Source organism: Bubalus kerabau, chromosome 18, assembly GCF_029407905.1.
Source record: "Bubalus kerabau isolate K-KA32 ecotype Philippines breed swamp buffalo chromosome 18, PCC_UOA_SB_1v2, whole genome shotgun sequence".
NCBI classification, from domain to species: Eukaryota; Metazoa; Chordata; class Mammalia; order Artiodactyla; family Bovidae; genus Bubalus; species Bubalus kerabau.
In genome coordinates this window covers 50,947,391-51,019,479 of record NC_073641.1, presented here as the reverse complement: position 1 = coordinate 51,019,479, position 72,089 = coordinate 50,947,391, and the positions used below count along the sequence as shown (strand labels likewise).

General features: G+C 36.5%; 2 pseudogenes; one reads left to right on the top strand and one right to left on the bottom strand.

Annotated features, from left to right (window-relative positions):
* Window positions 1-43,613: 43,613 nt before the first annotated feature.
* On the bottom strand, window positions 43,614-44,783 carry LOC129633201 (60S ribosomal protein L10a-like; annotated as a pseudogene).
* A 16,317-nt stretch (window positions 44,784-61,100) lies between these two features.
* LOC129632810 (sodium/potassium-transporting ATPase subunit beta-3-like) lies at window positions 61,101-61,946 on the top strand (annotated as a pseudogene).
* The last annotated feature ends 10,143 nt before the right edge of the window (window positions 61,947-72,089 follow it).

Below are 72,089 nucleotides of genomic sequence, written 5' to 3'. Positions count from 1 at the left end.
TAGTTTCCCCATCTGTAAAACTCAGGTGGGAGCCATGAGCAGCGCTAGCCTTGGGCTTGTTGGGAGGATTCGATGATGGGATGGAGTAAGTGGTAACTACTTGAATGATTTGGATAAGGAAATGGCAACCCAATCCAATAGTCTTGCCTGGGAAATCTCATGGGTGGAGGAGCCTGGCAGGCTACAGTCCCTAGGGTCGCAAAGAGTCAGACATGACTTATAGACTAAGCATGCCCTGTACATACACGCAGGTAACCAAGGGGTTACATTCTAAAATGAGGTTGTGTCTGAATCATAGTGTCATGATTGGCTTTAAAATTTTTAATTTAATTTTAATTAAAGATTTGAAATTTTCATTTGCCAATTTTCTGACTCCCTTCTCTTATATCTTCTGAATGAAAGGAACCACTTCTTTTATGTACATAGCCTAACTTAATTTCTAATATGGGTTTAATAGGTGTTGGTTTCCTTTATTAATATTGACTTATAATTACAAAAGTATTGCAAATATTTAATCAGATTCAGATTAAGGAACAGAACCTGACCAAGACTGCCATAAGATTAATCAATTTTCTTACTTCTAACACCAATAGTTTCATTTGGAACATTCTTATTTTACAGATATAGGAACTGAAGCTTGTTCTTTTGACCCCAGACCTGGGATTTTAGTAGACCCTTCTAATAAGCACAAACAAGAAGAAAATAATAGCTACTATGTTAGGTTTGTGACTTCATCAGTAAGAAATGGACAGGGAGAGGAAAGAGGAGGAAGGAAGTGTATATTTTACTATGTTATGTTATTATGGACCAACTAAACGTTTACAAATTGGGAAAGGAGTATGTCAAGGCTATATATTGTCACCTTGCTTATTTAACTTATATGCAGAGTACATCACGTGAAATGCCAGGCTGGATGAAGCATAAGCTGGAATCAAGATTGGTGGGAGAAATATTAGTAACCTCAGATATGCAGATGATACCACCCTTATGGCAGAAGGCAAAGAAGAACTGAGGAGCCTCAAGATGAAAGTGAAAGAGGAGAGTAAAAAAGCTGGCTTAAAACTCAACATTCAAAAAACTAAGATCATGGCATCTGGTCCCATCACTTCATGGCAAATAGATGGGGAAACAATGGAAACAGTGACAGACACTATTTTCTTGGGCTCCAAGATGTAGATGGTAACTGCAGCCATGAAATTAAAAGACTCTTGCTCCTTAGAAAAAAAGCTATGACTAACCTAGACAGCATATTAAAACACAGAGACATTATTTTACTGACAAAGGTCTGTATAGTCAAGCTATGGTTTTTCCAGTAGTCATGTATAGATGTAAGAGTTGGACCATAAAGAAAGCTGAGCACCAAAGAATTGTTGCTTTTGAACTGTGGCATTGAGCAACACTGTTGAGAGCCACTTGGACAGCAAGGGGATCAAATCAGTCAATCCTAAAGGAAATCAACCTGAATATTCATTGGAAGGACTGATGCTAAGGTTGAAGCTCCAATACTTGGTCACCTGATGTGAAGAACTGACACACTGGAAAAGACCCTGATACTGGGAAGGAGGAGAAGGGGATGACAGAGGATGAGATGGTTGGATGGCATCACTTACTAGATAGACATGAGTTTGAGCAATCTCCAGGAGTTGGTGATGGACAGGGAAGCCTAGTGTGCTTCATTCCATGAGGTCAAAAAGAGTCAGACATATCTGAGTGATTGAACTGAACTGATTATGAAATAGTTCAGTTGGAAGAGTGTAAAACTATATTCAAAGATCTTTATTTGTTTTCAGATTTCACAAAGACCCCTTCTTGATCACAACAATTGGGTCTCCCTATCTCTATTATGATTCTTCACATCTCATTGGCTATCACCAGCACCAGGGTCCAGGCCAAAGCTCTAAACGTTGGACATTATATCAAGTTATTATTAAAACATTTGGGAAAAATACATGCCTGATAAAAGATGAGTATCTTAAAAATGTTTCTGATGCTTGACCTTCTAAAAAGCCAAGCTAGCTTATAATTCATATATAAATATATATACACATTAAATGTATAATTTCCTAGCTATCCAATATTAAATTCCTATGAGACTATGCTTTTAAAATAAAAAAGTAAACTTTCCATGACAAAACCTGAGTCTAAACCTGCTTGTTTAAGTAAGGAAGTAAATAACTGTCCAAATTCAAATGGCTGCTTCATCAATTCATTGCTCTTAGCTAGTTTGTCTATTTTGAAATCCAGGTCTTCATTGGCCCCTAGGCAAAGATAGAGCAGCTGTTGATGCAAGTTGTTGTCCAGCTGGGAGAAAATTGAAAGTGTTACAGCTTCATTACTGTCCAGGAAGCTGTTTACATCACAAGAGTTAGATAGTCATCTGGAAGATATTACAGTAGTCAATTCTAATTTTAAGTAAATGCAAATATCTTCCGCTATTCTACACTTTTAAATGTTTACAGGTTAAATGTTTATGTTTAACTCTAAAATTTAAGAAAATGGATAGCTCTTATATTTGTATTTACAGTAAAGGTGTATTTGTTTGTGAAAATTTCAAATAAATATTATTGGTATTAACTTTAAAAGAAATGTTTTAAAGACATGACATTCGATTTTCTATCAAAGATTCAACTGGATTTAGAAAATAGCAAAAAGAGTAAAAAGCATTTTCAGCCAAGAAAACTAGAGATTTAAAACTTTCACCTGAATTAAGATTAGGTGAGTAATTTTAAGTATATCTTCTGTTTGAAGTAGACTATAATTCTTTATCCTGCAAAGGTAATTTAGAAATCTAGTTAATATATGTAGTATATATTAACCTAGAATTATTTTACAATTTTACCTGCTACTTTTAAATATGATACCTTGAAAAAAGTTAATAAAACACAAAAGAAAATTTAAGAGTTCTTTAAAGTAGTCTTAGTCATTAAAAATTTAGAAGTATATGTCCCCTGCAACTTACCTATTAAGTACTCATTATTAGGAATTAGTCTACCATAAAAGAAAAAGAACTACTAAAAGGTTTCAAAATAACATAGTAAACAATATATTTGATAGTTTCACATTTACTGTATTAGGCAAAAATAAAATTTAGAAGTTAACTTTTATCATCATAAATAATCCTATTAGTAAAATCCTTTACAAAACTCCTTATAAAAATACACAGTCCACAGTTTTCCATGACTATAAGTATATTTTTCTGACATATATTATGAGAGTAAATAGAATTTTTCTTCATATGTGTACTGATTGGTAATGGAGGTCAAAAAATATTTCTTCTCCAAACTAACAAAATATCATTTTTCATTTTTTTTAGAGTAAAATGTGTCCTGTTCTTTTAAGTAGAAAAAAATACATGCATATCTGAAAATAGATACTATGCTATATTTATTCTAGAATGCTTCATTATTTAAGTCATTTGGAAAAAATTATGCACAATTAATTCTAAACATAATTAGAAAGAATATTTAGCACTTTTATATAGTTTGTATTAGTTCTAAATGTGGTACCAAACTGGACTCATAGTCCCTGAATTCTTTCCCATTATCCACTCAGCATTTCACTTTAAAATACTCTTGTAAAAGCCCTAAAAATTACCAGCTTTATTTAATCTTGACACTTGAATATGCATTATTTTCAATATTTTAAGTGAAGAAATGAGGAGTTTGTATTAGTCACCACAGCTATCTGAAGGAAAGCCAGTTGTATCAGTTGCAAGCTCAGCTACCAATTTTTTTCAAAGAAAAGCATTCTCATTTGAAAGACTGTCTAATAGAAAATTTCTGGGGGAAAAAGATGGGGAGGAGTAGGTGAATGTGGAGTACATCTCTCTCCACGGATACATCAGGAATATGCCTTCAGACACAGAACTGCATGCAGAACACCAGCTGAGAGTGGACAGGAGTACCTCACCAGCAGAAAAGAATATATAGAATCATGCAAAACTCAGTAGGGTGATGGAACTAGGGGAAAAAATCACGAGTGTTAGTAGGACTGGATCTGCCCTCAGTGTGTGGGGGAACTGAAGCAGGGGTCTGATCCCCAAAAAGGGGCAAATGTCTGAGTCAAATGAGACACATTTAAGGCTGAGAGTGAAACAGCTGATCTGTGGCAGCCTAAATGGAATGAGAATCAGACAGTCCTTGACAGCCATACATACCTCAGACAGGGACATGGATCCCTTGGAAGGCGCAGTGGCTGGGAGCCAGAGTTTAGGGATTGTGGAGCAGTCCTCAGGTGAGGGCTGCTGTTGACTGCAGAGAGATGTATCGAGGGGATGTGAGGGAGGAGATTGTGGTGGGAAATGCCTGTGGAGGAAAGCCAGGCAGCCATGCAAACAAGGCGATACTGTGGAGTCCTGTATAGCGGGTGGGGCCATCACCATAGCCTCTTTCTCCCCACACTCCAGCACCTGCAGCTGAACGACATAAAGGCTGGCCCATCAAGCACGTGATGGCACCGAACTGTGGAGTAGGACCCCACCCAGGGTGCCCCTTTAAGTGCTTGATGTGCAGGCACTTCCCAGCCGGGGAGCGGGGGAGGTTTGGGGGGTGGATTGGGAATCTATGTGCCTGATGCACCGAACAACAGAGAAGGTCCCCAGGCAAGGGAGCCCTCTAAGTGCCTGAACAGGTGGAACTATGGAGAAAGACTGGCCAAAGAGGCCTTCTGATCACCAGCTACAAGAGGCTCAAAAAAAAGACTCCGATAGGGCCATAACTCCTGCAGCTGAGGCATTCCAAGTCCCTGCACAGTTGGCGCCACCAGGGTTCTGGCAACCCAAATAGTTGCATCACCTTCATGCTCAACCCCCACTGGGGCAGAGCCACCACAGGCAAAAAGGAGTCTTGCATCTATCCATGCAGGGTTGCTTCAGTCGTGTCCAACTCTTTACAAGCCTGTGGGCTGTGGACTGCCAGGCTTCTCTGTCAGGGAGGTTCTCCCTGAGTGTATCCCAATACTGGACTGTACTGGTCAATACTGGCTGCCATACTCTTCTAGAGCACTGTATTTCCTGCTGCATTAGCCACCAACTCCCCTGAGTACGTGGTGCTGCCAGAACCCCTGAAGCCCAAGCGACTATATGACCCCCACACCTGGCCCTCACTGGGGCAGACCCAAGTCCTCCAGGGCAGCCTCAGGAGCAAACCCCAGTGGAAAACCCACATGCAGAGGTGAAAATAAAGCCACAGTTGAAATCCAGGGGCAGTGTGGCTAAGGAGGAAGACCCAAAACCTTCCAACCAGGAGTACAAGCTGCAGATTAGATTGACATGATCAACTAGGCAGACTCTGTGTGTATGGAATATATAAAAGGACATTGGGAGCTTCCACAAAAGAAAATACACTAGTTCTGATAGTTGTGGACATTGGAGGCAAGAACACAAAAAAGTAGGATCCGATTAGAATCTGAGTTGCCCCCACAGCAGGTCTAGAGATCAGGACAATGTTGGAAGGCATCCTAGGAAGTTGAGGTGGCCTATGACTTCCAGCAAGGGGCAGGACTCTGAATGCAGTGAATCAAGAAAAACATTTATTATTCTTCATTTTTTGACTTGTTCTGTAGATTCTTTTGGATTTTTTTAACTTTTTTCTTTGTCTTTTTTCTTTCCTTCCCCCCCACCCCCAACACCCCCGTTGTAGTTGTCAATTTTATTGGGACTATTTAACCTAATTAAGCTTTTGAGGTGTTTGTTTGTTTTTTCCTCAGTTATATTTTTTATTATTATAAACCTCTGCCTCTATGTTGGGCTTTTGCAGTTCTGTGGAGTTTTTGTTTTTGTTTTCTTCTTTCTTTTTTTCTCCTTTTAAAATTTTAATTTTTAATTTTTAAAACCTATTATAATTTTTCTACACTTATTCTTCTGTTTGCTTTTCCTACCACTCTTTTCCTCTTACAGTTAATCCTTAATATATATAAATTTTATCTACCTCTATGCAATTTTGCATATGTATTCTTTCTCTCTTTTCTTTCTTTCCTTTCCTCTAAACATATTTGTTAGCTTTGTTTTCATTGCTTTATTTCCCACTTGACTCTTTGCTTTAGCTTTGTTTTCCAGTTTCTGCTTTAGTGAGTTTTGTTCTTAACTGGTAGATATAATTTTTGGTTTCCTTTCTTCACTGGGTCCATCTATTGTACTTTATTTTTGTTGGACTGTTTTGATATTGCTTATGGGTGTATATTCCATTATTTTAGCTATTATTTGCCTGATTTTGTAACTGCCATTTGTCTGGGGTTCATCTTGGCTTCTCATTTTGGGGTATATGTTTTAATCTCACTAATGCCATATCAAACCATTGTGGAATCCTCATTCCTGACCAGAAATCAAGCCCTGAGCCTTTGAAGTGGGAGCCCTGACTCCAAGACTCTAGACTACCAGAGAACAAATCCTCAGTTCAGTTCAGTTCAGTTGCTCAGTCATGTCCAACTCTTTGCAACCTCATGAATCTCAGCACGCCAGCCTCCCTGTCTATCACCAAATCCCAGAGTTCACTCAGACTCACATCCATCGAGTCAGTGATGTCATCCAGCCATCTCATCCTCTGGCATCCCCTTCTCCTCCTGCCCCAAGTCCCTCCCAGCATCAGAGTCTTTTCCAATGAGTCAACTCTTCACATGAGGTGGCCAAAGTACTGGAGTTTCGGCTTTAGCATCATTCCTTCCAAAGAAATCCCAGGGCTGATCTCCTTCAGAATGGACCGGTTGGATCTCCTTAAAGTCCAAAGGACTCTCAAGAGTCTTCTCCAACACCACAGTTCAAAAGCATCAATTCTTTGGTGCTCAGCTTTCTTCACAGTCCAACTCTCACATCCATATATGACCACAGGAAAAACCATAGCCTTGACTAGATGGACCTTTGTTGGCAAAGTAATGTCTCTGCTTTTGAATATGCTGTCTAGGTTAGTCATAACTTTTCTTCCAAGGAGTAAGTGTCTTTTAATTTCATGGCTGCAGTCACCATCTGCAGTGATTTTGGAGCTCCCCAAAATAAAATCTGACAGTTACCTATCTATTTCCCATGAAGTGATGGGACCAGATGCCATGATCTTTGTTTTCTGAATGTTGAGTTTTAAGCCAACTGTTTCACTCTCCTCTTTTACCTTCATCAAGAGGCTTTTTAGTTCCTCTTCACTTTCTGCCATAAGGGTGGTGTTATCTGCTTATCTGATGTTATTGATATTTCTCCTGGCAATACTCACACAAAGGAAACCACTTGAATACAAGACCTGGCATAACCAAACCTGGGAGTACCACCCTTTGCAGGATGCCTCATCTAAGTGAAGTGAAGTCACTCAGTCATGTCCAACTCTTTGCAACCCCATGGACTGTAGCCTACCAGGCTCCTCTGTCCGTGGGATTTTCCAGGCAAGAGTACTGGAGTGGGTTGCCATTTCCTTCTCCAGGGGATCTTCCCAACCCAGGGAATCGAACCTGGATCTCCCACATTGTAGGAAGATGCTTTACCATCTGAGTCACCAGGGAAGTCACCTTCTTCATCTAAACAACAGACAAAATAAAAATGAAAACCCAATAATCAGCAGACAGGATTACCACCTTACTCATCCTTGAACAACAGAGGAAAAACAAACAAGCAAGCAAACAAACAAAAAACTCAGCACAAATCTCACCCTATAGGAGCTTACATAAATCACTGGACTAACCTTAGGAAGGCAGAAACCAAAAGGAAGAAAGAATTCAACCTTGTGGACTAGGCAAAGGATACCTCAAACATAATAAGTTTAAAAAAAAAAAAAAACAGTAATGAAAAGGCAGAGAAATACTACACAAATGAAGAGACAAACTAGAAACACAGAAGTCCAAATAAATGAAGATGAAATAGGCAAACTACCCGAAAAAGAATTCAGAATAATAATAATATAGATGAAGACCAATACAATATTGTAAAGTTAAAAAATACAATAAAATAGAACTTTGAAAAAAGTATGGAGAAAATGCAAGAATCAATTAACAAAGACCTAGAAGAATTAAAGAATAAACATACAGAGACAAAGAACACAATTACTGCAATTAAAAATACTCTAGAAGCAATCAATAGCAGCTATCTGAAGCAGAAGAATGAATCAGTCAGCTGGAAGATAAAATGGTGGAAATAACTTCTGAAGAGCAGAATGAAGCCAAAAGAATGAAAAGATCTGAGGATAGTCTCAGAGACCTCTGGGACAATATCAAATGCACCAATATTCAAATTGTAGGGGTCCCAGAAGAAGAAGAGAAAAAGAAAGGGTATGAGAAAATTTTTGAAGAGATTATAGTTGGAAATTTCCCCAACATGGAAAAGGAAATAGTCAATCAGTCCCAAATAGGATAAACCCAAGAAGAAACAGGCCAAGATAAATACTAATCAAACTAACAAAGATTAAACACATATAAAGAATACTAAATGCAGCAAGGGAAAAGCAACAAATAACATACATGGGAAACTCCATATGTTTAACAGCTGATCTTTCAGCAGAAACTCTGCAGGCCAGAAAGGAATGGCAGGATATATTCAAACTACCAAAGGGGAAAAACCTACAACTAACATTACAGTACCCAGCAAGCATCTCATTCCAAACTGATGGAGAAATCAAAAGGTTTTCCGAGAAGCAAAAGTTAAGAGAATTCAGTACCACCAAACCAGCTTTAAAACAAATGCTAAAGGGACTTTATATAGTCAAGAAATACAAGAGAAGAAAAAAGATCTACAAAATCAACCCCAAACAATTAAGAAAATGAAAATAGGAACATATATATCAATAATTAGTTTAAGTGTAAATGGATTAAATGTTCCAATCAAAAGACAAACTGGCTGAATGGATACAAAAGCAAGACCCATATATATGCTGTCTACAAGAAAGCAAACTCAGACCTAAAGACACATACAGACTGAAAGTGAGAGGATGGAAAACTGCATTTCATGCAAATGGGTAACAAAAGAAAGCTGGAGTACCATTCCTCATATCAGACAAAATAGACCTTAAGATAAAGAAAATTGCAAGAGATAAGGGAGGACATTACATAATGATCAAGAGATCAATCCAAGAGGAAGACATAATGATTGTAAATATCTATGCATCCAACATAGAGGCCCCACAATACATAAGACAAACACTAACAGACATAAAAGGAGAAATTGACCGTAACACAATAATAGTAGGAGGCTATAACACCCCACTCACAAAAATGGACGGATCATCAAAACAGAAAATTAATAAGGAAACACAAGTCTTAAATGATACATTAGATGAAATGGATCTCATTCATATCTTCAGGATATTCCTTCCAAAAGCAGAAGAATACACCTTCTTCTCAAGGGCACATGGAACATTCTCCAGGATAGACCACAACTTGGGTAACAAATCAAACCTCAGTAAATTTAAGAAAATTGAAATCATATCAAGCATCTTTTCTGACCACAACGCTATGAGACTAGATATCAATTGCAAGGAAAAAAAAAAAAACAACAACAACAACTGTAAAAAACACAAACATATGGAGAGTAAACAATACATTTCTAAATAATCAACAGGTTACTGAAGAAATCAAAAGGGAAATCAAAAAAATTCTAGAAACAAATGACAATGAAAATATTACAACTCAAAACCTACGGGAGGCACCAAAAGCAGTTTAAGAGGAAAGTTGATAGCAATACAATCCTACATCAAGAAACAGGAAAAACCTTGAATAGACAACCTAACTTTACACCTAAAACAACTAGAAAAAGAAGAAGAACAACAAAAACCACATGCAAAATTAGCAGAAGGAAAGAAATCATGAAAATCTGAGCAAAAGGAAATGAAAAAGAAATGACAGAAACAATAGTAAAGATTAATAAAACTAAAAGCTGGTTCTTTGAGAAGATAAACAAAATTGACAAAACTTTAGCCAGACTCATCAAGAAAAAAAGAAAAATCAAATTTAAAAAAATTAGAAATGAAAAAGGTGAGATTACAACAGACAATGCAGAAATGCAAATAATTATGAGACTATTGTGAACAACTATATGGCAATAAAATGGATGCCCTGGAAGAAATGGACAGATTCTTAGAAAAGTTCAGTCTTCCAAGACTGAATCAGGAAGAAATAGAAATTATGCACAATCCAGTTGCAAGCACTGAAATTAAAGCTGTGATCAAAAATCTCCCAAAAAACAAAAGCCCAGGACCAGATGGCTTCACAGGTGAATTCTATCAAACATTTAGAGAAGAGCCAATGCCTATCCTTCTAATACTCTTTCAAAAAATTGAAGACAAAGGAACACTTCCAAACTCATTCTACAAAGCCACCATCACCCTAATTCCAAAACCAGACAAAGACAACACACAAAAAAATAAAACTACAGGCAAATATCATTGATGAATAAAGATGCAAAAATCAACAAAATTTTATCAAACAGAATTCAGCAACACTTCAAAAAGCTCATATACCATGATCAAGTTGGGTTTATTCCAGGGATGAAAGGATTCTTCAATATACACCAATCAATCAGTGTGATACACCATATTAACAAATTGAAAGATAAAAACCATATGATAATCTCAACACAAAAAAAATATGAGGCCTAATTTTCCTCATACATGCCAGTTCAAACTCTGTACTGAAACAGTTTAAGTGCAGAAAAAATATAAGCATCCAGCTGCCTTCTATGAAGTCAGATATTAAAGACATTTGCCAAAATGTAAAATAAAGCTGGCTTTTTCATAAAGTGCTTTAAATTTTTTTAGTTTCATGAAATATGTTAACATGCAATGATTTCCCATTGTTTTCTCAAACAAGTTATTGTGTAAATATTCTAACAATTGCCCCAATTCAGGTTCTAAAATGGTAAACATTAATAAACATTGCTACATTTAAAAAGGCTTCCCTGGTGACTCAGCTGCAAAGAATCTGCCTACAAGGCAGGAGCCACAGGAGATGCTGGTTCCCTGTTTCAATCCCTGGGTCGGGAAGATCCCTTAGAGGAAGGCATGGCAACCACTTCAGTATTCTTGCTGGAGAATCCCATGGACAGAGGAGCCTGGTGGGCTGCAGTCCATGGGGTCACAAAGAGTTGGACAGACTGAAGCAACCTAGCACACATGCACGCACATTTTAAAAAGTTTCTTAGGCTACCCAATAACATCTTTTTTTTAAGTATTTTAAAACATTTAAGAACCGAAAGGAGTTCTGAAACCAAACCTCTAAGAACAATAAGAAAAATTATAATCAATACCAAAAAAAGCCCAGAGGCCTTGATGGTCTAGTTGTCCTTTAGGAGGTTTCAATATGTTGCTCCTGTTTTCCTTTCAATCCTAGTATCAAGTGGCTGTCCCACAGAGCCCTTCCAGGAGCTTCTCAGTCATTACAGGTTTTCCTTATCTTCCATCCGATGAAAGTGAAAGTGTTAGTCACTCAGTCCTGTCTGACTCTTTGCAACCCCATGGACTGCAGCCCACCAGGCTCCTCTGTCCACAGAATTCTCCAGTCAAGCATGCTGGAATGGGTTGGTACTTCCTACTCTACAGGATCTTCCTATGTAGGGATTGAACCTGTGTCTCTGGCATTGCAGGCAGTTTTCTTTATACCATCTGAGCCACCAAGGAACAGCTTCTAAATCACTTCAGCAGCTTATTTACTTTTAAAACGGCTTTACATTTTGGCAAATGTCTTTAATATCTGGTTTCATAGAAGACAGCTTAGTTCATCAAAATGTAAACAATTATTTTGTAACAGAAGTGAAATTATTTCATACAATATAAAAAGAAAGACTATAATTGTCACCTCAAAATATAAATGACTCACTTTCTATGTTTTGATATTTACAATAAAGTAAAACTTCATTCTATTTTCTTCATTCCTATAACATAAAGTATTAAAAACTTAATGGGAGCATTGAATTTTCTATCTCTAGTTGCTTCTCTTCTGATATTTATTCCTCTTTGGTTTGCAAATTGATTGATGCTTTTTTTCTTTAGTACATATTATCGTAAAGTGGTGTTGATTAAAAGCCCACTAGTTACTGAGTTTGAGAATATATCAAGTGTTCTATCAATAAATAAATTTATCAATCAATAAATAAAAAATTCCAAGAATATTGTGTTACTCAAAACCACAAGTTTTTAAATTAATTCTGAGGAATTGATTATTTCTTAATAAAACTATGATGTATCTTCTGCAGTCATCAGAAAAAGAATATTTGCTGTTTTACCTATATATTTTTTATGATTTACGCCATTATATTTGTCACAAATATGTGCAATAATCACTCATTTTAATGTCAGAAGGTGCTATATTTATGAGATATGGCTATTTGTACAGAAATAGGTAATGCAAGGTTATTTGCTTAATAAGAAAGTGAATGATAGAAGCAATTCTTTGATCATTATCATTCATTCTCCAGTTTTACTGTTCGCCTCTGGGATAAATATCCAAAATTAATTCTTTCATTTTTGTTGTGATGAAAGTGTTTCAGTGGTTTCTCTGGTACCAAGAAGGTCAATGCCATTGGAGATTTCAGGAATTTCCATCAATCCACTAAAAAAAAAAAATACAGATCCCTGAATTTCCTAGGACAGAAAATAGAATCCTCACTAAGGCATTTCTCTTTTCTTTCTTTGAACTGGGTTTCTCTGTTTCTCACATAGTGTCACTTGGGAGCATGAGGTGAGTGTCAGAAACTGAGAAAACTCTTCTGGTAGGTAAAACCCAATAGAAACTTCCCCTCTATTTATATCCTAGGCTTTCTGTTCTGCAAGAGTCTTATTAGGAAGTACATTCTTGTCACTCCCTCCATTTTGCAGGCTAGTTACTATGCAAGTCATATTGCAGTGAATTCCAAAACCTCAGGAAAAACTCTAAAAGATTATATTAGCTGTGCAGAATTTGCCTTTAGTATACCACAGCAGACTAACACTTGTCTTCCCCAAAGGAGCACAAAATCACTAGGGGTTAACTTCACCAACGTATTACCTGTAAATAGTTTATAGGATAAGAAGAAAGGAAGTGAATTGCTTAGAAGGAAGTTATTGATAAATCATTAAGCCAGCTTTTGTGCTTTGGGGCTCTGAAATAAAGGTGTAGATGGGAAAAACCTCTGAGTATGCAATTTTCTTTGGATTCTCCCAAAGGCCAGATTAGGCTGCAGCCTTGAATTTCTGGACACTTTTATGTATGTAGCTTTAGTCCAGCTAATTTTTAGGGCATGAATAAAATATTTCAAATCTCAATTTTTGTGGATTATCAAAATCAATCTTAGGACTGATTTGCCATTACTTAGGGGTAACATAAAGTTTAATTTTATGCTATTTAATATGTTTAATAAATCAAGAGAAGAAGGGAGAGACACAGTCAAGGAAAAGATATTAAAAATTTATAACACAAGAGGAATTTATAGGTTTCCACCAAAGAGTCATTTCATGGCTTAATGTGGCATAAGCTCCTTCCTTGTATATTTCTTCTAATGAAGAAAAGTCCATTTCTTAAAAAATTAAAATTACCCACATTATGGATGTTCTTTAGGTTTATTATAAAACTTTTTATCCATGAAAGAGAAACCATGAAATCTAAATGCAAGTTATACTAGAATTATTTATAACAAAAAGATATTGTGACCCAATTATATTACTTCTAATATAAAGCACTACTAAAATTCTGTCTTCTTCTTGATCCCCATTGTTCTGTTGCTCTGTTTCTTACTTAATGTAGTCAATATTTTTATTTTATAGTCTTTCTTTGATTCTTATAACCATACTCGAAGAGTTGACTCATTAGAAAAGACTCTGATGCTGAGAGGGATTGGGGGCAGGAAGAGAAGGGGATGACAGAGGATGAGATGGCTGGATGGCATCACTGACTCGATGGACGTGAGTCTGAGTGAACTCCTGGAGATGGTGATGGACAGGGAGGCCTGGCGTGCTGTGATTCATGGGGTCACAAAGAGTGGGACATGACTGAGCAAATGAACTGAACTGAAAGAGTAAATTGTGATTGTTATTGTTGCTACTGATCTTGTGAAAATGCTATTGAGATAGCTCCATTTATTATTTCCCGAATAGCTAGATATTCACCCACATCTCCCCATAACCTTTGACTGTTTTTGACCAATGGCAAAAGGACACATGTACCTTCCAGACCAGAGAATAGATAAGTAAGCTATTTTGTGCATTTGCCCTTTTTGTGGCAATAATGAAGACAATATTTTGAGTGGTAAATCCATAAATCAGAAACAACTGATATTCCTGAGTCATGGAGAAGAGATGCTCAAATGCATTGCTTGACTCATATAGGACTGTACAAGAAGAAATAAATCTTTTTGTTGCTGTTGCTGCTGCTGCTAAGTCGCTTTAGTTGTGTCCGACTCTGTGCGACCCCACAGACGGCAGCCCACCAGGCTCCCCCGTCCCTGGGCTTCTCCAGGCAAGAACATTGGTGTGGGTTGCCATTTCCTTCTCCAATGCATGAAAGTGAAAAGTGAAAGTGAAGTCGCTCAGTCCTGTCCGACTCTTAGCGACCCCATTGACTGCAACCTACCAGGCTCCTCCATCCATGGGATTTTCCAGGCAAGAGTACTGGAGTGGGGTGCCATCGCCTTCTCGGAATCTTTAGTTCAGTTCAGTTCAGTTCAGTCACTCCGTCGTGTCCGACTCTCCGAATCTTAGTGATTGCTATTTCAGGACAAATTTATTATCATGGCCTATTATCATGGCCTCTCCTCACTTGTGCAAGTATTAAGCTAAATGTACTTTTCTGTGATTTATTTCTTGTCTTCTCACCACTGGTATCTAGTATCCATCTACAGTATTGCTGTAGCTAGAATTTATACCCTTATCCTGCTCAACATCATCCTTGTTATTTTCGACAATGTTGCTGTAAACTGCCTTGTAAAAGGTCTGCTAGTCCTCATGTAATTCTGGGAATAGTACATTGGGTTGTATGGCCTGGAAATATTTAACACTTATAGACATGATACCTGAATGTCCTCAAGGATTAGAGCAATTCATCTCCATACTGGTTGTGTATGTGTCCCCTTTTATTTCAAATACTCACCAGTAATGGGATTGCTAAATGTTTTAATGCAGGGATGTAAAATGAAATCTCACCATGATTTTAGTTTTCATTTTCTTTATTTAATGAGTTTGAACATGTTTTTGTATGCTCAATTAATCTGAAGTTTAATTAGACAAACATGGGATTTCTATAAAATAATTGTTTATGTTATGGCTTTTTTTCTATTGCATATTTTTTCTTAATGGATTTCTATGATTCTTCATGTATTCTGAATGCCATAATCACATGTTCAGCAAGTGTTTTCTATTTTGTAGCATATGTTTTCATTCCCTTTATTGTTATTATTTGATCAAAAAACTCAACTTTAGAATGGTTGACTAGTTCAACAGTTTCCTGCATTTTTGGAGCTTTCACATATTTTTATATTTTATATATTATATTTTTAATACTGGCTTCATAAGGATAAAATTTTTGTCCTGTTTTTTCTAAGTTTTGTAATTTTTCTTTTCAAATTATGACTTAAATTTTTCTGGTATTTTTAATTTTTGTCTGTGAAACGTGGTAACAATCTATTATATTTGTGTATATGGATCATCAGCTTTCTTTCTTATTACTACAGAATCTACCATTATATACTTAATCTAAGGCAATATCTATTATATATCAATGTTTTTATAAATAGGTTTCTTTTACAGTCTTTATTTTGTACAGTTGGTCTACATTTTATTTTATGTGTTATTACAAAAAACTTAATTACTATAACTTTGTAGTAATTCTGACACCTGACAGGGAAAGTTCACTCATCTAGTTCTTATTATTCAAAAAAATTTGAGCAACTCTTTGTTTTTACTCTTTATATAACTTTCAGAATCAGATTGTTAAATTTCATGAAAATATTTATTTATTTAGGATTTGCATGAAATTTATTAACAAATTCATAGAGAATTTGTTTCCTACATAATCTTTTTGTTATAAATAATGTTTAAAATTATATTTTAAATACTTTTATGCTCTTGTATATAAATATGTAATTTTTTTAATATTCACTAATACCTAGTATTTTTGATAAGCTCTTATTCTTTTTTTAAGTAATACAGCTAATTTCTGAAACTATCTTTGGCAGAATTGCTATCTCTTAAGTTTAAATAAAAATAATTACATATTCAGATAAGAAATTTGAATTCTAAAAAGGTTGAATAATTGTATCAGCTGCTGCTGCTGCTGCTAAGTCACTTCAGTCGTGTCTGACTCTGTGTGACCCCATAGACGGCAGCCCACCAGGCTCCCCCGTCCCTGGGATTCTCCAGGCAAGAACACTGGAGTGGGTTGCCATTTCCTTCTCCAATGTATGAAAGTGAAAAGTGAAAGTTAAGTTGCTCAGTCGTGTCCAACTCTCAGTGACCCCATGGACTGCAGCCTACCAGGCTCCTCAGTCCACGGGATTTTCCAGGCAAGGGTACTGGAGTGGGGTGCCATTGCCTTATCCAATTGTATCAGCACATGCTTTTAAGTAGCCTATCTGGGTCCAGATTCTGTCTTTAGACACCTAGATCAGTGCCCTTTCATCCATAGATAGGCAAGATGGAAAGTATCAGCTTATCACAAATTCCAGTTTTTTTTTTCTTTGTCAAATGGTAATATGCTTGTTATATTTCTTAATGTATAGATTTTACCTAAAACAGAAATAAGAAAGTTTAAAACCACTAGTTGTCATTAGCATAGAAGCAAAGAGACAATTTGAAGAAGAGTTGATTTGACAAAACAATAGTATTTTTATGAAACTGGCCAGCATTCAGTAAAGTGACAGAGACTCATTATTAAAACTCTTATTTTGAAATAGATTTAGGGTTATGGAAGAATTAAAAAGAACTTACAGAGTTCTTGTCCATCCCTCCTCCTGCTTCCCCTAAAGTTAACATCTTACATCCTTGCAGCATAGCTGTCAAAATGAAAATATTAACTGTTACAGTAGGATTAACTAAACTAGAGACTTTATTAATATTTTTCCAGTTTTTGTACTGTCCTTTTTTTTTTTTATTCCAAGTCATAGTCCAGAATAGTATGTTGCATTTAGTTCCTCAGTGTTTCCTTGCTTTTCACACTTTTGAAGTTCTGAAGGAACTAGTCCAATATTTGCTAGAATGTCTTTCCACTTGGTTTGTCTAATATTTCCTCACAGTTAGATGATGTTATGAATATTGGAGATAATGCCAGAGAGGTGAAATGCCCTTCTGATTGCAGCATGTTGGGAAGTAGATGATATTAAATATCATCTGGTGATGTTAACCTTGACCACTTAGTTACGACAGTGTCTGCCAGGTTTTGCTACTGTAAAATTACGTTTTATAAAAGCTGTTGCCTCCTTTGTTCATTACAAGAAATTTACTAAGTCCAACCTATATGCAATGCGAGAATAACTAAATCTACCTCCTGGAGGGAAGCGTAGCAAAGAATGTGCGAACATATGTTAAAATCACCAACTAATTAAGAAATATTTTTGGTGTTATATTTTAGGAGACTCTTTATTTTTGCCTCATTCTCTTCATCTCAAAATATATTTGTGTGACTGTACCACTTGCAACCCAAATTTTCTAAATGCAAGTGATGATTCTAATTGTTGAGCATATTTTTATTACATCAATTTTACAATGTTAATAAGTAGAGAGAACTAACAAGAGTAAACTAAAACAACCACAAGTTTGAGTGCTCTAATTAGGACGAAATCATGCTAAGAGTATGTAAGAAAACATGGAATTCTGTGGTTATGTGAGAAATTCATTTTTTTTTAAATTTTGTCCTGAAAGAAATTGAAACATGGAAATTGAAGATCTCCATGAGGTTAAAGGCTGAAGTCATTCTTCAGACTTATATTGCCCAATGTAGGGTCTGAAACATGATAAGTTGTCAAAATGTTGAATGAAAGGAAAAATGCAAAAATCAAACGAAAATTTCTGATGCATAAATAATGAAAATAATTAACACAACACATTAAGGATTTGTTACTTTGAAGATTAAGTAGAGAAAAACAGATAACCAAGAAAAATAAATTCAGAAAGGATGAACTTTATTCTGAAAGAATAAAATTGAGAAAGACAAGATTAAAAATTTTCTCCCCAAATCAGTGTTTCCTTTTTAGCATAAAAATTACATGCTTTTTCTTATCAAAATCATGTTTACCAAAGGTTATAATAGCCCTGAACAATTTATGCAGGACACATTAGTGTGTGTGTGTGGAGGGAGGAGATTGGTTAAGAACCATTGAATGTCAACAAAATAGTAACTTGCAAATATCCATCTCCTTACCATTTATTTATTGAATGGTTGTGATGCAAAATATTCCATATGATGGGGAAACACTAGTAAATAATAGGGTACAGCCCAGTACAGGATTTCATAGAACTTCATTTCCCATTTATCTCAATATAGTTGGTTAATCAAATATCTAAGTTATAAATAAAAATAATAATATCATTGTTTTTCTGAGCTTAACACTAAGTTTTTATAAACCTCAACTAAAATTATGTTGTGTGAATACTCCTCAAGTATTTCTGTATCTAGTCTCTTTGCTGTGCTCATCTACCTGTGTGTTGTGCTTAGTTGCTCAGTCATGTCCAGCTCTTTTTGACCCCATAGACTGTAGCCTGCTAGGCTCCCCTGTTTGTGGGGATTCTGCAGGCAAGAATACTAGAGTGGGCTCCAATTCCTTCCTCTAGGGGATCTTCCCAACCCATTAATGGAACCCAGGTCCCCGGCATTGCAGATGGATTCTTTACCGTATGAACCCCCAGGGAAGCCCACGCATCTACCCGGGCTATAGTAAAAGACAGAATGATGCATTGTTAAAGAGTCTGAGGTAGTTAAATTATAAAATTACTAATTATGTTGCTTTAGGCAAACTATGTATATGTCTGTTTCGCAGATTCTTGGGCTACACAATCATCAAAGCAATGGAGAAAAACTTGCAAATGAGTGGAATTTTTAGGGTCCCTTAGTCAAGCAGTCTTAGTATCTATCCATAAGATATAATGCTGTCCTTTTTCAGAAAACATTGACCTTTGGCAAAGAGACCTTCTTTAGACATTCTTGGGTTCTTGGAGGGGGAAAAAATAGAATATTAAAAGCCCTCTAAACTCAAACAATTGTTTAAAAAATATTTTTATTTCATCATTTCCTGGTATTTATTTAAAAAAAAAAAAAGTACAAAAGATTGAAGATAGTGATTCTCAAAGCTGGTTGGGATGGAGATGAGGAGCTGTATTCCTGAAACCTAATAAACCTGTAGGAATTTTTGCCCTAGGTAGTCACCACTGTGTATTAAATATTTAACGAAAGGCTGAATATACAACTGGGCTTGGCCAGACCACATATGACAATAGAACTTGAAACCACAATTTCCAAAGCAACCAGCCCAGGAAACCAAACCACAGCCTCAGAAGCAACCCATCCAAAATTTTCAGGATACGATTAATGACTGCCAGCATCCCTCCTCCCTTTTTATGTTTCTGCCCCACTTTCAACTTATGACCAACAATAGAACATCAAATGTGCTTCCCAAACCTATCACAAAAGATGCCTCTACTTCTCATTAGTCCTTCTCCAACTTTCTTCCAACAATACCTTTCATTCAGAACATAGCAGAACTCTTGTCCTTTTTTTTTTTTCCTTATGAAGCTCCCCTACCTCCTGCCTGCCTTTGAATCTCTGGCAAACTCAAATGATTGTGGCTAATTCTTTGCTGTAGAGGGTTCTTAATAAATGGTCTCAGTTTGATTTCAGTGGGGAGGTCTTCATTTATTTCAACATAAATGTGTGACAGGGTATGCAAATAAAACAACTATAGATTAAGAGAAACATGACAAAACATTATAGTAATGGCATTATCATCTTATTTCAAAATAGCTTGAAGTTAGTAGTGAACATCTATTGATTCATTCATTCTGTACACTACACCCAAGTATACATTTATATATATATAGATATAGATATATAGATATATAAAAAGACAGACACACACACACACAGAGACAGAGAGAGACAGAGAGCCAGAGATTTTACTTACAGGAATCACATTTAAACAGCTCCCACAGCAATTTTCAACCAAGGGAGCAAATGATGGCTGAAAATTCAATGTGCTCTGGTGTGGAAAAATGTCCTAATTCCCTGCATCCAGACAGGTGATTTTATGCAGTTCTAACAATGGGAAATAGATCGGGAAACAGTGGAAACAGTGGCAGACTATTTTGGGGGGCTCCAAAATCACTGCAGATGGTGACTGAAGCCATGAAATTAAAAGACGTTTACTCCTTGGAAGGAAAGTTATGACCAACCTAGATAGCATATTCAAAAGCAGAGACATTACTTTGCCAACAAAGGTTCATCTATTCAAGGCTATAGTTTTTCCTGTGGTCATGTATGGATGTGAGAGTTGGACTGTGAAGAAGGCTAAGCACCGAAGAATTGATACCTTTGAACTGTGGTGTTGGAGAAGATTCTTGAGAGACCCTTGGACTGCAAGGAGATCCAACCAGTCCATTCTGAAGGAGATCAGCCCTGGGATTTCTTTGGAAGGAATGATGCTAAAGCTGAAACTCCAGTACTTTGACCACCTCATGCGAAGAGTTGACTCATTGGAAAAGACTCTGATGCTGGGAGGGATGGGGGGCAGGAGGAGAAGGCGTCGACAGAGGATGAGATGGCTGGATGGCATCACTGACTCAATGGACATGAGTCTGAGTGAACTCCGGGAGTTGGTGATGGACAGGGAGGCCTGGCGTGCTGTGATTCATGGGGTCGCAAAGAGTCGGACATGACTGAATGACTGAACTGAACAAAAACAAGTACTTGCCAGCAGTAGCTCTGCACATTAGTGTACTACCTCACCACCAGCAAAGAAAATATAGATCTTAATTGGAAAGATATGTTTCAGTTCAGTTTATTTACTCAGTCATGTCCGACTCTTTGCGACCCCATGAACTGCAGCACGCCAGGCCTCCCTGTCCATCACCAACTCCCAGAGTTCACTCAAACTTACGTCCATCGAGTCGGTGATGCCATCCAGCCATCTCATCTTCTGTCGTCCCCTTCTCCTCCTGCCCCCAATCCCTCCCAGCATCAGAGTCTTTTCCAATGAGTCAACTCTTCGCATGAGGTGGCCAAAGTACTGGAGTTTCAGCTTTAGCATCATTCCTTCCAAAGAAATCCCAGGGCTGATCTCCTTCAGAATGGACTGGTTGGATCTCCTTGCAGTCCAAGGGACTCTCAAGAGTCTTCTCCAACACCACAGTTCAAAAGCATCAATTCTTCGGTGCTCAGCTTTCTTCACAGTCCAACTCTCACATCCATACATGACTACTGGATAAACCATAGCCTTGACTAGATGGACCTTTGTTTGCAAAGTAATGTCTCTGCTTTTGAATATGCTATCTAGGTTGGTCATAACTTTCCTTCCAAGGAGTAAGTGTCTTTTAATTTCATGGCTGCAATCACCATCTGCAGTGATTTTGGAGCCCCCAAAAATAAAGTCTGACAGTGTTTCTACTGTTTCCCCATCTATTTCCCATGAAGTGGTGGGACCAGATGTCATAATCTTAGTAGTGAATGAATTCATAGGGGAAAAAAAAAAAAAATATATATATATATATATATATACACAAAATACATTTTTAAATGTGAAAACTTCTTTATAAGACACTGTTTCATGTGTATTCTTCTCTGTTTTGGTGTGGATAGTTTGAGGAGGGTAGTTGTGATATTAAAGCCTCCAGTATTGAAATGCTTGCACACTTGTGAATATATTACTTGGGAAATGCAATACTACATGTGTCCTCATCTCCAGAAAATAGCCATGACCATTCAGAAAACAGTAAAAACTGATGTTCCACATTGTTCTCTCTATGCTAAAGTCCTCCCCTAGGGCTAAATAGATTTGCTAAACCACATGTTGTTTACCCAATTTTTGTGCCAAAGCATTAATGAGACTCCTATGGGCAATGATGTTCTGCCAAAATATTGGGTCTTTAATTCAATATCACCTTTCTTTTTGGCAATACATTTTTTCACTGAATATACATTTCTTTAAAACCCAGGATATCATTCAATATACCACAAAATACTTAAATGGTCTTGTTGGATTGCATTACTTTACCCAGAATTTAGGTAAAAATCGATTTCAGAGACATTATACAAAGGGAAAAAAAAAAAAAAAAACAGTAAGCAAAGTATACTTCAATCCATTCAATTCAGTGTAGATGAGAAAAATAACCTGACAGTGTCTAGATTCTTTTTTTTTTAATGTGCGAAGTAAAAGTCATAAAGGAATTTAAATTGTCTATATATTTGCATTACAGAAAAGGTTTACTTAAGTTTGAATGATCAAATATCACTTTAAATAATAAGAATAGTTTAATAAAGTTTAATAATAAGAAAAGTTTAAATCTCCTTTTTAACAATACGTTATCTCAATATCCTATTAGTAATTCCAAAACCCTGAAACCTTAGAAAACCAAAAGTCTGCAGTTGCCGTTGTTACTGCTGTTGAAGGTTTTGTGCAAGTTCATTTGGCAGCAAAACTGGTCTCATATAGCCATTATTTAACCCACAAGCTCTAACTATTCATGTTCAGCAATAAAAGAAATTTGACTACAGATTTTAGCCCTAGATCTTGGCACATTTGTGATGTGTGTGCTACTGATGTATATGTTAAAATCCAAAAACAAACTGCATTCTAAAACATACAGGACCCCAAAAGTTTGGAGAATGAATTGATAAGAAATTATTAAAATGTATTAGAGATGTAACTGGACAAATTAAACAAACAAAAAACAATGATCACCAGGGACTTTCTTAGACCTACAGGAAAGTAATTTTAAGGTTAAGTTTCCATGAATATTCAGCAATTGGAAAGAAGTTAAATGGCAACCCATGTCAATATTGTTGCCTGGAGAATCCCATGGACAGAGGAGCCTAGCAGACTACAGTCCATGGGGTCACAAGAGTTGGACATGAATTAGCAACTAAACCACCTGCCTAAGAATGTGATATTATTGTGTCAGGCTGACTTGTAAATTCCTGTAATAACTGCCAAACCCTCTTCATTTGATGGAAATGATTTGAAAAATATCCCTGTGGAATCCAGGGATATTAGAGGAAAAGGAAGATTACCACAAGACTGGAAATGAATACCCATGATGTCATATCTGATTATTAAGAAAAGTAAAAATGTGATTTGATCAGCAGTTCCCCAGGCGTTCTAGATGTTTTGACATACAGAGAGCAACTTAATAAGACTGATTTTTTTTTTTAAAGAAGTGGGGGGAAAAAAAAACCTTTAAACCTAGAGTGATAAATAGGATTTATCTAATCTTGAGTAACTAAGAGGACTGTCTGGAGTCCTGCAATGATGATTCTGATGTCCTAATCAGGCTCAACCAGAGAGAAAGTAAAAATCATCAGAGAAGAGGGGATAGTGTCTGTTATACATGTGATCACTGACATTTTCTTCCCTCAGTTTACATTCTCCTCCAGTTCTTCTTTTCTATACATTTCTTTTCTGTTTCTATCCTTTCTCCCCTATAATGTGCACATTCTTCCATTGCTTTTTTTTTTTCTTTTCCCCTCAGCTGCCATAGCTCCATGCTGCTAGCAAAGATTCTCATTGGTCCACTTATAAAGTAGACACTGCACTGGAATGCAGAAATTCCCTGGTGGAGCAGTGATTAAGAATCTGCCTGCCAAGGCAAATTACATGGGTTCAATCTCTGGTCAGGGAAGGTCCCATGAGCTGTGGAGCAACAAAGTCCCTGTGCCACAAATATTGAGCTCTAGAGCTCTTATCTTGGTCTGCAACGAGAGAAGTCACTGCAATGAGAAGCCCCATGCCACCCATAGGCAGCAACTAGGGAAAGTCTGTGCACAGCAATAAAGACCCAGCACAGCCATAATAAATAAAATTTAAACAAATTAATTCTAAAAAACAACATACACTCTTTCAAGAACCAAATTTTTTAAAAAGTGCAAAAATGCACTAATCGATTAATTGTTTATAGTAATTATAACTGGAGAAGGAAATGGCAACCCACTCCAGTATTCTTGCCTAGAAAATCCTGTGGACAGAGGAGCCTGGTGGGCTGCTGTCCATGGGGTCGCACGGAATCTAACACGAGTGAAGCAACTTAGCATGCATGCATTGGAGAAGGAAATGGCACCCCATTCCGGTGTTCTTGCCTGGAGAATCCCAGGGACTGGGGAACCTGGTGGGCCGCTGCCTATGGGGTCACACAGAGTCGGACACGACTGAAGTGACTTAGCAGCAGAAGCAGTAGTAATTATAATAAATTGTAAAAACTGGGTAACTTAGGTCAACTTATATTTGTAATGTAATATGGAAAATATAAATATATAATATGGAAGTAAAAGAATATAATATAAATATAATATGAGAGTGAAAAGAAAATTTAAGTCTATAGGTGCTTGTCTTGGTCAAGATTCTCTAACAGAATACCAAGAGAATGGGTGGCTTATAAACAACAGAAATTGATTTTTCACCATGCTAGAGACTGGGAAGTCTAAAATCAAGGAACTGAATAATTCAAGATATGGTGAGATCTGACTTCCTGGTTCATAGACCAGTATTTTTGCTGTGTCTTCAGATGGTGGAGGGGTTCTCTGGGTCTATTTTATAAGCACATGAGTCTCTTTTATGAGGGCTCTACCTTTGTGACCTAAGCACCTCCCAGAGGCCCCACCTCCAAATGCCATCACATTAGTGGTGGAGTTTCAGCATACAAATCTCTAGGTGACACAATCATTCAATTTTTAGTAGAACTGAAGTAAAATATAGTTAAAATGAACAACTTATTGAAAAAGCATTTAGAGAAGTACCATATTATATACTATCAAAACAACCCCACAACGCTAGTGAACAGTCCCTTATCAAAAAAAAGGTAACAGCTAAATTCTCAGAGATGAAAAAGCATTAAAAAATTTCACATATGTACACTGTATGAAATACTGACTGTGAAGTGCACAACACTTCAAATTAAACATGAAACCCAAACCAAAAAAAAAATCTATTTAAAATAGAATCTTAAATTTCAGGCATTTATTTATACATCCATATCAATATAAAGATAAATATACATGTGACAAAAATAGTATTATTAATCTGTTTCTAAAATTCTAGATTTTATGAAATTAGGGAAACAGCTTAAAACACAGCATACTAAGAAAAACTAACATCATTTCCTTGACACTTATAAAATGTAAAAGCAGATATATTTTCAAACCTTAAAATGTAATTGGTGAAATAAATATAGTTTCTCTAAATAACAGCAAATAAGCCATTTTTAAGAGGGACAGACAATTAAATTTTATTATATAAGTAAATAAATGTCAAGAGTAAAGAAAATTGTCTGCCACACTTGTGTTACTTTTCTGCTTCAGAGATGAAACTTTGGATATTTTTATCCTTTAAGAATTTTATTTTCTATGTGGTTTATCTTACAATTGATCTATAAATTTTTATGATCAACTTCATATCATATAAAACTTCCCATACTTGTTCCAATGAAATATTACTTTAATATTATAAACCAAGGAACACCACTAGAAATTTTCATTTTGTTATAATATTAAATTTTATTGTGTATTAAATATTAAGTGTTATTTATTTAATTCTCCAGAAACCTTCTCTTCATATATGTATCCCTCCAAATAAAATGCCCATCTTAACTTTTTAATTACTTTTTCAAAACCAGATTTATATCCATAACATAAACATACTGTTTCACACAGGAAATGCAAAGTGTTCAAGCCACGAATGGTGTAATATAGCATCTTGCAAAATACAAATAAGTGTTAAACTTTTAGAATCATACAAAGGTAATATGTATTCATGGGGCTTCCCAGGTAACAGAGTGGTAAAGAATCCACCTACCAACTCAGGAGATGCAGGAGACTCAGGTTCAATCCCTTGGTTGGGAAGATCCCCTGGAGGAGGAAATGGCAAACCACTCCAGTATTCTTGCCTGGAAAATACCATGGATAGAAGAGCCTCGCAGGCCACAGTACTTGAGGTCATAAAGAGTCAGATATGACTCAGCACATACACACAAAGGGAACTCATATTATTGCAACAGCCAAAAAATTTGTTCAGGGTTTTTGGTAAGCTATTGACATCTTATACCATGGGATACCAATGGAATATTTCATGCAAAAATGGGCACAATAAATGATAAAAATGGTATGGACCTAACAGAAGCAGAAGATATTAAGAAGCAGTGACAAGAATACACAGAAGAACTATACAAAAAAGATCTTCATAATCTGGATAACCATGATGGTGTGATCATTTACCTAGAGTCAGACATCTTGGGATGCAAAGTCAAGTGGGCCTTAGGAAACAACAGTACGAACAAAGATAGTGGAGGTGATGGAATTCCAGCTGAACTATTTAAATCCTAAAAGATAATGCTGTGAAAATGCTGCACTCAATATGCCAGCAAATTTGGAAAACTCAGCATTGGCCACAGGACTGGAAAAGGTCAGTTTTCATTTCAATCTCAAAGACAGGCAATGCCAAAGAATGTTCAAACTATTGCACAATTGCACTCATTTCACATGCTAGCAAGGTAATTCTCAAAATCCTTCAAAATAGGCTCCAACAGTACATAAACTGAGAACTTTCAGATGTACAAGTTGGGTTTAGAATAGGCAGAGGAAACCAGAAATCAAATTGCCAACATCTGCTGGCTTATAGAAAAAATAAAGAATTCCAGAAAAACAACTACTTCAGATTCATTGAGTACTCTAAAGCCTTTGACTGTGGGATCACCACAAACTGTGAAAAATTCTTCAAGAGATGGGAATATTAGACCACCTTACCTGCCTCCTGAAAAATCTGTATGCAGGTCAAGAAGCAACAGTTAGAACTGGACATGAAACAATGGACTGGTTCCAAAAAGGAAAAGGAGTACGTCAAGGCTGTATATTGTCACCATGCTTATTTAACTTATACACAGAGTACATCATGTGAAGTGCCAGGATTGCTTAAGCACAAGCTGGAATCAAGGTTGCAGGCAGAAATATCAAGAACTTCAGATATGTAGATGACACCACTCTTATGGCAGAAATTGAAGAGGAACTAAAGAGCCTCTTGATGAAAGTGAAAGAGGAGAGTGAAAAAGTTGGCTTAAAACTCAACATTCTAAAGATTTTGGCAAGATCATGGCATCTGGTCCCATCACTTCATGGCAAATGGATGGGTAAACAATGGAAACAGTGAAAGATTTTATTTTCTTGGGCTCCAAAATCACTGCTGACAGTGACTGCAGCCATGAAATTAAAAGACACTTGCTCCTTGGAAGAAAAGCTATGACCAACCTAGACAGCATATTAAAAAGCCGAGACATTACTTTGCCAGCAAAGTTCTGTATAGTCAAAGCTGTGGATTTTCCAGTAGTCTCGTATAGATGTGAGAGTTGGACCATAAAGAGAGATCAAAGCAGTCAATCCTAAAGGAAATCATTCCTGATTATTCATTGGAAGAACTGATGCTGAAGCTGAAGCTCCAATATTTTGGCCACCTGATGCAAAGTGTCTACTCTTTGGAAAAGACCCTGATGATGCGAAAGATTGAAGTCAGGAGGAGAAGGGGACACCAGAGAATGAGATTGTTAGATAGCATTACGACTCAATGGACATGAGTTTCGGCAACTCTGGGAGACAATAAAAGACAGGGAGGCCTGGCATGCTGGAGTCCCTGGGAGTCACAGAATCTAACATGACTGAGTGACTGAACTACAACATTGATATGTTAGCGAAAATACTGAAGGAAATTTTGGCCAACTCAATAGTTGCTTAATAGTCAAAGACAATTGTGTCTACCCATTTTCCTGCTCCATATTAATTTTATAATCTAATAATCAGCAAATCATGGACTTAATGGAACCTTGGGTTTTGAAAGTGATGGTGTCACTATTGTTTGAAGACATTCAAATACTTTGTAAAGGATTTTGCTAAACAATGAAAAGCCATTTATCTATCAATGAATATTTATGGAGTATAAATATATAAAAAATATAAATGAGTATTTATAAAGGGGTGACTTAGTTGATTTCCTCTGAGACCAGAGAGAAGTTTGGGTGCAGGCAGGTGGAAGTGAACCCAGCAAACTGGGGCACCACAACAGAGAGCAGAGGCAGGCAGGGAGGAACAGGCTGCTTACAAATTTGAGTTCTCTGTGACTCTCTGAGAAGCATAAAGAGAATAGCTCCAAGAACTGTACAAGAGAATTGCAATATTTATTTGCTACAATAAATTGTAATATTTATTCACTAGCTCCCTTCCCCAGTTGTTTGAGATTTGTCCCTACGGACACTAACTCTTCCACAATCCAGAGTGTGTTTTTCTAGACTAAGTGAGTTCCTCAAGTGTCAGAGAAGACCTCAGGGTAGACAGCAGAGATTCAGGGCCTATGGACCACAACTTCAGGGTATATCAAAGGGGCCAGGTGATGTGAACTGGGCTCCAGAGATGCATCCAACAATGGAGCTAGGGCATGTCATGCAGAGTTCTAGGGCATTGGAATTCATTGAACAGCAGTTTTATCTGTGGATAAAACAGGGACTAGCCTTGATAAGTTGATAATCAGGTGCATAATGGACAAACCTCCATTATCTTAAACAAAATAGCAATGTGAGATATCTGATTTAGATAAGATTGATAGGAGCTAATTTATTTAGAAGTCTACCTCCTATACAGACTAAAGCCTTCTTGTAGGCAGAGGACATGTACAGCTTGACATTATAAAGGTCAAGCACATTGCAGGTACTCAGTATTCAGTTCAGTTCAATCACTCAGTCGTGTCCAACTCTTTGCGACCCCATGGACTGCAGCACGCCAGGCCTCCCTGTCCATCACCAACTCTCAGAGTTTACTCAACTCATGTCCATAGAGTTGGTGATGCCATCCAACCATCTCATCCTCTGTAGTCCCCTTCTCCTCTTGCCCTCAAACTTTCCCAGCATAAGGGTCTTTTCAGATGAGTCAACTCTTCACATCATGTGGCCAAAGTATTGGAGTTTCAGCTTCAACATCAGTCCTTCCAAACAATATTCAGGACTGATCTCCTTCAGAATGGACTGGTTGGATTTCCTTGCAGTCCAAGGGACTCTCAAGAGTCTTCTCCAACACCACAGTTCAAAAGCATCAATTTTCGGCACTCAGCTTTCTTCACAGTCCAACACTCACATCCATACATGACCACTGGAAAAACCTTAACTAGCTGGACCTTTGTTGGCAAAGCAATGTCTCTGCTTTTTAATATACTGTCTAGGTTGCTTATAACTTTCTTTCCAAGGAGTAAATATCTTTTAATTTCATAGCTGCAGTCACCATCTGCAGTGATTTTGGAGCCCAAGAAAATAAAGTCTGCTACTGTTTCCACTGTTTCTCCATCTATTTGCCATGAAGTGATGGGACCAAATGCCATGATCTTTGTTTTCTGAATGTTGAGCTTTAAGCCAACTTTTTCACTCTCCTCTTTCACTTTCATCAAGAGGCTCTTTAGTTCTTCTTTACTTTCTGCCATAAGGGTGGTATCATCTGCATACCTGAGGTTATTGGTATTTCTCCCAGCAATCTTGATTCCAGCTTGTGCTTCCTCCAGCCCAGTGTTTCTCATAATGTACTCTGCATATAAGTTAAATAAGCAGGGTAACAATATACAGCCTTGATGAACTCCTTTTCGTATTTGGAACCAGTCTGTTGTTCCATGTCCAGTTCTAAATGTTGCTTCCTGACCTGCATACAGATTTCTTAAAGGCAGGTTAGGTAGTCTGGTATTCCCATTTTCAGAATTTTCCACAGTTTTTTGTGATCCGCACAGTCAAAGGCTTTGGCATAGTCAATAAAGCAGAAATAGATGTCTTTCTGGAACTGTCTTGCTTTTTCGATGATCCAGCAGATGTTGACATTTTGATCTCTGGTTCCTCTGCCTTTTTTAAAACCAGCTTGAACATCTGGAAGTTCATGATTCATGTATTGTTGAAGTCTGCTTGGAGGATTTTGAGCATGTGAGATGAGTGTACTTGTGTGGTAGTTTGAGATTTCTTTGACATTTCCTTTGAGATTGGAATGAAAACTGACATTCTCCAGTCTTTTGGACACTGCTGAGTGTTCCAAATTTGCTGGCATATTGAGTGCAGCATTTTCATAGCATCTTCTTTTAGTATATACTGAAAATATACTCAGTATAGAACTATACATATCAAATGAAAGAATAAGAATAGAGGAATGCAAAGGGGGGGTGGGGAGAAGAACCAATGAAGTTTAGAGCAGTTCAGGAAAATAAAATGCTTTGGAAAGGAGCTATTTGTGATGGATTTTGCACCATATAAATTATTAGACATTTATCTATGCAATATGTTTATGGCTGTCTATTAGCTTGATATGCTATCACCTAATATAACATTTTAGAAGACACCCATGACCAAAATATTACTGAAATGAAATAATTTTACCTACCTAAATAGACATCAACAAAACTACCTGAACTTTTTGATTATATTTGGAAAATCTAATTTCAGAACTAGATTTTTTATTACTGAAAGCAAAATTTAATTATGAAAAATTGTTCAATGTTTTTGCAACCAGAGACAGGTTTTGCTTTTTTTTTCTTCTAATTTCTTATTTTACTATTTAAAATGCTAGGAAGTGTGTTATTTGGGTTTTATATATGACATTTGTCCTGACAATTAACAAACTCTACAAGACAAGTTAAAAACATGAACTATATTTGAGTGAATTCTCGAAATACTTTTATTTCGCAGAAAAGCCAGAGACATTTCAGCTCATAGACAACTAGATTTGTAAAACTAGTCTGTGCCAAGTACTTTACAATTTACACAGAATGAATATTTTATAATACCCTAAAGATCAAGAGCTGTAAAAGTTTACAAAATTCAAGCAAATAACATAAATCTGTGATTTGGGTGTGCAACAATAGGATCTAATTGATTCCAGTTAATTGGAAGATGTATGCCTTTCTAAGTACATCCATTCAAATCACATTTTTTAATATTATGCTGGTCAAAAACCAAACAATAAAAACAAAGGATAGCCTTGTGCATTTGTGCATTAGTTACCTACTACCACAATTATGCTATGTAGAAATTAACCACAAAATCTCAGTGACATGTATCATTAAAAATTTATTTAACTCACACATCTGGGGGGATTCCACTGATTTTAATTGGGCAAGTTCGTGTATATTTCATCTTTCAATTTTGGTAGGGTTTTCTCACATGCTTGTAGATTCTTCTGGCCTTAAGATGACCTGAAATAGCCTCTTTTGGGAAGACCGTGTGGTCTGTCATCCTCCAGTAGTTAAATTCTAATATCATTCCAAGAGAAACAAGAGAGAAAATTAATACACATGAGCATTTTTCAAGCCTCTTTATGTATCATATATTTTAACATGCCATTGGCCTAAGTGAGTTTGTCTGAACTCAAAATTTGGTACTGGGGAAACAGATTCAAGCTTTTTAGTGAGAGACATTGCAAAGTCACATAGCAAAAAACATGGATATCAGGGATAAGAGTGGAAAATGTTGGCCATCATTAAAATCAATTTCCTATACGTTGCATGTTATCTCTAATAAAAGAGCATTCATCCTTGCCCTCTGCTGTAAACTATAATTGTACATATTGAGGACTCACTTATATCTGCAATTTATGAGTGGGTGAAAATAGAAAAATTAGCCAAATTTATCATAGATAAATGAATTATCATGAAGTTCTTATCTCTGCTGTTGATAAAAACAAATAAGTAAACAAACAAAAACAAATTATGAAATTAATTTGACATATTACTTCATGTAAATTAAATTTTCAAAGCATCTGCAGTGGATATTTGTATTAGAATTGTCTAACTATCTTTGGCAATTCCTTTGCAGATTTTATCAAAGATGATGGTGAAAAGTTAAGAAGATAAAATGAAATAAAATACAAAAGTGAAGAAGATAAGTTCTTTCTAGGATTCTAACATGAAATAAAATTGGCTTGGGCCAGTTTTCAGGGGTTCATATGTATGTTCTTACATACTAGCTGGCTATTACTTCCCTGTTTGGATGTGTGCATGTGTGTGATCTTAATTATTAAAAAAAAATTTTTTTTGACTGTTCCCTATAGCATGTGGGGTCTTAGTTCCCTACCAGGGATAGAACCTGCACTCCCTACCTTGGCAGCACAAGTCTTAACCACTGGACTGCCAGGGAAGTCCAACAATTTAATTATTTTAATATCAAGATTCTGACCAACCATGAGGGTCCTGTGTACATCTGAGGGTAGATGATTCCACTCTCAGGCTAATCTAATCTTCTCACAATGATATATTCAATTCCACAAAGAAATATATATTTCTTTTTGCTCAGAATTATTATTAAGATTAAACTACTTTTGTGAATCTGGAAAACACTGGAGAAGGAAGTGGCAACCCACTCCAGTATTCTTGCCTTGAGAATTCTATGGACAGAGGAGCCTGATGGCCTGGTGGGCTACAGTACATGGGGTTGCAAGAGTCAGACTTAGTGACTAAACCACCACCACCATAATACTGTCATCTCTAACAAATCTGTAAGCATCACGTAGATCAAATAGTAAAGAATCTGCATGCAATGCAGACAGGTTCAATCCCTGGGTCTGGAAGATCCACTGGAGAAGGGAATGGCAACCCACTCCAGTAGTGTTGCCTGGAGAATTCCATGGAGAGAGGAGTCTGGTGGGCTGCAGTCCATGCAAAACAAAAAGCTGAGCATGACTGAGCAAGTAAGCAGAAATTTGTAGGAGAATCTTGATACATTTAAGTGTGATAAAATGTAGAGCATAAATAAGATAATATTTAATACTGAAAGGCATTTAGTTCTTAAAACTTCTCAGGATCATTATAATAAAAATCATAGTAAACTATGCAAAGTATATATCATTTTCATATTTATTATTAAGTGCCTGTTAGGATTAACCTTTATTATCCTATTTTTATTTATTTTTTTAAATTTTATTTGATTTTTAAACTTTACAATATTGTATTAGTTTTGCCAAATATCAAAATTAATCCTCCACAGGTATACCTGTGTTCCTCATCCTGAACCCTCCTCCCTCCTCCCTCCCCATACCCTCCCTTTGGGTCGTCCCAGTGCACCAGCCCCAAGCATCCAGTATCGTGCATCGAACCTGGACTGGCAACTCATTTCATACATGATATTATACATGTTTCAATGCCATTCTCCCAAATCTCCCCACCCTCTCCCTCTCCCACAGAGTCCATAAGACTGATCTATACATCAGTGTCTCTTTTGCTGTTTCGTACACAGGGTTATTGTTACCATCTTTCTAAATTCCATATATATGTGTTAGTATACTGTATTGGTGTTTTTCTTTCTGGCTTACTTCACTCTGTGTAATAGGCTCCACTTTCATCCACCTCATTAGAACTGATTCAAATGTATTCTTTTTAATGGCTGAGTAATACTCCATTGTGTATATGTACCACAGCTTTCTTATCCATTCATCTGCTGATGGACATCTAGGTTGCTTCCATGTCCTGGCTATTATAAACAGTGCTGCAATGAACATTGGGGTACACGTGTCTCTTTCCCTTCTGGTTTCCTCAGTGTTTCCTTATCTTTGACAAAGGAGGCAAGAATATACAATGGATTAAAGACAATCTCTTTAACAAGTGGTGCTGGGAAAACTGGTCAACCACTTGTAAAAGAATGAAACTAGAACACTTTCTAACACCATACACAAAAACAAACTCAAAATGGATTAAAGATCTCAACGTAAGACCAGAAACTATAAAACTCCTAGAGGAGATCATAGGCAAAACACTCTCCGACATACATCACAGCAGGATCCTCTATGACCCACCTCCCAGAATATTGGAAATAAAAGCAAAAATAAACAAATGGGACCTAATTAAACTTAAAAGCTTCTGCACAACAAAGGAAACTATTAGCAAGGTGAAAAGGCAGCCTTCAGAATGGAAGAAAATAATAGCAAATGAAGCAACTGACAAACAGCTAATCTCAAAAATATACAAGCAACTCATACAGCTCAATTCCAGAAAAATAAATGACCCAATCAAAAAATGGGCCAAAGAACTAAATAGGCATTTCTCCAAAGAAGACATACAGATGGCTAACAAACACATGAAAAGATGCTCAACATCACTCATTATCAGAGAAATGCAAATCAAAACTACTATAAGGTACCATTTCACGCCAGTCAGAATGGCTGTGATCCAAAAATCTACAAGCAATAAATGCTGGAGAGGGTGTGGAGAAAAGGGAACCCTCTTACACTGTTGGTGGGAATGCAAACTAGGACAGCCAGTATGGAGATTCCTTAAAAAACTGGAAATAGAACTGCCTTATTATCCTATTTTTAAAACATGTATTATCATCACAAGCATAAGGAGTCTATACATTAGGATTTGAAAGAAGACAAATCCACAGAGAAAAAAAATTGTGAATGTTTTCTTGCATTAATTGTATGTTACAAATAATGTTCTTATTAATAATTTGGTATATAAAACTGGTAGGTTTTTAAAATACAGTTAAATTCAATGGAATTTTTCATTGCACATTGGGTTCCAAGTCCAGCAAATACCTATCTTGTCACCCTTTCTATAGAAGAAACGTTTTATTTAAAAAAATAATTCATATTGAGGAGAAATGGATGAAGAAAGTGGGTAATTTTCCCTGTTGAGAGCCTTGACCCTCTACTATTGTTAGTACTGATCAACTGTTGCACACTTAACCTTCCACACACTGATACATTGCTAAGTTTATATCTATACAACAGGTGCATGCAGCAAATAGTTTTAAAATATTATGAAAGCACTGCAGAGTTTCAACAAATCACTTATGAAATAATACACTAGTGTGACATCATTCAATAGATAAGCACAAGTGGAGTTCCTGACCTCCTGATACAATTTTTCCAGTATACCCCCTAGAGAGTCATCAAGCATTCTCTTTCCAAACTATGTGACTAAATTTAAAGACCTTTTAAGGATCTGTCAGCTTACTTAGCCTGATTGCATTTATACTCTTAAGCCCGTTTGCTTTTGTGATGGCCACAAGTAACATTGAAATATTGAGGATGTTCAAGTTTTTCAAAAGAAAGGTATCACGGTGGCATCCATTCAAATGTATTGTTTCACAGGGGATGTATTTTGAGAAAGGGCAGATGGTAGCATTTCCCAGAACATCTGTTACCCATCATTCTTTCACAGAGCAACCCAGATGCTGTTGACAACTTGTATGTAAATCATGCTGACAATTTGTTCAGTGTTTCTCCTGCGGAGACTGAGGTTGCCCTGGTCATACCATTTATCAGATATAGGAGATGATGGAGTCCCACAAGTGCAGTTCAACTGTGTTTGGGCCAGAAACAAAACAGCTATTAAATTAAGGGAATGATTTATCTACTTTGAAGTTATCTCCAGCAAAGATTTCCTACTTCAACTTTCTTAGTCTTATCTGAAGGTGTCTAATATCTAATTAGATATTAAATGCTCTACAGAACAGAAAAATGCCGAACTGCTTCCTGATACTTGTCCTCAACTTCTATTACTATTTGTTAGGGGTAATCATTTCTTTGACCTTGCATTTTAAAATTACTTTCATCTCAGGAAAATAACATGTAAGAGGGAAATTATGCATGCATCGCTGTATAAATGTCAGATTTTTTACTTTGCAAATGCCTGCTATAAAATATTCACAGTACAGAAGTTGATTTACAATCCATTTCAGCCTTGTAATCTGTCTTATTCTAATTTTGTACCTTGTATCAGAGTGCATTTTTCACATTGATGAAAAGAAAACAAAAAGAAAAAAACAAGCATTTCTTTAATTAACATACCTATGCAAAGGATAAACTAAAACCATTGGCATTTATAAAATGATTATAGATTTTTCTAAACAAACTCGATTAGATCATAATATAGGTTGTAAAGAGGGAAAATGTATAATTAAATTTCAAAATACCTAAGCTTATAAAAGCATTACATATAAGCTAAGCTTCTTGTTAAAATAATGAAGATTTAAAAAAAATTAACATTGGATTAAGTAACTATAATATAAATTTGTACATCAAAATACCCATTTAATTTGTAAAGTAAATAAATTTTACTTTGGGATGCTGATTAATCACATTGATAGTAATTGATTTCAAATCAAGCATTTTTGTTACATGATTACAGGTTAACTGGGACAACTGGGAAAATACATTGAGTTATGAAATATCATAAATATGTTTGTCATATAAAATTCACAAATAAGACCAGAAACTGTTAGATTGACCTATCATCTTATTAAAATGTGCTCAGAACAGAACAATAATTTTTGCACTAGAAAAGGAAGTAAAGATACATTCACATGGGTTCTTTTTCAGGCAGCAAGCCTATTAAATTATAATTGTTTTAGACAAAAAGCAATTTTAAATCTCAATTGTACTTAAGATTGAGCCTCCTGGATCCATAATTTGGGATAACTAACCTACATAAAGTGCCAGAGACGTTTAACTTCTTGGATGGGGATTTCTTAAAAAAAAGAAAAATCTTTCGGCAGTAGTGGTAGAAGTAAAAGATTCATCTACAATTTCAATTCATAAGCATAAGCATTTGTGCATAATGTGTAACATCTGGAAATAGTACTTATTTTTCATTTGCTTAAATATAAATGATAAAATCAAATTTAGCAAACCAATAGTTTTATATTATTATTATACATTGTAACAATATTAGTTTTCTGACAAAGCATTCCAAATATTATGGCAGGTTTCCTTGGTAGCTCAGAGGGTTTCTCTGGTGGCTCAGATGGTAAAAACAAACAAACAAAAAAGCCTAGGTTTGATCCCTGGGTTGGGAAGATCGCCTGGAAGCATGACAACCCACTCCAGCATTCTTGCCTGGAGAATTTCCATGGACAAAGGAGCCTGGCAGGCTACAGTCCATGGGGCCCAAAGAGTCGGCATGACTGAACAACTAAGCACACAACAAAGGTATTTATTAAGCAATATTAATGTGTGTTTCCATATCGGTCAATTAGTTAAACAAGTTGGACCATACAGGTAAGAAGTGTCAAGTCTGGGGTTTTATTTTCTTATTAATCAAGTAGTTTTAGAATAAGAAAATATCTGTATATTGCTGTATATGTACTTGCTAATTAAACATACACTAATTAACATATACCTTATGGATTTGTCTGCTGAAACACAAACCCATCAGATACTACTTGATATTGAGAGATTTCATGAAGTTACAAACTGGGTAAGCATATGCTAAAGCTTGCCCAAGACATTTCCATTATGGTTGTTTTCCTGAACAATTAATAACTCCCCTCATTCACTGTAAAACACGCAGGTTTTGATAATAAATTATATGATCATAACACTTACTAACCACCCAACTACATCATGGTACTGGAACAAGGCTTTATCAATTCATATTTGGGAATCTTTTGAAGCAGTTTTGTTTCTGATTTATGAATAATGCATCTAAATTGTCTGGGTCAATTTCCCTACAAAAATTTTGGTGGCTCCTTGTTAAATATCGTTAAAAGAAACTACAACATAGTCCAGTTAATATTAACTTTCATACTGTGATTCTAAAAGAAAACAATAGTTGGCTTCCCATGTACTGGCAAGCAGGGAGACTTACTATTTATAGGACCATAGAAAGCATTACATAAAGGGAAGTCTGTTTTCATTTGTGTCTGACAACTTGACTAGTCTGAGACATAGAAAATTGTAAATGTGTAAAGTGTTTAAATGGGAGAAGTTTCTTTGCATTTCAGTTTGTCAGGACCTTTCACTAGCAAAAGTACAAGATTCTAGGAACCTTAAGAGACAAGTTATTGTTCAAAGTTGGTCCCCAAATGTATCCCGATATGAAAATCAAATCACCTTCTTAAAATGTGGTCAGTTACACATCTTCTGTCTCACATGTCTGTGAGACCAATAGATCTTATTTCATTAGCTACAGAAATTATTTTGTCTTGTTGGCTTGAAAATACAAAATATATTAGCTTTAAATTGAACATAAAAAGTTAAGACCCCTTGAAAAGCATAGATGTCAATAATGAAATCAGCTAGCTGTGTAAAGAATAAATTCTTTTTAATTGTGACTTCTTCATTGTTGTTAGTGCTGTATGAAATCCAAACAACACTTTGTACTTTAAGACACACCTCTGGTGAGTCAACTTGAGTGTGTGTTAAAATACCAAGAGATGGAACTGGTGAGAAGATGATTCTGAAATGATAGGATCAGAATAAAATCAGATTAAAACTGGCTTTAACACATACTGATCCAAGTCCAAGAAGTCACAGTTTATGACATTTACCAAATCCTGGAAATGAACCTTTTAGGCATTATTATTTTCAAAATGACAGCTGAGTGTCAATTCTCTCTCTGTGGATCAAATCCAATACATCTAGGAAATGATATTAAGAAATAATACACACGCAAAATATATCAGTTAAATTCAATTCAGTTCAGTCTCTCAGTCGTGTCCAATTCTTTGTGACCCCATGGACTACAGCACTCCAGGTTTCTCTTCATCACCATCTCCCAGAGCTTACTCAAATTCGTGTTCATCGAGTCAGTGATGCCATTCAACCATCTCATCCTCTGTCATCCCCTTCTCCTCTCACCTTCAATCTTTCCCAGCATCAGGGTCTTTTCCAATGAGTCAGTTCTTTGCATCAGGTGGCCAAAGTTTTGGAGTTTCAGCCTCAACATCAGTCCTTCCAATGAATATTCAGGAATAATTTCCTTTATGATTGACTGCTTTGATCTCCTTGCAGTCCAAGGAACTCTCAAGAGTCTTGTCCAATACCATAGTTCAAAAAACATCAGTTCTTCAGTGCTCAGCAATCTTTATGGTCCAACTCTCAAAACCATACATGACTATTGGAAAATTAGTGGTAGTAGTAGTGGTCAAAGTTACTACCATAGCTTTGACTAGATGGACCTTTGTCCACAAACTCTTGTCTCTGCTTTTTAATATGCTGTCTAGGTAGGTCATAGCTTTTCTTCCAAGGAGTAAGCATCTTTTAATTTCATGGCTGCTGTCACCATCTGCAGTGATTTTGGAGCCCAAGAAAATAAAATCTCTCACTGTTTCCATTATTTCCCCATCTATTTGCCATGAAATGATGGGACCAGATGCCATGATCTTCGTTTTCTGAATGTTGAGCTTTAAGCCAACTTTTTCACTCTCCTCTTTCACTTTCACCAAGAGGCTTTTTAATTCCTCTTCACTTTCTGCCATATGGGTGGTGTCATCTGCATATCTGAGGTTATTGATATTTCTCCCGGCAATCTTGATTCCACCTTGTGCTTCTTCCAGTCCAGCGTTTCTCATGATGTACTCTGCATATAAATTAAATAAGCAGGGTGACAATATACAGCCTTGACATACTCCTTTTCCTATTTGGAACCAGTCTGTTGTTCCATGTCCAGCTCTAAGTGTTGATTCTTGACCTGCATATAGATTTCTCAGGAGGCAGGTCAGGTGGTAGGGTATTCCCATCTCCCATACAACCCAGCAATCCCACTGCTGGGCATACACATTGAGGAAACCAGAATTGAAAGAGACACGTGTACCCCAATGTTCATCGCAGCACTGTTTATAATAGCCAGGACATGGAGGCAACCTAGATGTCCATCAGCAGAAGAATGGATGGGAAAGCTGTGGTACATATACACAATGAAGTATTACTCAGCCATTAAAAAGAATACATTTGAATCAGTTCTAATGAGGTGGATGAAACTGGAGCCGATTATACAGAGTGAAGTAAGCCAGAAAGAAAAACACCAATATAGTATACTAACGCATATATATGGAATTTAGAAAGATGGTAACGATAACCCTGTATGCGAGACAACAAAAGAGACACAGATGTATAGAACAGTCTTTTGGACTCTGTGGGAGAGGGAGGGGGGATGATTTGGGAGAATGGCATTGAAACATGTGTAATATCATATAAGAAACGAATCGCCAGTCCAGGTTTGATGCAGGATACAGGATGCTCGGGGCTGGTGCACTGGGATGACCCAGAGGGATGGTATAGGGAGGGAGGTGGGAGGGGGGGTTCAGGATTGGGAACACGTGTGCACCCGTGGCAGACTCATGTTGATGTATGGCCAAACGAATACAATATTGTAAAGTAATTAGCCTCTAATTAAAATACATTTAAAAAAAAAGATTTATAAAGAATTCCCATCTCTTGACGGTATATAAAATATATACCTATACTCAAAAGCAACAAGGAAGAAATTTGGTTTATCAGAAACTGTGAGAAATGCCTCAAAGTTTAAAAATAAAGAGGAACAAAATTATAGTTTGAGAGGCATGTAAGGATATATAAATATTCTTTAAAACCCTTTATGTTGTTTCCCCCTCTACCACATCTAAATATATTTTGACTGAATTAAAACAGATAAATCTCATCAATTTATTTGAATGCCAGAGAGTTGATTTCTGGTACTGTTCATAAAACAACAGAAGCTGATTTCTTGAAATTTGGGATACATGTTCTAATATAATAGAGAACAATACGTTCTAACATTCATAATTTCCTCAAAACTTGCATGAAACCATTTTAGCTGCCTACCTTTAAATAGAAAATCTTTCAATGTCTGTGGAGCCTAGGCACCCAACAGCTTATAATTCAGCAACAGAACCATCACTATACATAGCTTTCCCAGAGTTGCATCCATAATATAATCCAAATTAACATAATCCTTTCACTGTGTGGCACTTCTTAAGTGCTTCTGGGTCAAACTATTTTATGACCATAATCGTGAGTCAAACCTAGAGGGAAATTTCCTATTTCCTAACTATGGATGATTCTATTAGTGCTTTAATGCTTGGCATTTCTGAATCTGTACTCATTCTTGACAGAAAAGTACTAGAACATTTGAAGACAATCACTGTTTCCTTCTCCAAGCATATTTGTTTGCATAACTACAATAGCAAAATAAGAGACAAAAAGAAAAATAATACTAGCTTCTTTCTATATCCCAAGCAATATGCTATTACCTTAAAAACAGATAATGCCTCTGTCTGAATTTTTCCTTCTGTAGTTTATAAAGCAAATAAACTTTATAAAGCAAATCTTAAGTACAATTTCATTGCTACTTACCACAGTTACTTTTTGTTTTACATCCATTCATATATTAATATAATCACATAGTCAAGAAATATTTAATAATGGCCTTCTAGGTAACAGGCAATTTTATAGAAAAATAAAGTAATAAACTTCATTTGTCTTTGTTAACAGAAATAATGTGTAAGCAGACCATTTCAGATATGACTATCTGTATTTGTCTAAGAAGTAGTGTAGGAGACTTGGCTTCTTGATAAAGCATATCACGACCTGAAATATTTTCAAGAGTACTGTAGAGGTTTTGTCTGAAATCTTTTTGTGTAAGAACATGAACTGGGGCATTTTAAAGACTGAACTAAATACAAACATCATAGAAAAAGGAAGACATAGATTCTATATTCTACTCTTGTGCTTTTATTTTTGTGGAAGAAGAATCAATACAAAAAGCAATCTTCCTAGGAATGTAACTGGCATAAAATATAATAGTTTAACATTCGTTTTAATTAGGTGAATATTTCCTTAGATAGAAATAATAGTTTCTGCCATGATGAAATTCCACAAACTAAGAAGCTCAAGCAATGTAAAAGTGTTCTCTCAGTTTTGAAGCCTAGAAGCCTGAAATTCTGGTATCAGCAGGGCCATGCTCCCTTTGAAATCTGTAGAGACTTTTCTGGCTTCTGTTGTTTTGCCAGAATCATTGGTGTTCCTTACTGCAGGTGCATAACTCCAATCTCTGCCTTTAAACATTCTCCCAGGGTTTCTCAGTCTTCATATCCTCATCCCCTTATAAAACACTTATCATATCAGATTAAGAGCCCACCTTATTCCTAAACCAACTACATGTTCAATGTCCTTATTTCAAAATAAGATGAGAAGTACTTTGGGGCTTGTGTTACAGGGAAAAAAGTGCACTCTGAGAGAATGGTCACATTCCAGGTCTTAGGCAAGTCCCTGGAACAGCCGCTGAGTGTAGAGTCTTGGCTTCATACAGTAAAGGATTCAAGAACAGGCCACAGTAAAACAAAAGAAGGTTAATTCAAGGAGACACACACTCCACAGACAAGAGTTGGGCCATCTTGGAAGGCAGAGGACACCAGGGTGTGGTAGCTGTCGGTTTTTATAGGGATAGGTAATTTCATAGGCTAAATTTAGGGAGATGTGTAAGCTACTTGAAGAAAACTTAGATGAGCTCTGCGGATGCTGGAACTTTATGTGCAGAAAAAAGAACTCTGCTTTTCCTTTCTAACCTTCAAAACACAATGATTTAACTTATGCCTTCTTTTGGACCTGAAATAGCTCATGGCTTCTACCCTATGGAACATGGAATGGCTTCATGAACATTCCTGTCTTGACTCAAGTATAAATTCCCCTTATGTGGTCAAGAGGATTATGCCCCTAGTTGACCACAGTATAAAGCCACTCACAGACCCAGTGCCTAACATCTTGAACTAGCAGGAGATGGCAGCCTACACATTGACATTCAACATAGGTAACAGTTTGCCAAAATCAGCAAAGATAGTCAAAATATCTAACAACTCTTTCAGAAAAAGCACAGGCCAATCAGAATAAATACTGCTCTTAATAAACAGTGTGTCTTCCTTGTAATGGCTATTTATTTATTTATTTTTGACTGCATGAAGGATCTTCTTTGCTTCATGCAGTTTCTTTCATTGTGGCTCACACAGTCTCTAGTTGTGACATGGGGGCTTAGGTCCATGGCATGTGGGATCTTAGTTCGCTTACAGGGGAATCACACCCTTATCCCCTGCATTGCAACATTGATTCTTAACCACTGGACCACCAGGGAAGTCCTCATAGTATGTGGGAGAGCTTTACCAATGCAGAAGTTCTGAATGTCTCTCCTAGGCAGCAGTAAAAACTGTATTTATTTATTGTTATCTCTGTGGCTTTATGTAACATTTTTTCTGTAACAGAGATTTCTTTGCTAGATTAGTATTAACACAAAAATCTATCTAGTAAAATTTTAATTTTAGTTTTGAGACATGATTAGTGATTCTTTTTCAAAGTGTTTGCATTATTTGATGCTTTTAATTTGATAGAAATTTTATAATATCTTAATAAAATAGGAACTGTAAGTAAGGCCTATACAAATTTAGGACCATATGAATCTTGTAGGGGAGCAAAATCTGCCACCACAAATGTGTCTCTTATGAGCATTATTTTAGGCTGATTAGTTTTAAGAGACTAAAGAATCTGGAAGTTTACTTAACTGCCTATAAGAATTTAGAGGGAGGGTCTATACCAAGAAGAGAGTAATCACCAGAGATAACTACAAAGATTATAAGCTGGTTTTGATAGTCTGGGTAGAATTTAGCAACACATCTTTGTTCAAAGCTTTCTCTGTGTCCCATTATGTCTACATGGCAGGAAAATCATGTTTTTGTTGTTGTTGTTGTTGTTTTATAAATGGTGGGAGTATGGTTTATTAAGCTTGTACCTTAGTACAGGCACTGGGCTTTCCCCATGGTGCTGTTAATGTTCAAAATCCAGACCTTCTGCCAAGTTTTCTTGAGCAGTGGCACCAAGAATTTGAAAGCTAAGTGGATTTTTTACATCATCTGTCATCTTTGTGTGGCCAAGAGCTACAGCCAGACACAGCACCTTCTTTATCTAGAACTTGATGGTAAACTTCACTTAATCAGCTTTGGCCACCACATTCTCGTTGTGGGTCAGCAAGGAAGGAAACTTGCCAGAATTATTCAGGCCTCCACTGAGGATATGTGGGATCTGTTTGATCAGACTCTGAAACAAAAAAGGTATCATACTTCTTGGCCATCTTCTTGACCAGTTTCTTATTCTTGTTGGGTTTTTTCAGTGTCTAACCATGTCCATGTCGGGGAAATCCACAACCTTGGCCTCGTCACAGTGGTGCTGGTCCCCAGAACACATGCAGAGAACCTGGGGCATGTAGAAGACTTAATCTTCAACTCAGTCCAGTTCAGTCGCTCAGTCGTGTCCGACTCTTTGCTACCCGATGAATTGCACCACGCCAGGCCTCCCTGTCCATCACCAACTCCCGGAGTTCACCCAGCCTCACATCCATCGAGTTGGTGATGCCATCCAGCCATCTCATCTTCTGTCATCCCCTTCTCCTCCTGTCCCCAATCCCTCCCATCATCAGGGTCTTTTCCAATGAGTCAACTCTTCCCATGAGGTGGTCAAAGTATTGGAGTTTCAGCTTCAGCATCAGTCCTTCCAATGAACACCCAGGACAGATCTCCTTTAGGATGGACTGGTTGGATCTCCTTGCAGTCCAAGAGACTCTCAAGAGTCTTCTCCAACACCACAGTTCAAAAGCATCAATTCTTTTGCACTCAGCTTTCTTCCCAGTCCAAGTCTCACATCCATACATGACCACTGGAAAAACCATAGCCTTGACTAGACGGACCTTTGTTGGCAAAGTAGTATCTCTGCTTTTCAATATGCTATCTAGGTTTGTTATAACTTTCCTTGCATGTCCCAAAAGCATTTCTCCTTCTGAGGTCATAGTTCTTCAGACTGACCTGAAGCTCCACTGTCTCCAAAAGCTTCCACTTCCCACACTGGTTCCCCTACACGACTTTCCACACCGCCTCCTAGAAGGTATCTCTGAAGACTTTGTTGCTCATGGTAGGTGACATTGGGCTAACCTGAAGAGAGCAGGAAAAACATTTTTATTTTGCTGCCAATGGACCTGCCTTTGAAGTCCCAGGCCCCACCCCCTTCTCCTTAGCAGAGGATGGCAAATTAACCTGACTCTCCTTGAGCCTCTTATATGTACAGAATTAAATTAAATGTGTTTTTCTTTCATTAATCTGTCTTACATCATTTATCAGACTAGCCAAAGAATCTATAAGAGAAGAAGGAAAAAGTCATCATTTCTTTCTATCTCTATTGCATTCTTTAGTTTTCTGAGATAATAAGACCAGGACAATGTTTTAAGTTAACCAAATTCTAATACATTCAATGAAATTTGCATTATCTGTAATTGGAATATAAAAAGAATTATTATATATGTATATTATATATGTGTGTGTGTGTGTGTGTGTGTGTGTGTGTGTGTGTGTGTGTATTAGATCAGTTGCACTGTAGTTTGCCAAGGTAGATTTTTTTTTCTTCCCTTTGATTGGTCCTTACTAAGTCTACTAAATATCCTCACACTTAGCAATAAACTGTGAGACTTAGGCAATACTTTCTTCCTAATTGGGCTTTCCTGGTGGCTCAGAAGGTAAAGCGTCTGCCTACAATGCAGGAGACGCGGTTTCAGTCCCTGGGTCGGGAAGATCCCCTGGAGAAGGGAATGGCAACCCACTCCAGTACTCTTGCCTGGAAAATCCCGTGGACTGAGAAGTCTGGTAGGCTACAGTCCATGGGGTCGCAAAGAGTCAGACACAACTGAGCAACTTCACTTTTCTTCCTAATTAAAGGGGGAAAAAAAGTTTTCCTTGTCCTTTGTCCTGTATTTTTCTTAAAGGAATATTACTCGAAGATAAAAACACAATACTGTCATTGTTTTAAAATCAATTTAATGTATTACTAAAGTAGGAAAATTGAGTCTTTTTTGTTTTTTGTTTTAAGGTATTTTTCCTAAAGGTATCTATTTGGTCTATCTAATTTGCTTACCTCTCTAAGCCCAATTATGCCACCTTTAGTGATAAAATATTTAAATAATTATTGGTAGCTTTTATCCTGAGCTTATAAACACATTTTGTTTGTTAGTATTGTCATTATTGTTTGAACATAATGTTACTTATTGACTTTGGTGGGGAAAAAGTCAATTCCAAATCAAAAGGACGTGCTACAGAGTCTAGATTCTTATTTCTAAAACACAAAAGAACTACCTATTTTCTAATTTTGTATTTATACATACTATTGTGCTGAAGTGTTGAGTGCTACTCTAGTGAAATTTGGAGCATTAAAAAATTCCTCAATCATGCCAGACAGTAGTTCACTCTCAAAGTTTTAGACATGGTTAGTTAATGGAGTTCCATTTAATCCACTGCAGCAAATAATAAAAATTTAAGAGCGTTCTGATGTTATTTCTGCTCTGGTTGTTACTGGCTTTGCTTTTGCTTGAGGAATCTTTTCACCCAATTCTAGTATCTAACTTTTTTTTTTTCCTTGTAGACTTTTTTTTTTATTGTAATTAAACTGGTTTGGTGATCTTGGTATAGACGAGTTCTAGAATTTTAAAATAAGCTATCACTAGATCCCAGGGGCACTTGGGTCCTTCCATTCAAAGTTGGGACAACGTAGCCTCTATCTTTCTTTCATCTCCAAGGATAGTCAAACCAACAGAAATGGATTTTAAAGAGATCATGAGATATTTTCCTGTATGAATTATAAAAATATATATACTAGTTTACACTGATGTATTTAATAATGTCCTGCCTAATACAAATTAAGTTCTCCAAATATTTTCTGTTTCATTTCTTTATTTTTGGTTCGCCAGACATATATTTTAAGTTATTGATTTCTAATAAAAAGTTATAAAAAATGAGAAATAGTATTTTGTTTACAAAAGAGAGCTCTGTACTTTTTTCTCAAGGTGTTAACTAACAGCCCTTGATTGTTAGACTTAAAGCAATTATCAGTTCTTAAGTGATTTAAGATTAGCACTGACTCCACCCATGATCTTACCCTGGGAGTCCAATGTCACCAAATGTTAAGACTGACATCTTAGAAGAAATTCCCTCAAACTCGCTGCTACCTGTCTTTGTGTCTTGTTATCCACTTTACATTCTACCATCTGCTGCACCACTGAAGTGACCTGTAATTAAGGACTTTGAAGAAAACTCACGCTAAATTATGATTGGACATGGTCTTTCATGGCCATTAAAATAAAATGTTGCTTCTGTTTTTACTCTTAGGCAAGAATTCCCTTGCATGGGGACATCAAGAAGACTGGCATGTGCACGGAATAACCTTACTGTCTTAATGACCACTAATTATGCATTTTGTTTTTCAAACAGCACAGATATATGACAACACACAGCTGCTTCTCCAAGAAGATAAGAGATGTTATGTGGTGGAGATATTTTAGTTTATTTCCTTCCTGGGAATATGATGTATATTTTTGATTTGTCTTAAATAATTTCTCAAACCATGAAGTTATTATACTTTTAATTTTCTTTTAAAACCATACTATAATTCTCCTATTAAAATATTTTTAATATAACATAGAAAGTTTTGGTCATATAAAATATGTTTTGAGAGGAAAACAAGAACAGCTAACTTGAAAAATCTGCTTAAAAAGATCAATTATATAATGTGCACAATATTGGAAAATTTCATGAATTTTATTTTAATATCTGTTTTCCAAATGCCAGATGTTCCCATAATGATAGATTCTGTGAGAAGAGGAAATTTTCTCACTTTATTTTTAATGATTTCAAAATTTATTCAACTCACAGATTTGCAAAACACACTGCAGATATCTTCTTGAATTTCCATATTTTCTGTTTCTTAAGACAACACATTGCCATTTGGAAGAACTTTTATGCAAATTGAATGATATCATTTGGAAGTATAATGTCAAGGGAGATTGAAAAAAGGTGTTTAGGTTATTACAAACAATTGAGTGAACTCTCACTCTTATAAACCCATCCCATCTTTAGAAATGAAATGCCACGCATTTTTTCAGATTTTCTCTAAACATGCTTAGCTACAGAGGTATCCCTTTGAAGCCCCAGGACAGTCCCTAGTCACGTCCTTCTACATCTCTAGGTCTGTAGGCTTATGTCCCAAACCCTTCCACCCACTGTTGGATAGCTATCACTGCTGCTGCTGCTGCTGCTGCTAAGTCGCTTCAGTCGTGTCCGACTCTGTGTGACCCCATAGAGGGCAGCCTATCAGGCCCCCCGGTCCCTGGGATTCTCCAGACAAGAACACTGGAGTGGGTTGCCATTTCCTTCTCCAATGCTTGAAAGTAAAAAGTGAAAGTGAAGTCGCTCAGTCGTGTCTGACTCCTAGCGACCCCATGGACTGCAGCCCACCAGGCTCCTCCGTCCATGGGATTTTCCTAGCAAGAGTACTGGAGTGGGGTGCCATTGCCTTCTTCATATCATTGCTAGAGTGATCTTTGTTGTTGTTGTTTAGTCATTAACTCGTGTCTGGCTTTTTTTTGATCCCATGGACTGTAGCCACCCAGGCTCCTTGTCCATGGGAATTTCCAGTCAAGAATATTGGAGTGGGTTGCCATTTCCTCCTCTAGGGGATCTTCCTGACCCAGGGATTGAGCCAACACTCCTTGTGTCTCCTGCATTGGTAGGCAAATTCTTTACTGATGGTGCCACCTTGGATTCTTATATATGGTATTAAAATAATGCTGACAGCCAGCTATCATACTTACTTATCAGTACCTCTACATATAGGTAGCTATGTGATCTTGATATATAGACAAGAAAGACAGCAAATTATGCATTTTTTAATATGTTGCTTCTACTTTTCATATTAATTGTAAACTTTCAATGATGTTTGTGTATATATGCATGTGTATATGTGTGTGTGTGTATATATGTATGTGTATGCATATATCTATATGTATGTGAAAGTTGCTCAATCATGTCTGCCTCTTTGTGATCCCCATGGACTGTAGCCTGCCAGGCTCCTCTGTCCATGGGATTTTCTAGGCAAGAATATTGGAGTGGGTTGCCTTTTCCTTCTCCCCTTTCACGTACTTGTATGGCATATACCAACATATTTACATACACACATATGTATATACATACCCATAGTACATATATATGAAGACTATTGTCTGAGAAAGTTTCTGAGATATGGTCCCAAATATTCACTATTACATGCAAATTTACTGACCCTTAAATGACAAAAATAATTAAATTCAACTCCAGAACAGTGAAAAACACTGTAAGATACTCATGTCCTCCTTTTCTTATTGTTTATTCTTCTTCACTCATTTTAGATAAATCAATGAGCAGAAATGAAATGAACATGTGAGTCTTTTAAAGGCCAGCTGCTGCTGTTGGCACGTATTTGAAGCTAATGGCTAATCTTCAAGTACACTGCCGATTTTGCTAAAACCTGAATCCTCTTTCATTCAGACAACCTATGTTTCTGAGCCAAAATCAGAGGACAGTTCTTGGATTCCTAAGTTTCTTATTTGAGAGCATTGCAGGATAAACACATGCAGTTGAAGGGAGAAGGGATATGTTGTTTATCCTCATTCAGATCTGAATGATGCTTTATCTTTTTTAGTTCAAGTTATTTCAAAAGAAAATTATGGAAAAATGTTACTTATAAATTATCAAAGATATGCTCTATACTTAAATACTGTATACATTTTTACTTTATTATTTTATATCTGAGCCAGTAATATTTGAAATTAAATATATTTACACCACTTGAAACATTTCAACTTTATATATGCAGTGTAATATTTTCCTGTTAATGTAATTTGGCATTATAACATTTTCCCTATTGATATTTGTGTTATTTTTCAATAATTCCTAAATGACATAACTCACAATCTGTGACAGGGAGGTACATTTTAGGATAGTATAGGAGATATTTTGCCAGTTATAAACCTGATGTCTTTTATTTTGTTATAATGGTGATTTGACCTTGGTTTCCAATTTTATGAATTTTAAAAAGCATCCATCTAACAGTGTTCAAATGAATAAACTGAAATAAGCAAATTGGACAGTTTAGTGACAATTTAGTAAAATTAATTGCACAAAGTGATGGATTCTTTAATTGAACAGCAATCAATTTGGTGAATTATGTCATTATGTTAGACTATTTCATAATTGACCTGCCATTTTATTTGTCTTGAAGTTTGACATCAGTTGCCAAAATAAATAAGAAATATAAGTTTTGTGTTAATTATATATATATATTTAACTGTATACATGCAAACATGTATGTCTGTGCACTTTCTCCATGCTTTAAGAGTTGACAACAATGAAGCAGAGGAGGTCATACTGCATAGTTCACACACACACGTATGCATTTATATATATTTATGTGTGTATTTATGTATATATAAAATTATGTATAATTTATTTTTCATTTTTATTTTATATTGAAGTATTATTAACAATGATGTAATAGTTTCAGGTGTACAGCCAAGTGACTCACTTATACATATACATATATCTATTCTTTTTCAAATTCTTTTCCCATGTAAGTTGTTACATAATATTGAGTAGAGTAACCTGTGCTATAAGTAGATCCTTGTTAGTTATCCATTTTAAATATAGCAGTGTGTACATATCAATCCCAAACTGTCTCTTCCCCCAACCATTTCCTCCCTGGCAACTTTAAGTTGCCTCTCTAAGCCTGTGAGTTTGGTTCTCTCTTGTAAACAAATTCAATTGTATCATTTCTTTTTAGACTTCTCATATAAGGACTGTCACATGATGTTTATCTTTTTCTGTCAGACTTACTTCATTCAGGATGAACTCTCTTTCTCTGTCTGATCTCATGCGTTCAGTATGGACTCTGTAGGTCCATCCATATTGCTGAAAATGGTATTATTTCACTCTCTATAATGACTGAGTTAAATTCCATTGTATATAATGTACCACATCTTCTTTATCTATTCCTCTGTCAATGGACATTTAGATTGTTTTAATGTTTTGGTTATTGTGAACAGTGCTGCAATGAATATTGGGGTGTGTGTATCCTTTCAGATCATTTTCTGGATATATATCCAGGAGTGGAAATGTAGCATTATAAGGTAGCTATATTTTTAAGGAAAACCCATACTGTTCCCTTATACATGTAGAATTTATATAGTGAGAAAATAGAAAGACTATTTTCATTCTTTAAATTAGTCCTCAATCTAGCCCATCATAAGTCTTTTCTGACTATTCAGTTCCCAGACACAATTACACATTATAAAATAAATGTCTGAATAAATTTCCTCCTTATTAAAAATAATAATAAATAATGAAATGTGTCTGGAATATTCATGAACTATTAGAGTAGATGTATTTCTATTAAAAACAGTGGGCATATAATGATGATAATGATGGTTTTTCAGTACAATTAGTCTAGAGAAATACAAAAGATGTAAGGTAACTGGCAAGAAATATGCAGTAATATGATTTTGTTACAAGATTTGATTTGGTATCTGTAAAACCCATGAAAATAATTCAAGGTAACAGTCAGAAACTTGATGAGATAGGCTTCTTGTATTCTCCAAACTGTTCTATCATGCTTGGTAACTTCATTGTTTACAGAGATGAGACAACCAAATTCCTAGAAAATCAGTTCCCTCTTCTGCTTATTTACATTCTGCCCACTTCCTTAGTGTCTCCTGATGTGACACTAAATTCTCCTCAGAAATCTCTAGTCACTCCTTCTTTTTCTTCTAGGTCAATTACATTCACAGAAATTCTTTCCAGCTTTTTGAGACCCAAATCCACTTTCATGTTCTAACTTTCTCCATCTCTGTAATTCTGTTTTTCATAATGAAAACTTTTCACATCAATCTCTTTTTCCTTAATTTTTTTGTTTTTTTAAAACATAGTCATTTAACAAATTATCTAAATTGAATCTATGTTGTAATCTGGGCCTACAAAGTTTGAGAAATTTCTGGAATAAATTACACAACTATATTGAATGAACATATTAATTTTAAAAGAAAAATAAACACTCTAACTAGCACTCAATACCAGAAATCACTTTTTAAAAGAATGTAATATAGAAAAGAAACATTTATAGTAACTATAGTTAAGAAGGTGACACTTTAGGGTATGCAATACTTAGGTTAAATAATTGAAAAGTTGAACTAGAAATTAAAAAAAGAAAACTATGAAGAATGGAAACATAATTTTTTCTTGAATATAAATACTCAAAGTTGTAAACATTATAAATAGAAAATATTCTTTTATCTAATAAACTGAGATCAAAGCATCTATATAACAATCATTAAATAAGAAAAAATCTAAATATTATATAAATAGTAAATTATAACTGGATAGATGAGAAAATTATTTAAAAATTAATAACACGATGATTAAAGTTGTAATAATTAGATATGTTTGACATTGGCTTAAAATTATGCAGATGAATGAAATTTAGTGAATAGTAAATGGCTTCCCAGGTGGCTCAGTGGTAAAGATTCTGCCTGGCAGTGCAGGAGATGCGGGTTCAATCCCCACATCAGAAAGATCTCCTTGAGGAGGAAATGGCAACCCACTCCAGTATTCTTGCCTGGAAAATACCATGAACAGAGGAGCCTGGTGGGCTATAGTCCATGGAGTTGTAGAGGGTCAAATAAGTCTTAGTGACTGAGCACATACAGGGAGTGAATAATAATAGCCACAAATATAATGGATATTTATTATATAAAGACCCATTGAAAAGCAATGCAAAAAACTAAAATGTTAATCATAGGTTGATACAGATGGCCAACTATTTAAAGAAAAAATAATCTAAATATTAGCATAAGCATTTATCAAAATAAATTCTCTATCAAAGTTTTAAATTTTAAAATGTGGAACCACATGAGTATGTGAAAAGGAAGGCAAGGATAAAATAAAAACTAAGATTACAGGACAAATCTAAGCATCATATTTATCATTTTTGTGAATTGATAAAATCATCTTTCAATTAAAAGATGAAACACGAAATTTTAAAATGTCAAAATTCATCTATGTTTTATTTATTTTTTAAAGACCTGAAAAATTATGCAGCTAAGTTGCATTTGCAAAACTTTAATATAGAATTATTTTATAGGCTGATTTTGATACCAAGAAACCAAGTCAAAATATAAGCAAAACACTGAGTATTGGAATAACTAAATATAATACTTACATAAATAACTTTATAATCAACAAAGCTAACTGATTTTCTTTCCAGTTCAGAGAAACCATAAAGAAAATCTGATGATATATTAGGTCACAAAATAAAGGTCAACAAATTTCAAAATCCTTCTTCTTACAAATCATTCTCCCTAAAGACAATGCAATAAAAGCAGACATCTACAAAAACCAATGCTAAATTATAAACATATCTTCTTATAATGACAAAATGAAAATGAAAGAATCACATCCAAAAAACAGAAAAGCTGTTTTGCCAAAAGATGTACAAAACTTAAAATACAGCAATTAAGTTTTCTCCTCAGGAAGCTATTTCAAAAATGAAAAAAGTAAATTACCAAGAACTAAAGTATGAATTATATAATTGAAAAAATAGTGCAATTTTTTAAATATAACATTCACAAAATTTAGGGCAATTAAAATCAAGAAAAATGTGTAGGCATACATTTTAAAAACATACATAATGGAATATAGCTAGATAAATTATAATTTCTTATCAATAAAATGACAAGATATAAGAATCTCCCCAAAACCGTATTGACAAATTTCTTGCAAAAATAAAAAAATATGTGACTCACAGAAACCTATACAATAATTGGAGAAGGCAATGGTACCCCACTCCAGTACTCTTGCCTGGAAAATCCCATGAATGGAGGAGCCTGGTAGGCTGCAGACCATGGGGTCACGAAGAGTCGGACACAACTGAGCGACTTCACTTTCACTTTTCCCTTTCATGCATTGGAGAAGGAAATGGCAACCCACTCCAGCGTTCTTGCCTGGAGAATCCCAGGGACGGGGGAGCCTGGTGGGCCGCCGTCTCTGGGGTCACACAGAGTCGGACAGCGACGTAAGTCGCTTCAGTCGTGTCCGACTCTGTGAGACCCCAGAGACGGCGGCCCACCAGGCTCCCCCGTCCCTGGGATTCTCCAGGCAAGAACGCTGGAGTGGGTTGCCATTTTCTTCTCCATTAGCAGCAGCAGCATACAATAATTACAAAAATAGTAGATTATCCCATAGTGAAAATCTAATCAAGGTAGTGTTTTAGCTTTTAGCTTCCTCTCTATCTTATGGCTTCCCCACAGCCTATATCCATTCCCAGGATCTGTCATTTTGCCCTCAGATCAGCAATGGATCACTCAACATCATATGTGTTGTCCCACATCTGGATTCACTGTGGATACTGGCATTTATACCAGGTGTTGGGGGTGAACAGGCTTATCTTGGCTTTTATTCTTGAAATGAACGTGGTCTGATTGTGCATGCTAAGTCACTTCAGTTGCGTCAGACTCTGCAATCCCATGGACTGTAACCAGCCAGGCTCCTCTGTCTATAGGATTCTCCAGGCAAGAATACTGGAGTGGACTCAGATGCCCTCCTTCAGGGGATCTTCCCTACCCAGGGATTGAACCTCCATCTCTTATGTCCCATGCATTGACAGGTCAGTTCTTTAAGGGCCTTCAAACAGAGGGATCTAGACAGACTATCTCATTCCCAACTCCCTGTGAGTTTTTTGTACCTCCTTTATAGACTCATAGGGCCCCATGTGCCCAGGGAGATCCCCTTCATTGGGCAAAACTTCCTGCAGGCTAGAAGAATGCAATCTATAAGGAAGTGAAAACCTTGAACCCCTGAGCACTATGCAGGTGCTGCCTGAGAGCAGAGTGCACAGTAATACTGCTCATTTTCTGTGCTTCCTGACCCAAGTCAGAGAAATGCTGTCACCACACCATCCCCCGCGCCCCACCCCACCCCCCATCAGGTATCCCATAGCCTTGCTAACGATGCCTGCATGCTTTTCCTGGCCTTTTGCTGGAACACGGCGGCTATATCAACAAGTTCAGTGGGAGTACATTTTCTCATCATCACCATTTCCTGAATTGGGAGTTGCCCCATTGACTGGGATAGTTGCTGCCGTGTCTTAGTTTTCTTTTGTACTGGGGATCAGACAGTATGGAATATTTTGTCCGTTTCACTGTCAATCGTCACCATATATTCCTTCTTGCTTTTCTCACTTTCCAAAGAATCCCACCTCTCAGGGTCCCACAGGCTTTGCCACAGTGCCCAAACTTTAATCCAATGCAGATTGTACTCTCCATATGCTTCCCACTCCAGTAGTCTTGAGCTTCCCCAGTAGCTCAGATGGTAAAGAATCTGCCCGCAATTCTGGAGACCTGAGCTCAATCCTTGGCTTGGGAAGATCCACTGGAGGAAGGCATGGCAACCCACTCAAGGATTCTTGCCTGGAGAATTTCCGGACAGAGGAGCCTGGTGGGTTACAGTTTATGGGGTCACAAAGAGTAGGACATGACTGAGTGCCTAAGCACAGTCAAGCCTTGCAAAATGGAAAGCTGGGGTCTCAGACATAATATCCTACTCTGCCATCTTGTTTGCCAACCCCAAAGCTTGCAGAGTAATGGACCATCATACATTCCCCTCTAATCTTAGCTCTTCTTCTGACTTTCTAATTCAGGCTGCAAGCTCTATTTGAGGACCTGTGGCCAGCTGAGTAGCCTGTGGCAGAGGCCAGCCCTTTGCACAGGCCTTTATTTCTTCTCTTTTCCGCAGTGCACAGTTCCTCACACACGGGCATCAAATCAGCCAACATTTTTAGAGCATCCACATAGTCTACAGACATCTATCCTAGGGGCCACGACTCCCCATGTAGAGGTTCATGGACTATTTGGGCTTCCCAGGTGGCTTTAGTGGTAAAGAATCTGCCTGTGAATGCTCGAGACACAAGAGATCCAGGTTTGATCCCTGGGTTGGGAAGATCCCCTGGAGTAGAAAATGGCAACCCACTCCAGTATTCTTGACTGGACAATTCCATGGTCAGAGAAGCCTGGAGGGCTACAGTGCATAGGGCTGCAAAGAGTTGGACATGACTGAGTGACTGAACACCACCGTTGAGATTTCCCCTGTGTATGCCTTTTTCCTAAGACCCATTTCTTTAGTCTCCTGGCTTACTCCACTATTGCTGGTTTGGCACCTGGGTGAAATTCGAAACTAGTCCCTGTACAAGGAGGGCAAGAAGAGACCAAACAAAAAGGTAGAAGAGGCAGACCATTCTCGGTTAATAAGTGGCAGGTTTAATAAGCAAGGGAACTTTACACATGAGACTTGTCTTGGCAGCCACAAGACAAGTAGTTCTCAGCATCTTCCTATCAGAATCTGAAGTTTATACAGAGACCTTAATTGGGTTTGGTCACATATTCAGTCCAGATGGTCTCAACAACACTTCACTCTCTCAGAGCTGTGTCCTTTAAATAGCTCTTAGCATTGGAATGATGGGTGGGAACATACATTCTGGGGTGGGGAATAGGGGAAGAATCTCTGATTATCTAGATCCAGCTTGCAGGTCAACCAACAGTCAAGTCCTCTCCATGACCTTCTCCAACAAGAAGTTTTGGAAATGATGAATACACTGAGGGAATAAGAACTTCAGAAGATCAGATTTAAAGTGAACATGCGCTTGCTGCGTGCTAGGTCAATTAAGTTGTAGTCAACTCTTTGCAACCCTATCAACTGTAGCCCGCTAACCTCCTCTGTCCGATGGATTCTCCAGACAAGAGTAGTGCAGTGGGTCGCAATGCTCTTCTCCAAGGGGATCTTCCTGATCCAGGGATCAAATCCATGTCTCGTGTATCCTACATTAGCAGGCGGGTTCTTTACCACTGCTGCTGCTGCTAAGTCACTTTTGTCGTGTCCGACTCTATGCGACCCCATAGATGGCAGCCCACCAGGCTCCCCTGTCCCTGGGATTCTAGCAGTACCTAATATGTGCAATTGGTGAGGAAATAAACCAAACACAAAGGAAACAGAATCTAGAGCCCCAAACCAGTATAATATTCATTTATTAATTTTCTAACTTAAAATGTCAAACTTGTGCTCTTGTTCATAATATGTTATCATCAGTGTGCCAAAAATGGACAATTCCTTTCTTTTATTTTTTTCCACCCTATTCCTGAATCTCCACTGTTATTTCCCTAACTCCAGGAGCACTAAGTCAGTCTCTTCAGTCTTTGCAACCCTATGGACTGTAGCCTGCAAGTCTCCTTCATCCACGGGGATTCTCCAGGCAGGAATATTGAAGTGGCCCACCATGTCCCTCTCCAAGAGATCTTCCCATTTAGAAGTTTTACTAAAAAAATGTTGTATGTCTATTTGTATAGGCATTTGAACACATATATTTAGTTGTGTGTTTTAGCCTGTATGTAACGTTTAATTTACATGCATATATTTTTCACTTCTTGACTTTTCTCATTCATCATTATGTATGCTAGTTCAACCTATGCTGCTGTGTATATCTATTTTGTTGTTGACTATATTCCATACTCTATGTCTGATATTTGAATAGGATGAAATCCTAGGTTATTGCTAAATGATCTTGAAACCCCCAAATACATTACAGTTACCAATGTGAAGTGTTTTGAAGTACTTTTGTAATAACTTCTCTTGGATGTATACAATGGAGATTAGACAGATAGATAGAAAATCTAGGTGAATCTTGTGGTATACAAATAACCACTTTCATTGCATACTCCCAGATGACTTTTCAGGGTTGTTGACAAACTTATACTCCCATTAGAGACACAAGATGCTTTCTTTTTCTTTTTTTAAAAATAATTGTATTTATTTATTTATTTTTGACTTTGAGGGCTTTTCTCTAGTTGCAGTGAGCAAGGCTGCTCTTTAGTTGGGTGTGCAGGCTTCTCACTGTGGTGGCTTCTCCTGTTGTGAAGCATGGACTCTAGGGTGTGCAGGCCTCAGTATTTGCGGCTCTTGGGCTCTAGAGCACAGGCTCAGTAGCTGCAGTTCATGTAGTTACTCCATGACATGTGGGATCCTCCTGGACCAGGGGTCAAATCCAAATCGCCTGCATTGGCAGGCAGGCAGTATCTTCAGCACTGAGGTGCAAAGGAAGCCCACAGGATGCTTTCTGTGTTCCAAATCTTCATCAGACTTTTGTGTAACTTAACTTTCTTAGTATTTGGGTCAATGTCATGAGTGTTAAGTTTTCTATTTTCTCAAATTTGCATTTCTCTGATTACTTCTGAGATTAAGGAGTTTTTATACTCTGTTCATAAATGATGAGACAGCGAACAATTTAAGATCCACTTCTCCATTAATTATGTACAGTTTAAAAATCTGTCAATTAAATCACATGAAACAATAAATGTAAGCTACATGCAAATTGCAGGGATGATAGAAAGTGAAAACAATAATTGTGTATCCTTTAAGTTTGATATGCTTTACTTATTAATTATCTGGTTCCCCATCTATGAATTGCCTAATTATATCTGTGGCAATTTTTCTATTTGTTGTCTTGTATTTACCTAATTGAATTTAAATATCCCTTTGTTGATCTAAATTATATGCCTTTGTTGGTAAAAGATGATAATATAAGTAATAAGACAAAATAATAGCTTATATTTTAATGCATATTAATAACTGTATTTATTTAGATGTTTATATTCCATGCACTATTCTAATCTTATTCCATGCCTGAACTTGATTAATTTCTATAAAAGTACAGCGATCAAAATAACACTGGAACATCAAAAAAATCTGATTCACAAAGACGTTAAGAAATATGCCAATGACAAAAACAGCGACAACAACAAAAATCAGATATGTGCCAATATTTGAAAACAGGCAATGACCTATAGTCTGTGCCATTTTGCACTGCCAATTGCACATTCCAATTATTTTAGACATTGTAAAGATGCTTTACATATCATTTAAATTATTTGACTATCTTGCTTTAATTAACATACTATAGAATTTTACATTGAGTACAGTCACTGGTTTTTATACACTCTGATCATTATATTTTCTTTTTATGAATTATCCTTTTTAGCTTTCTAAAGATCTATTTTCCTGACTCAAGATTGCAGTTATTTGTCAATTTATCATCTGGAATTTTGTATAATTAGCCCCACAATCTTAATTCTTTTTACATTTTTTATAACAAAATATGGGCCATTTTTTTTCTTGCATTTGGTGTGCCAGATTGTTCTAAATCAAATCCTAAATATTCCACCCCTCCTTACTTATTTCAGGTACCATTATTGCCTTATCTTCCTGGGTACATCTGTTTCTGAGCTTTCTAGTGTGTTCCATCAGTCTTATTTTCCTGAATTTGGGGGAAAAAAAGAAAAGAAAATGTTTTAAAATATGTGGTTCTGTAGTATATTTGTGTACCTGCTAAGTTGATTTCTGTTCTCATAAGAAATTAATTAGCAATGAACTTTTACTCTTTTAAAATTACAAATGTATAGCGTTTCAAATATACACAGTTAAATTTTTCTCTTGAACATAAACATGTTTACCTATTACTGGAAAAAGTGATTACAAACTTAACAATGCTAAAATTTGTTATTCATGAGCTGATTTATCTCTATTTTTATTTAGACTTTCTTTATGTTACTTATTGACAACTCTTCATAGTCTCTGTGACTTGTTTATGTATTAATTCTTAAAAATACTTTCTTGATTTTTAATTATATAAATATTGCTTTTGGTTTTTATACTAAGTAATATTCTAAATACAAATCATTAAATTTTATAAGTTGATATTATATTTAGCAATTGTGATGAAGTTTCATCAGTATTTAGTTTCAAATTCTGATGTATTTTTAAGACTTTTATAAAAGATAAGTTTTAAGCAAAATTGGGAGGAAGATAATGAAATTTCCCATATAATTTCTGCACCTACATACATATTCTCCTCAATTATCAACATCACTCACCTCAGTGCTAATTTTTACTAAGGATGAACCTACATTGATATATCATTATCATCCAAAAAACATTAGGGTTCACTCTTGGTGTTGTAAAATCTATCCTACATCAACATTCACTGCTTAGATAAATGTATAAGGACATATATCCATCATAATATGAGACAGAGTATTTTCACTGTATTAAATATCTTTTGTGCTCTACCAATTAATTTCCCCACTCCTCCAACCATACTAACCATTGGTCTTTTTAATATCTCCAAACTTTGCCCTTTCCAGTGTTGTACATTTGGTATCAAACCATATGTAGCTTTTTTAGGTATGCTTCTTTCACTAAGTAATATACACTTAAGATTTCTCCATATTGTTCCAAAACTTCATAGCTCATTTATTTTTAGTGCTGAATAATATTCCATTGTCTGGATATACCACAGTTTATACACTCAACTACTGATGGACATCTTGGTTGCTTCCAAGTTTTGAGAGTTAAAAATAAGGCTGCTATAAATATCCAAGTTCATGTTTTTGTATAGACATAATTTGTAACTCCTTTGAATACATATGAAGGAGCTTGACTGCTCAATAGTATGACAAGAGTATGCTTAATTTGTTCAGATGTGTCTTCTGTAAATATTTTCTCAAGTCTTGACTTGTCTTTTGATATTGTCTTTTACAGGTTAGAAGTTTTTAATTTTAATGAAGTAAATCTTATTATTTTTTTCATGGATGGTGTCTTTGATTCTATATCTAAAAAAGAATCATCAGAACTTCCCTGGTGAGAGCCCTTTAGACAGCAAGGAGATCAAACCAGTTAATCCTAAAGGAAATCACCCCTGAATATTCATTGGGAGGACAGATGCTGAAGCTGAAATTCCAATACTTTGGTCACCTGATTCCTAAAGCCAGTTCATTGGAAAAGACCCTGATATTGGGAAAGACTGAGGGCAGGAGGAGAAGGGGACCACAGAGGATATGATGCTTGGATGGCATCACTGACTCAATGGACATGAGTTTGAGCAAACTCTGGGTTAGAGCAAAGGACAGGGAAGCCTGGCAAAAAGTCGGATACACCTTTGCGACTGAACAATAAACACCAGCAGTTAAGAATAACTTTCCTAGAGAGCTGGGATGGGAAGGGAGATGGGAGGGAGGTTCAAAAGGGAAGGGATATGGCTGATTCACGTTGAGGTTTGACAGAAAACAATGAAGTTTTATAAAGCAATTATCCTTCAATAAAAAAAATAATAATAATAAAAGAATACACTTTCCTGCTTGAATGCTCACTGCATTGAGGAGGTTTCCTCTGCTGACGCGCATTCTGCCCATGTCTCAGGGCTGTTCTGCTCTAAAAGAAATGTCCCTCCGCCCTCCTCGCAGCTTCCGCCCTGCGTCTCCCCTGGCAGTAGGCACACACACCATGAAGAAGAGAGACAAGAAGTCCTTCAAGCGGAGCCTGGCCGAGTAGAAGCTCTTCATCTACAGCCAGACCACCGGAGAGTTCCTGGGGCGCACCGTCAAGAGCTGGGGTTTGATCTTGCTCTTCTATCCAGTCTTTTATGGGTTCCTGGCTTCACTCTTTTCATTCATGATGTGAGCCATGCTTCAGACTCTGAACGAATATGGTTCCAAAATATCGTGACCAGATTCCTAGTCCAGGACTTGTGGTTTTTCCAAAACCAGGGCCAGCGTTGGATTTTTCATTCAGCCTGTCTGATTTGGAATCCTATCAAGGGTACTTTGATGACCTTAAGAAATTTCTAAAGCCTTATGGCTTAGAAGAACAGAAGAATCTCACAGATTGTACCAATAGAAACTATTTTGAGCAGAAGGGTCCAGAATACACAGCATGTCAGTTTCCTCTTGCCTTTCTTGACCATACGGTGGTGTGGATGATCCCACATTTGGCTACCAATCAGGAAACCCTTGTGTTCTTGTGAAAATGAGCAGAATAATTGTATTAAAGCCTCAAGGAGAACCAAGGATAGACTGTATTGCAAAAAGTGAAAGCACAGCAGTTCTATCAACTTATCTTCCCAATGGAAAGATAGATTTAAAATATTTCCATATTATGGAAAACAAAACACAACTGCATGGGAGCTACGTACAGCCACTAGTTGCTGTCCAGCTCAACTTTGGTAGTGATGGTGATGTAAAAAAAGTAATAGTTGAGGGCAAGATTAATGGATCACATGACCTAAAAACCCAGAATGACCATGACAAGCTTTTAGGACAAGTTGCATTCAAGATCACCATGCATGCATAGTAGGAGTTAGGATGTCTCCACAGAGTAAATGTTTTGTTGTCTGTCTTCATTTTGTATCAGCCAGACCTGCCATTCCAGAATTATGAGACCACCTTGGAGAAAGGTGGAGTGGTACATGACACTGGGATAACATAGTGTGCTCTCAGATAACAGTGGCCCATGTCCTTTGAGGTAACTACCTGTTGCCTCTGCTGCCTTTTGAACCATGTACAGTCACCAGATAGGGACTGTGAACACCTGATTCTGAACATGTAGGTTGGGGGTCTTGTCCAATTTTTATGTGGTTTAATTGCCAAGTGTCTAAAACTTAATGTCCCGTGCTATGTAAATATTTTATAGATGTAACACTGGTTAACTGTCGTAGTTTGATGCCAGCAAAGTTTTAGGGGATAAAATGGTGCCTGACCAACATCAAATGATTTTACAGATGCAAGAAATTCAGTATGTAGAAAAGTTCTGTATGTGAGGAGTAAAAGGAAAATAAAAGTGAATTTGGAAAAAAAAAATACACTTTCCAATGCAGGGAACACAGGTTAGATGCCTGGCTGGGGAAGTAAGATCCCACATCCTGTGGAGTAACTAAGCCCCTGCCACAACCAGAGAGAAGCCAGCATGGTGCAATGAAAGGCAACAAAAGATCCCACATGTTGCAACTAAGACCTGACACAGCCAAATAAATTAATACTAAAAAAATAAATAAATAAAATTAAAAAGGCATCCCCATACCTAAAATCATGTAGGCTTTCGTTATTATTTCTAGGAGTTTTACAGTTTTGCATTTTACATTTTGGTCTGTGCTCCCTTTTGAGTTAATTTGTGAAGGTTATAAGGTCTTTCTACATTCATTTTTGTCTCATGTGAATGACCAGTTATTCCAGCACCATTTTTTGCAAAGATGAAAAGACTATCTTTGCTCCATTGCATTGACTTTCCTAGTTTACAAAAATCAGTTCACTATATTTATGTAGATCTACTTCTGGAGTCTCTACTTCATGACACTTGTGACATATCTGCCTGTTCTTTCATCTGTACTGTACTTAGTCATTCAGTCACGTCTGACTCTTGGCCACCCCACGGACTGTAGCCCACCAGGCTCCTCTGTCCATGGGGATTCCCCAGGCAAGAATAATGGAATGAGTTGCCATGCCCTCCTCCAGGGGGTCTTCCCAATCCAGGGATCGAACCCACGTCTCCCAGAGTGGAGGCGGATTCTTTACTGTCTGAGCCACCAGGTGAGCCCATCATGTTAATTACTATAGCTTTATAGTAGGACTTGAAGTATGGTTGCATCTGTCCTACAATTCCATTCTTTTCCTTTGATATAGTATTGGCTATTCAGGGTCTTTTACTTCTCCATGTAAAATTTAGAATCAGTTTATCAGTATCCATAAAATGACTTGCTGCACTTGATGGGTTTATAATGTGGCTGATAAAGTCTAAAAATAATAAAAAAACGAATTCTCTTCTCTTTCTAACAGATATTATAGCATTCTCTTACACCATTTTTTCTCAGTTTAAAATATTCATAGGGCTTAACTAGAAACAATAGCAGTAGTGGCAGACATGCTTTTATAATTTTTTTTCAAGTTTAAGAGAAATACATTTAGTAACTCCATGAATTTTGATGATTGTTTTCAGTATGTGTAATATAGGCATCTTAAGGAATTAATAGAATGTTCCTTTCCATTCCTTCTGATCGAATATATTTTTAAAGTCACGAATATGAAATGAAATTTATCGAGATATTTTCTTAATGTATTGAATTATTATCACTTCAATATTTCATGAACGTAACAAAATATATAATGGATTGCAAGTGGTAATAGAACAGTCCAAAATTTTAAAAGTGCACGGAAAGATTTTCCATTATCTATTATCTTCTTTTGTCAGCCCCTCAAACATGCACACTGTACCCTGGGATGACATTTTTTTCTTAAATGCCTTCTATTTCTAAAGAGCTTTCACACAGATTTTTGTGTCAGTTTTCAGATCCACATATTTCTCTGTCATCTCAAGCCTGAAGTATTCCCATTTTGGGGGGAAGCCAGCAACTCATACTGGTTTTTTTTTTTTTTTTTTTCCCACTCACATGGAAATTTATTATATCATAAATTTGACATTTCATATCTGTGGGATCAGTTCAGTTCAGTCGTTCAGTTGTGTCCCACTCTTTGCGACCCCATGAATCACAGCACACCAGACCTCCCTGTCCATCACCAACTCCTGGAGTTCACTCAGACTCACATCCATCAAGTCAGTGATGCCATCCAGCCATCTCATCCTCTGTCGTCCCCTTCTCCTCCTACCCCCAATCTCTCCCAGCATCAGGGTCTTTTCCAGTGAGTCAACTCTTCCCATGAGGTGGCCAAAGTACTGGAGTTTCAGCTTCAGCATCAGTCCTTCCAATGAACACCCAGGACTGATCTCCTTTAGGATGGACTGGTTGGATCTCCTTGCAGTCCAAGGGACTCTCAAGAGTCTTCTCCAACATCACAGTTCAAAAGCATCAATTTTTGGTGCTCAGCTTTCTTCACAGTCCAACTCTCACATCCATACATGACCACTGGAAAACCCATAGCCTTGACTAGATGGACCTTTGTTGGCAAAGTAACGTCTCTGCTTTTGAATATGCTATCTAGGTTGGTCATAACTTTCCTTCCAAGGAGTAAGCGTCTTTTAATTTCATGGCTGCAGTCACCATCTGCAGTGATTATGGAGCCCAAGAAAATAAAATCTCTTAGTGTTTCCATTGTTTCCCCATCTATTTCCCATGAAGTGAATGGGACCAGATGCCATGATCTTAGTTTTCTGAATGTTGAGCTTTAATCTGTGGGATAAATATTAGTCATTCCGAAATTCATGTTGTGTAATAGCTTCTGCATATAAGAAATGAAATTTAGATTTTGATTTTGAATACACAAAAGTTAATTGAAATTACAAAGCTAATAATCATAAATAGAAAAACTCAAAAAGTACTGGAAAAATATGTTGAACACACCCAGATTTAACTATATCAATACAAAAAGCAACAGTATAGAACAAAGGACTTACATATTCAAAGCTTTAAAAATCTATATTGGAATAAATCATTTGCAACATATATACTACTGAGAAAGGATTATTATCTAGGCCAAAGGTGAAAAAAGGAAAATATATCATAAGTCATTTATTAGTAAATAAAATAAGTAACATAATTAAATTCCCAGTACAGATTATAGAAGTATTTGATAGCCTTTTAAACAAGAATGTTTAATCTATTTAAAACAAAGAAATTAACTAAACATACAAGAAAATCAAACATAGAAACCAAAAGAGAAAAGATCATTTTAAATTCATTTGTGATATATCTAAGCAAGTTATACAGTAAAACTTATAAGCTTATTTCATTTAAATCAGTGGATTCAATTCAGATGAAAAAAAATAGAAAGACCTGAGACTGTGATACAATACAAGGAAAAATAGAAAAGAGACTATAATGAACTAGGGGATAGCCTAGCCAGTGTTATTGAAAGCAGCAGGAAATAGAAATCTGGAGAGAAGGCAAAGGAATAATTTGTTGAAAGAAATGACTTCTCAGATTCAAAAGGCACAAGAATTCAATAAGATAAATCTTCATGTGGGCATATCTTAGTGAAACTGCAGGTAACTGAATACAATTAGAAGTTTTTAAAAGCTGTTAGATCCTGGTATATCAATATGTAGGCTAGTTGTTGAAGCATTAACATAATCGTAGGGATTGGTGAGGAAAGAAATTGGTTATCTATTGTACTGTATCCAAATCTGTGCTGCCCTGGAGTAGATTATTTTAGGATTGCACACATCATTTTTAAAATTTGTTAGCTCTAGGACTCTGCTGTGTTCTGTTCAGTATGTGTGTGTTCAGCTCTCTGCAGTCCCATGGATTGTAGCCCATTGTTCTACAATCCATGGTTCCTCTCTCCATGAAATTTTCCAGACAAGAATACTGTAGTGGGTTGCCATTTTCTACTCCAAGGGATCTTCTCAATTCAGGGATCAAACCTGCATCAGGTGGATTCTTTACCTGCTGAGCCATTGGGAAAACAATTTCAAAATTAGACTTAAAAATAAAAAGAACAAGAGTGTATAAATTTTAAACCAGTATATGAATGGGTGGGAAACTAAAGAAACATCCAAATTCCAAAGATATCAGGGAGAAAAACGCATAAATGACAGAGTATAGGAAGACACAAATTATGATAGTAGAAATTAGTCCTTAATACACTGAAAAGTATAATCAGTAAAATGGTCTAAATTGCCCCATAGGAGGTAGAGATATTTTTAAAATATTATACCAGTAAAATTCTAAGTAAAGGGCATTTGTCATTGTTATAATATTATTAGAAAAAGCAGCTTTAAATTAAAAAAATCTATTAAAAGATAAACTGAAGCATATTAGAATTCCTATGATTTTATTTGGGCAAATATAATTCCAACCAGGCAAAGCAAACTGAAATTGGTTAGGAGACTTCCACAGACAGAAATGAAAGTCTTTTAAAAAGAAGACTAGAAGGCAAAACAAATATTAATAAATTATTTGAGTCACTATTGCTTAAGCAGTTGCCTTATTTAGGAAAGCCTAGTTGGCTGTCTGTACTAGTTGCTCTTAAGTTTTGTTCCCTGGGATTCAAGTGTATTGACTCTAGATTAGATTTTGTTTACATAAACTACCAGTGGATTGAAACCACTTCAGCCTAATGGCATCTTTGCTTAACTGTATTCCTACATATCAGTAATACACAATTAAAATGTGTACTGAAAAATTCCATTTCAAACAATATTAAGAAATATTTCTAATGTGAACTGAGAAATATGTATGCAGTTCAAGAAGCAACAGTTAGAACAATACATGGAACAATGGACTGGCCCTAAATTGGAAAAGGAGTATGTCCAGGCTGCATATTGCCATCTTGCTTATTTAACTTATATGCAGAGTACCTGATGTGAAATGCCGAGCTGGATGAAACACAAGCTAGAATCAAGATTGCTGGGAAAAATATCAATAACCTCAGATATGCAGATGACACCACTCTTATGGCAGAAAGCAAAGAGGAACTGAAGAGCCTCTTGAAAGTAAAAGAGGAGAGTGAAAAAGCTTAAAACTCAACATTCAAAAAAACTAAGATCATGGCATCTGGTCCCATCACTTCATGACAAATAGATGGGGAAACAATGGAAACATTGAGAGATTTTATTTTCTTAGGCTCCAAAATCACTGCAAATGGTGACTGCAGCCATAAAATTAAAAGATGCTTGATCCTTGGAAGAAAAACTATGACCAACCTATACAGCATATTAAAAAGCAGAGATATTACTTTGCCTACAAAGATCCATCTAGTCAAAGCTATGATTTTTCCAGTAGTCATGTATGGATGGATGTGAGAGTTGGACCATAAAGTAAGCTGAACACTAAAGAATTGATGCTTTTGAACTGTGATGTTAGAGGTGACTCTTGAGAGTTCCTTGGACTTCAAGGAGATCAAAGCAGTCAATCGTAATAGGAAATCAATCCTAAATATTCATTGGAATGACTAATGCTGAAGCTGAAGCTCTAATACTGTGGCCATCTGATGCAAAGCACTGACTCAGTGGAAAAGACCCTGATGCTGGGAAAGATTGAAGGCAGGAGGAGAAGGGGATGACAGAGGATGAGATGGTTTGTTGGCATCTCTGACTCAAAAGACATGAGTTTGAACAAGCTCTAGGAGTTGGTGATGGACAGGGAGTCCTGGCATGCTGCAGTCCATGGGGTTGCAGAGAGTCGGCCATGACTGAGTGACTGAACAGAACTAATGCAAACTTGTTGACAAAATAAGACAGGAACAGGGTGTTAACAATCTTCACAGAGAGAAGAACTATTTTATGTACATGCAGACACTGGCAATCTAGGAGAAGAGATAATATGCAACTAGAATTTACATGCACAGTGAGTCAATAAAATTTATTCCAAAAAAGAAAACTAGATCAGTTTAGAAATTAGAAATTTAGATGAGTCAGGTAATGATTGGCTTGTTACATCAAGTTACCAGAAATGGACCTTATTTTCTTTTCACTACTGAATCCAATGGAACTTCAGCAACTTGGAAGAATTATTTAATGCTTTCCAAGCTATGTTCTAGGAAGAAGAGAATTCTAGTAGATGGATTGAAGCAGGGCTAGCCTGATGACAGGGAGCCCTTTTAAGTATATCTTTCTTCTCTATCATTTTCAATTTATTAGACATTAAAATTATTTTCCAGTGAAATGACTTTTGTAATCTATAATCATTCAAGCTGTGTTACTCTTGGAATATGCATTATGACAGTGTTTTCCTTTAGCATATTTATTTCTTTTGTAGCCTATAAACTTCTTCATATATCTTCTTAAAATGGCAATCACCACTAAGAATATTCTTTCATACCTTATTAATATTGCAATAACCATTAAGACTAGGCAACATATATTTCAGTAATATAGCAATAACCCATTAGCTTTTTAATGCTAATAAAATGTATAAACATGTCACTGTAATATACACTGCTAAGCTCATACACATTCATTGGCTGATGACTCTAGTAGTATAGTGGAAAAGGAGATAAGTCATAGAGAGAAAGGCGTGACCTTTGGAGTCAGGCCCGAACTTAATTCCTGACTCTACAGTTCTGTAATTGAGAACTTTTTTTTTTACTTAGATTTATCGATTAATCTCTTTACCACTGTGGATGGTGATGCCAACCACTCAGTGTGTTGGGAGGACTAAATGAGATGACAGTTACAACATATCATAAGCTCCAAATAAAATGAGTTCCTTTCAAATTTCCCTTAACATTACAGAATATAGTGAGAGGCAATAGAAAGTATGATAGCAAAGCTTCTGCTTCTGTTCATGTGTGTGTGTGTGTGTGTGTCTCATGTAGGGAGCAGAACATTTCTTCAAGCTGGATAATGAAAAATATTAAAATGAGAACTAAAAAAATTAGTTATTCATGTCCAATATATTCAAATAATTGAAAGCATACCAATGATTGACTAAAGGTTTTAGCAGTTCTTATAAGTCTTCATTAATATCCTCATGGGTTAAATGAAGTTCCTGAAAATAAAGTCTGCAAAATGATACAAGTATTGAGAGAAGTTATCATTGTTCATGCCTATATTACTCACATGGTAATATACAATCAATAAAGTATATATCCACTTTCTTGTAACACCTGGTTTTATGGTAAATGTGGTATTTATGAAATCAAGATTGCATGGAGAAATATCAATAACTTCAGATATGCAGATGACACCACCTTTATGGCAGAAAGTGAAGAGGAACTAAAAAGCCTCTTGATAAAAATGAAAGTGGAGAGTGAAAAAGTTGACTTAAAGCTCAACATTCAGAAAACAAAGATCATGGCATCCAGTCCCATCACTTCATGGGAAATAGATGGGGAAACAGTGGAAACAGTGTCAGACTTTATTTTTCTGGGCTCCAAAATCACTGCAGATGGTGACTGCAGCCATGAAATTAAAAGACGCTTACTCCTTGGAAGGAAAGTTATGACCAACCTAGATAGCATATTCAAAAGCAGAGACAATACTTTGCCAACAAAGGTCCGTCTAGTCAAGGCTATGGTTTTTCCTGTGGTCATGTATGGATGTGAGAGTTGGACTGTGAAGAAGGCTGAGTGCAAAAGAATTGATGCTTTTGAACTGTGGTGTTGGAGAAGACTCTTGAGAGTCCCTTGGACTGCAAGGAGATCCAACCAGTCCATTCTGAAGGAGATCAGCCCTGGGATTTCTTTGGAAGGAATGATGCTGAAGCTGAAATTCCAGTACTTTGGCCACCTCATGCGAAGAGTTGACTCATTGGAAAAGACTCTGATGCTGGGAGGGATCGGTGGCAGGAGGAGAAGGGGACGCCAGAGGATGAGATGGCTGGATGGCATCACTGACTCGAGGGATGTGAGTCTGAGTGAACTCCGGGAGTTGGTGATGGACAGGGAGGTTTGGCGTGCTGTGATTCATAGGGTCACAAAGAGTCGGACACGACTGAGCGACTGAACTGAACTGAACTGAGTCCCTCATCTCAGATGCCACAGTGTGTCGAATTATATGAGCATGGATCAGGCAATTGCTAAGCCCCTAAGTAGTCAACTATTGCAGGCTCGGCAAGTAGGATACACAAAATGTAAATTTGTAAGGATAACCCTTTGGCTTGTCAAGGTCAGACAGAGCCCAAAGCAGTCAGCTTGCAGAAAGTGGCTGGTTGGTCTCTCCTGTTTTAAAGAGGTACTGCTTTCATTTTTGGAGTTTTTATTTATTTCACAGTGATGGTATATACATATACTCTCATATAAACATTTTCCTCAATTAGTTTTAGCCTAATAAATTCAGCAGTGCTAAAAAATAACTTAGTAAAATGTTATTTGAGGTGTGTGTCCATATCAGCACTTCAAGATAAAGAGACTTCAAAAATAAAAGTGCAGTCTTTTGGAAATAAACCGCTTTTAAAGTGTTAGTCTTTCCTGTTTTTTTTTTTTTTTCTCAATATTTTATCTAAACCAAATTATCCATAACATTTTTTTTTTTTTTTTTTTTGCACAAAATAGTCCCTGTTAGTGCTTGTTTAGAGAAGGAAATGGCAGCCCACTCCAGCGTTCTTGCCTGGAGAATCCCAGGGACAGGGGAGCCTGGTGGGTTGCCGTCTGTGGGGTCACACAGAGTCGGACACGACTAAAGTGACTTAGCAGCAGCAACAGCAGTGCTTATTTAGTAAAGAACTGTGATCTACAATATAAAATCATGCTGGGATCGTCATATTAAATCACTTTTAAGTATTGCATTTGCTTTCATTCTAAAGGCAACATCTCCAAATTCAAAAAGATAAAAAGGCATATTTAGAAAATTGAATATTATGGGTTTCAATTGAATATAAATGCTATCATATATTTTAGAGTACATATATAGATATTTTTTATGATTGTGTGACATTTATTTTTCAATACATTTATTAAATTATACAGAGTCTACAGAAAAAAAAAAAAAAAAACAGCAACATATCATCTTTTTTCCGGTTTCACAAAGTGAGCTCACCATTGTAAACAGAATTCAGACATAAAAACATTTCCAGTCTTCCAGGGACTCTTACTTCCTCATCATGGTCACCCCTTAGCTCAACAAATTCTGTCTTAAACAATATTGTTTAGTCTTGTATGGCTTTTCAACTTCATATAAATGAAATAGTGCATGATGTAGTCCTTTGTGGAGGTTATTTACTCAACATTATGCCTGCGAGATTTATCCAAGTCATTGTGTATAGTCATATGTTATTTATTTGCATCTCTGGTAGGTATTTAGTTATGTAAATAACTACAATTTACTTATCCATTCAGTAGTTATGGACATCTATTAACTTCCTGTTGGAGCAATTAAAAATAAGTTCCTGTGGCAATTAGGTTCAAGTTTTTAGTGAACACATATTTAAATTTGGGGATATAAACCGAGAATTCAGTTCAGTTCAGTCCAGTCACTCAGTCATGTCTGACTCTTTGCCACCCCATGAACCGTAGCACGCCAGGCCTCCCTGTCCATCAGCAACTCCCGGAGTCCACCCAAACCCATGTCCACAGAGTCGGTGATGCCATCCAACCATCTCTCTCGTCCCTTTCTCCTCCTGCCCCCAATCCCTCTCAGCATCAGGGTCTTTTCAAATGAGTCAGGTCATTGCATCAGGTGGCCAAAGTATTGGAGATGCAGCTTCAAAATCAGTCCTACCAATGAATACCCAGGACTGATCTCCTTTAAAATGGACTGGGTGGATCTCCTTGCAGTCCAAGGGACTCTCAAGAGTCTTTTCCAGCACCGCAGTTCAAAATCATCACTTCTTTGGCACTCAGCTTTCTTTATAGTCAAACTCTCACATCCATACATGACCACTGGAAAAACCATAGCCTTGACTAGACGGATCTTTGTGGACAAAATAATGGCTCTGCTTTTCAACATACTGTCTAGGTTGGTCATAACTTTCCTTCCAAGGAGTAAGCATCTTTTAATTTCATGGCTGCAATCATCATCTGCAGTAATTAGAATTACTGAATTGATATATTCAGCTTTATGAGATACTGCCAATGGAGATTTATGAGATTTATAACTATAAAGATT